Source organism: Cryptomeria japonica, chromosome 4 (assembly GCF_030272615.1).
Source record: "Cryptomeria japonica chromosome 4, Sugi_1.0, whole genome shotgun sequence".
Classification (NCBI taxonomy): domain Eukaryota; kingdom Viridiplantae; phylum Streptophyta; class Pinopsida; order Cupressales; family Cupressaceae; genus Cryptomeria; species Cryptomeria japonica.
The window spans coordinates 21,104,005-21,176,093 of NC_081408.1; the positions used below are offsets into that span (position 1 = coordinate 21,104,005).

A 72,089-nucleotide genomic window follows, 5' to 3' on the forward strand; every position below is an offset into this window, starting at 1 on the left:
GATCCGAATCTACATGGATTTCAGATGCCTTAACGCGGTCACCATAAATGACCCATTTCCAATACCATTTATGGATAGCATCTTGGAGGAAGTGGCCGGTCATAAAATTTACTCATTTATGGATGGATTTTCTGTGTATAACCAGATATCCATTGTCGAAGGGGACAAATTAAAAATGACCTTCGTAGTGGAAGATGGTGTGTACGTGTATAACTGAATGTCGTTTGGGTTAGGTAACGTGCCAGCAACATTCCAGTGGATAATCCTTCACATATTTGACAAGATGTCAGTAGGGAACTTCAAGGCATTCCTTGATGACTGGTCTATCTATAGTAACCAGGATGCACATCTGGCTGCACTTGGCAAATGTATGGAGAGATGCAGGCGAGCCCGCCTAGCACTCAATCCCAAAATATACAGATTCATGGTGCCTCAAGGGAAGCTGTTAGGACACATAGTGTGTAAGGCTGGACTCAAGACTGACCTGGACAAGGTTCAGGTGATAGTGGAAATGGAGGCACCGACAGATGTCACCGGAGTCAAATCCTTCCTAGGACACATAGGGTATTACAGGCGTTTTATCAAAATTTTTTCTCAAGTATCCTACCCTCTGGACAAGTTGACGAGGAGAGGTGAATGGTATGCATGGGGGATGACTCAGGAAGAAGCCTTCCAAGAACTAAAGTCACAGTTGGTAGGTGCGCCAATCCTGACATATCCGAATTGGGACAAAGAGTTCCATGTACACGTCGATGCATCAAATTTTGTCATAGGGGCCACACTAGCACAGGTTGGCGATCACAGGATAGATCAACCGATATACTTCGCGAGCAGACTCTTGTCAAAGGCAAAAAAAAACTATAGTACGACAGAGAAGGAAGCCTTGGGGATGGTGTACTCCGTCTAGAAGTTTAGACGTTACTTACTGGCCACACCGTTCATATTCTATGTGGACCACTAGGCGTTAATGTACCTGGTGAATAAGCCAATTATTCAAGGGCGAAATAGCCAATGGTTGTTGCTGCTGCAGGAGTTTACATTCAACATTATTGTACAACCTGGGAAAAGCCATGTGATAGCCGACTAGCTATCTAGAATCAAGTCAGGGGAATCGACAGAAGGAGTAAATGAAGACTTCTTGGACGCCCACTTATTCCGCATTGCCGTTCTTCCTGCCTGGTATACAAGCATTGGGGAATATCTGTCGACATCACAATTCCCTAGAGAGATGCCACCAGGGGAGCGAAGGAAGCTCGTACTAAGGAGTAAGACATTTCAACTCATTAATGGCCTTTTGTATAAAATGGGACCTGACCAGGTCCTACGACGATGTGTCATGGAGGAAGAAATTCAAGGTGTTTTACGGGAAGCACATGAAGGCCTGGCAGGAGGGCACATGGGGCCCAACACCACGGCCAGGAAAGTTCTATTGGTAGGGCTATGGTGGCCGACACTGCACAATGATGCCTGGGAGTGTGTGATGAGTTGTGACACGTGCCAACGGGCAGGGAGGCCACTGAAGAGGGATTTTATACCCCTCAACCTGTCCAATGCCCAGGAACTATTTGAACGATGGGGGTTGGATTTCATCAGACCTTTGAAGGCAAGTCAAGCCCGACGGTGTAGATACATTGTGGTGGCCACAAAATACTTGACCAAGTGGGTCGAGGCACGGCTCTGCCAGACAATTTGACCGTCAGTATGACAAGGTTTATCTACGAGAAAATCATTACACGGTACGGGATTCCAATCCAATTGATGAGTGACCGAGGAGGACATTTTGTCAATCATATAATCTAGTTGCTCAAGATGGAGTTCAAGATATTCCACTCTTTATCAAGCCCCTACTATCCTCAGGTGAACGAGCAAGCTGAGGTGACAAACAAAATAATCGTCTCTGTGATTTACAAGTCTTGTGGAGTGAAAAAGGAATATTGGGAGGAACGCTTACCGTCAGTACTATGGGCGTACCAGACGATGTATAAGGTCACCACAGGACAGACCCCCTTCCGGTTAATGTTTGGGCAGGAAGCAGTGGTGCTAGTGGAATTCATGGTGCTAAGTCTTCAGATCGCCATTGACAACAGACTAGGCGACATGGCGAGTCTCCGAGAGCGGTTGTACGCCTTGAACAAATTGGATGAGCGATGAATGATGGCTCAGTGGGCGACAATGACAACACAAAAGAGGTGAAAAACGTGGCACGACAAACACCTGCGAAGAATGCGGTTTACTCCCAGACAACTTGTGCTGAAGTTTAACGGACGCAATGAAATAAAGCCTGGCAAGTTCAAGGTAAAGTGGCTGGGTCCATTTAAGGTTCGCAAAGTTGGTGCGAACGGAGCCATTAAACTGTGGATGCTCAACGACAAGGAAATACCTGATGCAGTCAATGACTCGAAATTAAAGGTGTACCAGGAACGACGGGAATGCCCAAACCGTGAAAATTGAAAAAATTGAAAATTTTTTGGAAGAAAAAAAACAAAAACAAAACAAAACAAAACATTTTTTATATTTCTTTTACAAGCAATGTTTTTAATTTTGGCAAATATTAAAATGGGACTTATTCAGTAGAGACATGAAGGAAAATAAGGTGCAACATACATTGGAAATGGAAAAATAATGGTCTTAATTTCGTACGGACTGGGGCCAGTGAGAAGAAAATTTCTGTATGGAAATCATTGCCAGGTTGACGAAATTACTTGTTAGAACGGAAATCATTGCCAGGTCGACGAAATTATTTGTTAGTATGGAAATCATTGCCAGGTCAACGAAATTCCTTGTTAGTACGAAAAAATTCCATACGAAGTTGGAGGACACCATACGGACTCAGGCATTTTGGTATGAAACAATTTCGTACAGTTCTGTATGGACACAAGTGCCAGAAAAGAGAAAAAAATCTGTACAATTCTGTATGGTCACGGACTCAGGCATTTTAGTAAGGAAAAATTCCATACAGACACAAACGCCAGGAAGGAGAAAAAGCCCTATGATTCCGTATGGTCATTGGTGTCAAAAAAGGAAAAAGGGCCATACGATGGCAAATTTGTCCATCCGCAGGGAAAGAGAAAGGTCAGTATGGTTTTGAATTGACAGATGTTTTGATTACCGGGTGCATATTCCGTACACCATTTCATCCAACACTATACATGAGGAGTGAAATCGACCATACTACGTGAGCATAATCAGGGAAAGAAGTCGAAACATCCTACAACTGTACAAGAGCAAAATTTGCCATGTCGTACACACTAAGGCAGCTGTACAACCATACCGGAATTGGTGAAAAAGACAGTTAGGACATTGGGAATGGTTAGCATTTGAACCCCAGGCAGGAAACAAAATTCAGTCGATGGAGAAGGCAACTAGTAGGTTGAAGAAATTAGATTGGTGAAGGAGGCTACAAGAATCCCAGAGAGGACACCATGGAAAGGATTCAATGGGTGACCAACAGGATGCGAGCCGGGGGAAGGCCGTGGTGCAGGATGCACGCATGCACAAAGTCACGCCAAGCACTGTGACATTTGAGGGACTAACTAGCACTACGTGCAGGCAATGGTGGGAAACAACCCTAACCCCAACCGACATTGAGGTCTAAGTAGCCCTTACCAAAGCACGCGTCCATGACACAGTATAAATGCCCATCTTTTCTATTAAGGAATTTGAACCATGCTTGCACACTATGATCAAAACCTATGATCCAGAGTTGCGTATGTCATAATTTAAGTTTCAGCATACAGATATCATAGTTTCTTTCAATCCGGATGATTTCGAGAGGGGTTTGGCATCCTGGATAAAGGGAGAAAGATTGACAAAAATGCAACGAAGATGTCCCAAGAATGGAAAACGCAACTGTTAAAATAAATGTGCTGGGATGATTTGACGACAACCAACTGGGCAAGGATTCTAGCACCGCAGGGTAGAGGGTTAAGAAAACATTCCTAAAACCTAGCATCTGGCAGTTCTTTCTCGATTTGATGCAAAGTCGACTAACTGGCGCAAGTAAGGCATCAGATGCAGTGGTACCTATGATTGCACTGATGCAGGGCTTGAAGAAAGGTACGATATATGATTGGGCAAGTTTGTTTTCGGATAGAACCCATGATTTCCTGATGCTAAAGCACAGAGTTTTTTACATGCCATACCATGCCATCGGGTTGTTTTTGGACTCCATACGAGTACAGGTACCGGCCAATCTGAGAGGGTGGCGACCACGAGATTGCATTAATTCCTTACAGCTAGCTATTTGCTATTGGACAGAGTTGGACACACTCACGACTGGTGGAGAGGGTTAGACTAGCAGGAAGAGAAGAAGGCAGGTCCCAGTGGTGGTGTCAGCCAGTGACACCGATTCAGGACAGGCAAAAATTAATGCAGATGAGAGTGTGGAGTCCGAGGAGACATCGAGGTGTTTTAGAGGGGACACTACTTTCTGACTCTCAGAGCTGGCCGAAGTAGAGGTGGCGACAGGGACCCCTAGTATGGAAGAGAGTGATTGTGCAGTGTCTTTTGGCTAGGTACCACGTGGAACTCACGGGCTGCCAGCAGGGGGTGTGGCATGACCTCCGAGAGAGGGGGTTCAGGTAGGGCAGTTATTATTCACACCAACATTCCTGCATGTGGACGGGGAATTGACACCACTTTCCTCGTCTGGGGTGATGACGGGAGTCCTTCCTGGGGTGGCCATTCCAGCATTTAGGCAGATGCATCCTTGTCCTATAATGTAGACACCTGCAGTGACCACCACTCCTTGTCAGATTTTCAACGCATGACAACTTCGGTTTACTAGAGAACTAAGGCAAAAAACAAACACAAAACCCTAATCGCCATAAACATGACCAGAAATCATGAAAAGATACTTCCATAAAACTAGAGGATAAACCCATGACATGAATTGAAGCTCGACATGACTTAGCCAAAAATTTTGCAGTCCTAAGAGGAATGGGTATATGGAAAAATGTTGATCTAACATCATGTTAAGCATTTAATGTAGAACAATAGAAAGGTTCTAACAGTTATGCAATATAAATAATTTTATGGATCTTATGACACAAATTGTTGCATTTCATGTTCAACATAATGTGGAGCCAATTTACTAATAATTTAGAAATGAAATTTAAATTATTTACTAAGAATCCAAATTTACAATTAAAAATATGAAATAAGTATCCGTTCTGATTGACAAATTCAAGGAATACAATATCAAAAATCATCAATGCCAACTATAGTATTGCAAATTGTAATATGACTCAAGAATTGTAATATAAATGCCTATAAACTGACTGCTAATTCACTTCAGTGACTCGGTCTGAGGCTTCTATATCCCAAATAGACTCGAGATCTTAAAACTGACTAGTACTAACAGGTTCATCTTCATTTTGAATTGGGTATTCAAATTTTTTTTCGTCTTCATGCTGACTCTAAGTTTGCGATCCACCATTTGTCTCAGCACTAGTAGTAGCACCACCAGTTTTTAAAGTGTTGCACAACCCTCGTCTTTCACGCATGGAATTCTAGATTACCAGTTCCCTATCATATGGAAAATCTCTAACATTATATTAAGTTACAAACAACCTCAAGCAAGTTTCCAAATTTTTGTCTTTTTTTTTTTTTTATCTGATCTTTGATTTCAAAAACCCTAATGCACTGAAAACTCTCTCATCTTCCACCAACCCCAATATCATTGTTTGACATAAATCAGCAAGTTTGAAATATTCTGGTATTGCATTATGCAATACTTCACTCTGATCTATCCTTTTCCAAAGCCTTGTGATTGATCCAGGTTCAAATAGATTCTCCAAGTTATCCAACTGCTATTTCATACACAATGCAAAGCATTTACATTGTTTTTTAAGATGATTAGAATTTAAAATTTCTTCTATTGGCTGTCCATTGCAATATGCATCTTTTGAAAATGTCCATATTAATTCCTCTAGTTTTTTATGAAACACCTTTGCATCATTTGGATTATCTCCAATTGAATGCCAAAATTGAGGATACACACAACCCATAGCTTCAAGTATTTATTCTCGAGGGAATATTTCACAAATCTTAGTTGAAAGTTCGTATGCAATAGACTTCAAATTATCACTAACAGATTTAACAATCCCATCAAAATATTCCTTTTTAACTGGTAGTTCTCTTCCTCGCTTGCTCGTCTTACATTGGTGCATTGGTATCTGAAATCCTTTTACAAAGACACAACTCATTTTTTGCATTGAAATATAATTTTTTTTTAGTATGATTGAAATCTATAATTATCTGCCACCTAAAAAATTTGTGTTTCGCACTGTTAGATCTAAATATAGACCATCCAGACCCAAGCATGTCATTTTTACGTAGAGTGCTATACTCATTGATATACATAGTTATGTCTTGGGATTTCTTAACAAGTTTGTTCATTGAATGCAACATGGGGAGAAGACTAGCTAAAGTTAACAGAGTCTCTATATCACTTAACTTATGTAAGAGATCAGGAGCTTTGTCTACTGTGAGGCGTTGCTTGTACATTAGTTCGATCAAGGATTGATATTCTGTTAGAACTCATTCCACTAGTCCATGCAAGGAGATCCATCTGGTCTCAACATCCTTGAGAAGCTTGTTTCCTGTTGTTACTCCTGTTGGTGTAAATAATTATTCATCATGGATATTATTACACTTACTTAAGTTTACTTAGGATAATGCATTTCATAGTAGTTTGGATATGAGACACTTGGGTGTTTGTGCCACATTGGGATAGTGTGTGTAGGAGAAATTCCACCTTTTATGGTGTTGATCTTGTTATTACACTATCATATCCACTTATAGTGGAGTGATAATTCCACCTTCGGTGGGTGATCCACCTCATGTGGAATATTATATTATTTCTCCTACCTACCCACACCTATTTCCTGCCTACCCTTGTTTCTTATTGAGCCACATGTCATGTTTGTGTGCTCATACATATCCCTAGCGCCTTGCCTATATAAGCAAGCCTCTATTCATTGTATGCAACTATTTTTGAATCATTATTGTTGATCATTTCTATTGATGAGAATACAGTTTATTCTTGTCCCATATTATGTCTCTATTTTGTACATTTCATTGACCTCTTGATCTTGGCAAAATCCAACATGGTATCAGAGCCATTGGGGCTTCATTGATTCGTCTTGAAGAGGCATTATTGCGACGTCAAGAGGCAGATCTGAGGAGTAGCATCTTTTGGAGGCGTCCTAGACCAGATCCGACCCCACCATTGCATCCAGAAGGCCGTTTCCATGAATTTTGGTTATAAAGTTGACCTATTTTGGTGAGAAATTTTTTTTCCCCAATTTTGCTTATATCGTACGGATTTTCGGAATATTATTGTATTTTTTCGAATTTTTTTTTTTTTTTCCTTTTCCTGAAAATATTTTTCAAAAATTGAAAAAATAAAAAAAAAATTCGAAAAAAAAAAAAATCAAAAAAAAGGAAAGAGAAAAATCAAAAAAACAAAAAAAAAAAAAAAAAAAGTTTTTTTGGGGGGTCCGCAGACCCCCCCCGTGCAGCGTGTCCTTGCAGGTCTGCAGAGACAGTCCCCGTACTCGTACCTGGCAGGTGTGTACGCCGCCTGACGCAGAGCCCGTACTCGACATTGCTGCGACCGCTGCCACGCCGGAAACCTTCCGCTGCCGTTCGAGCCGAGCGCCCAGTGCCTCCCGAGCCACGCTGCTGCCGCGCCTCCTCCTCACCACCGGCTCCCGACGCTACTTCCGCTCTCGGCTCCGCCATTTGCCGGCTAGCTCCACCGCCACCCGAGCCCCGGCGCCCTCCGCTCCGGCCTCCACACCTGCCTCCACGTCGCCCTAGGCTCCGGGAACCGCTCCCGCCTCCGGCAATCCTTCCGCTAGGTTCCTTCCGGCACACCTACCATCGCCGGCAGAGACCTCCGGACACCCGACCAGTCAAAGACTGGAGGACCGCGCCCGCCACGTGGCAGGCGGCCACTGGCCCGCGGTAAAAACCTTGCCACGCAGATTCCGTACTGACGCCACGTGTCTGCCTAGTCAGCTTTTTCCATATGCACAGCGCATTGCCCAGTCATCCTTTTCCATACGGTACGGACTATACAGTCAGCTGTCCACGTCATTCGTCCGTACAGTACGGACGCCCAGTCAGCAGAGGGCAAAGTTTTTGCGACGGTCATACGATCGTCAAATTTAACCCCGTGACTTGTTGACATCAGCGCCACATCAGCAGGGTTTGAAAATTTTTGGACCTCCTCTCATTTGCATTTTTGATTTTGCAGTTCAACTTCAAATGGCCATAACTTGCTCATTTTTGCTCCTTTTTGGGTGCAATTTTTTTTGAAATGGGCTAGAATTTCATGCTCTCCGTAGTGGTGAAGAAATGTTTTGATTTTGATGCATAGATTTTTCAGAAAATGCATTTTTTGGTGACTGTCCCTGAGTAATCCCAGTTTTTGCAACTTTAGAGGCTTCGTTTGGGGTCATACGACCTCCTTTTTAGGTGTCGTTTTTTTTGAAAGTGCGTATTTTTTTGTCTACTTTCACATGATGCTATCAAATTGATGCCATTGTAAGTAAAAATTGTACTTTCAGATCTTGGCCATTTTTGGCTCTCTTGGTACTTGTATATTTGCTTGAATCTCAGTTAGATTCATTGAACTATTGATTGAAGTCTCTTGTATCTCATTTGAGAAGTTGTAAAATTTTCTTCATAATTCCACTTTGCCTTGTTTTGCAAGTGGCTCATTGTAATCGCACTAAGTATAAAGTGCCAAAATCATCACTTTGGGGGGGGTACTTTGATTGAGTGAATTTGGGGGGTGTCTCTTGTGCTTTTGTGCTCTTGTGTTCCTTCCTTTTTTCTGCTATGGGTTCTTCTAAGTTTCCTCTCTTAACTCCACATAACTATGCTACTTGGAAAACTGATGCATGGAGTAAACTTATGGAAAAAGGACTCACTCATTACATTGATGGAACTATTGTTGCTCCAGCTGATCCTAAGGCTGATCCAGTTGGTCACTTAGATTGGCTCACTAAAAATATCATGGCAATTGGTACCTTAAGAAAGTATGTATCAAAGGATCTCATTTTTCATATTGAGAAGTGTACTCTAATCAAGGATGCTTGGCAAAAGTTTCAAGACTTGTATGGTCAAGTTGATGAGATTAGGGGATATCAAATTGATAGTGATCTCACCATGTTAGATCCCAAGAACTTTGATACTATACAAGATTATGTCACTAAGGCAAATGAGTTGAGGGCACAACTCAAAGATTGTGGCATTGATAAGAAAGATACTCAATTGATATTCAACTTGATAGGCAAGCTTCCACAAGAATATGCAGCATTTGTTTCTAGTTTCCAAACCGATAGGATGACAATGGGTTCAAGCTACACAATGCCTACATTTGATGCTTTCAATGAAATGTTGATGATGGAACAAACTAAGTTGATAAGCATGGGCATTCTTAAGGCTTCTAAGTCTCAAGCATTAGTGGCAAATCAAGGGAACAAAGGAAATCAAGGAAAGGACAACTCAAACAAGAAGAAATGGCAATCAAAGCCTAAAGAAAAAGCACCATCTTCTCCACAACAAGGAGATTCTTCCAAGAGAGATAATTCACCAAAGAGGGAGAATCCTACTTGTGCTTATTGTAAAAAGATTGGTCATGAGGAGCATCGTTGCTATTCTAAGAAGATTGATGAGCTCACACATATCATCAAAAAGCATAACATTGATTTGCCTAAAGTCTACAAGAAGGATGATTCATCAACTTCAACTTCCTCACATTCAAAAGGAAAAGGGCAAGCATTCATGGCTTCTACAAGTGGGAAGACTCACTCTTTTGGAACAAGAAAAGGAAAAGCTCTATGTGCTACTATCAGTCATGATTCAGAGAGATGGCTTCTAGATTCAGGGGCTTCTCATCATATGGCATCTTCGCAGTCTATGTTCTCTACATTTGAGCCTTGCACCATGCCACAGATTTTGATGGGCAATCATACATACATGGATGTGATTGGGAAAGGATCTATTGACATTGGGGATAACTCCTTCAATGATGTGTTGTGTGTACCCCACTTGACAAACAATCTCCTTTCTATCTATCAAATCACACATGGCGCAACTAAGAGAGTTGTGGAGTTCACACCTGACTCAGTTTTCATTAGAGACATGGAGACTAGAGCTATCATTGTGACTGGGGTGGTTGATCATGCATCTCGGTTATACTCCTTTTTAGATTTTGTTGATGATGATGATTTCACATTTGATGATTCTACACATGATGATCACACTTCTTGTGATGGTTCAGATTTTGAGGAGAACTTTGGACACTTGAACATGGGGATTCTCACATGTGACCCCGTTCTTGAGTCTTGTATTTCATCTTCTCATATTGATATCACATCACCTATTGTACCTAATGATGCAGATAGTGCGACAGCTTTGCCTTCATGTGATTCAGTGCAGCAGGATATTCATTGTCTTCCAGCTTCAGATTCATGGGATGATTACTTGACAGATATTATAGGTTTGTTTATGGAATCCTACATTGCAGATTTGGGAGAAATCATTGATGACATTCATCTTCTCTTTGATGAAGGTGATCCTTCTTCGATTGTTGCGAGGGCACACTCTGACCCTCTTGTTCATTCTCTATATGATCATTCTTTTGAGGTTGACATGATTGTGGATACTTATGTACAACAGTTAGAGGAGGTCTCTTTATGTTTTGAGGAGACGTATGAATCTTTGGAACATGTTCTACATCCATCTCCACTAGATCTTGGAGTGCCTTTTTCAGCAGTGTGGCACAGTTTACCACCTTTGGAGGGGGTATCTTTCCGCATTGACATGGGGACACTTGAGCAGTTTTCAGAGATTCCATTCATCATGAGTTTTCTTCATACATCTTCCCTTCATGATTGGGGAAACTTCATGGATACACCTTTGGTTTTGTTTCTTCCTAAGGGGAGGAATGTTGTTCGACGTTCGTGGAGCAGTTTCTTCATACATCGAGCTTCTATCATTGGTGCAGATTCTTCATTGAGGGAGGATCACAGTTTGACTTCTCTTCTTCTCTCATATGGGGGGGACTTTTTCCTCACATGGGGTTTTGTTCCTCACATTCTTCTATGAGAGTTCTTTGTATGTTTTCATCTCTCTTTTTTGGGGAGGGTTTTTTCCCATTGGGTTTTTCTCTCTTTCCCCACTTTGTGAGAGGTTTCATTGCATTGGTTTGCATGCATTTGCATTTGTACATGGGTACCTAACATGGCCTAGTTGCTGGGACCCATCTTGCATTGCTTAGTTGCATTGTAGACTTAAGTGCATTCCCCTAAGTTGCACTTAAGGGGGGGTGTTGGTGTAAATAATTATTCATCATGGATATTATTACACTTACTTAAGTTTACTTAGGATAATGCATTTCATAGTAGTTTGGATATGAGACACTTGGGTGTTTGTGCCACATTGGGATAGTGTGTGTAGGAGAAATTCCACCTTTTATGGTGTTGATCTTGTTATTACACTATCATATCCACTTATAGTGGAGTGATAATTCCACCTTCGGTGGGTGATCCACCTCATGTGGAATTTTATATTATTTCTCCTACCTACCCACACCTATTTCCTACCTACCCTTGTTTCTTATTGAGCCACATGTCATGTTTGTGTGCTCATACATATCCCTAGCGCCTTGCCTATATAAGCAAGCCTCTATTCATTGTATGCAACTATTTTTGAATCATTATTTTTGATCATTTCTATTGATGAGAATACAGTTTATTCTTGTCCCATATTATGTCTCTATTTTGTACATTTCATTGACCTCTTGATCTTGGCAAAATCCAACAACTCCCTTAGCAAAAATCTAAAATTCTGCAAAACGTTTAGGACTTTGACATAAGTATGAGTGGAGCTCGTGGACCAGATCTTCAACTTTTGACACTGTAGGGAAATTGATTACATTCTATATGCTAAATTCATTCGATGGGCCATGCAGTGAATGACAAGCATATATGGTGCAATACTAGTTTGTAATCTTGCACAAAGACCGGCCCTTTAACCTTGCATTACTATAGCTCCACCAGCTCCAATACACACTAACTTCTTGGCAATTGTCAAGTCATCCATACCATCAATTTCATTCAAAGCTTTCTTAACTTCCAAATATAAATTTTTTGCTATTGAATTGCCCCTCATTTTACGAACACAGAGTATATGAGCTCAACAAACGTGTTCTTTTACGGTATACAAATGCATACAGACCCAAGCATTGTTATCTACCGCAGTAAATTCATCTATGGATAATGAAATAAATTTTGACTCTTTTGCACTCTCCAGTAAATTTTTCTTTTCACCTCAACGAGACATTTTGCCATTTCCCATCTAGCGTTTATTAACCAATGTGACATAGGATAGTGAGGAACATTAAAAAAAGATAATAAATTATTATATTCTAGGAAATCTTTCATAGGACGCCCTCTCAATAGAATATGAAAAATAACACTCATCTGAACAGTCTTTTCCAGGTTTGCATCTTTCGCTGCATGTTCAAGCCCAACCTTGATTGTATTTCCACTATTACCAATCAGTGTCATTTTGTGGTTATGCTCTTCATATTCCGCGACATACTTAACATGAAGACATTCTTCCTTTGATTTCCATCTTACTACTAGTGTTTCCTTTCCGTCTATGATATGTTTTTCATAAACCTTACCAATATGCTTTTCTATAGTGTCAAGCTTTAGCTGCTTCTTCTTCTCTCTTTTAGTTTTCTAGCTACAAATCTTACACTTGCATTCTGTTGGTTGTTCATCATTGTTTGGGACTGGTTCAATGAATGGGTACTTTGCTACCTAATCAATCTTAAAACTCCTTGTCATTTCCCACTCCCGCCCCATTTTTACTTTCCTTTTTCTTTTCTTCCTACCAACACCATCTTCAATACTAGCATTTTCATCCGAGGGAATTATCTCATTGTGTGTATCCCTTAGAACATCTTCTGTCATGCCGGTATTGTCATCCTCATTTGATGCATTTAACTTAATGACAATCCCACCTTGCGGTGGTGGTGAGCTACTGTGAATGGCTTTTGCAACTATAGAAGTTGATGCACCAAAAAATTTGCCAATTCCACAGTAAGACTTTAAGGTAGTATCTTAAATTTTTGGGCGTTTTGATGGCCTCACGGAATCCCTTCAGTTTCACCACCTTGAGGAGTCTTACCCTTATCTGACATCCCAATCCCTTCACCACCCCGAGGAGTCTTAGTCTCACCCTTGTCTGAAATATCAATCCCTTAACCACCCTGAGGAGTCTCACCCATGTCTGACATCTTGAATCTTGACCTCTCACTATGAATTAAAACTAATACTATCAAGTATGAAGAAATGATTACTCACCTTTATGCCTTCTCAATTCTTTGAATCAGGAATCGGGAATGCTTGGGCCTATGTTACAGGATTAAAACTCTGGTTCTCTGCCCTACAATCAACTTCGATGTTCCAACTCAAATTGCGGAATGCGAATCGAGAGCTCCAAAATTTACTAATCAGACACAAACAAATTGTAAGAAAGAGTGTTTCAAACTTTCAATTGTATTTATATCAATCCATGATTGCATTTTTGGCGAATTCCGCAGGCATTTCAAAATGCATCTTGATTTAAGCGGCGTGAAATGGGTCCTCAAATGCTTATAATGTTTTAATTGATATTGGCGAATTGGGCCTCATTATGATTAACGTGAAATTTAACAATAGGCGAAATGGACCGACGCGTGCAATGAAGATTTAATTTACCATTGGCGAAATAGGTCCCGGGTACAGGGTCATTTTACTATTTCTGGTGAATAACGAAGGTGATCTAATACCCATGTCTAAGTGATTCCAGGTGAATATTACGGGCATCCACGTGGAATGGTATGTGGTCAATGGTGAAGCTAGAATACAGTGGACCGTTAACCCCAAAATTCTGGGTGATTTGACCACTGTGTTGCCCCAGACTATTCACCATTTCCTGAAAAAATGAAATCACAGAATTCACCAATTGGCGAAGATTCGCCACTAAAAAAAATCTCTAGAAATAACTGTAGAGAGCCAATGAGGTGAAATGAGTGTAGAAACTCCACCTCGACCAACTTCATGCTGGGAGGCAAAAACAAGGTTGTCCGGCCAAATAACACGACATGCAGTATTGAGCATGAAACCAACAATTTTGACTTCCTGGAGGTAGAGAACATCTAGGCCTACAACACGTTGATGAGCATCTCGAACAAAATACTTTCTCGTGAGGTCTGTGAGACCTTGAACATTCCATGAGATGTAATTCATAAGAAAACTTGCATATCTTCCTCGTCCCCAAGAATGGAAAAGCTATTGCGCAAAAAATCTGAATCCCCACCAGAGATGACTCCTCATTTTTTTGAACCACCATCTGCAATCTCAGCACGCCCAGAAGGGCCGCGAGAGCGGTGCAGAGAGTGTGGAGTAGAATTCACAGACACAACCTAAGGAGTGCACACCCAAGGTGGTTGAGCGACACCCTCAGAAGAGTCCTTCCCCTGCTGGTCAGAGTTTGAAATCGAAGTAGAAACCACTAGGGTAGACGATGTCTGTGTAGGAGGTTCTGTCGTCGGCTGAGAACTAGAACCGACGAGAGTCTTTTGGGCCAAAGCCACAGATTTTTTGCCTTTGCGAACTACAGTGATCCATTCATCCTTCTTAACTCCCTCCACAGGTCAAGAGTCGGACTCCTTAACAGGGGGTTCTATTTTTGGAATAGCCAAGGGACAATCCCTAATCTTGTGTTCCGCCGATTGGCACCGATAACAAGTGTTGGGAAGGTTCAAATAAAGCACCTTCTGGCTGAAGGTATTGCCTCCCACTTGGATATCAACAGTTTCTTTCAGGTTGCGTGAAAGGTCGACCTCAACACAAACCCTCTTTTGAGGGTGAGCATTAAAAAATCAGTCTGGCTCAAGGCAAACAACTTTGCCAATAGAATCAACCATGGTTTGCATGAAAGAGCAATGAGGCAAAGGAAGACCAGGGAACTCAACCCAGATCAGAACCCGCAATTTTTTGTTATCTGAGATAGAAAAGTCGCGAGACCAATGCTGAAAAACTAGGAGGGAAGGGAAGACCGAACGGTCCATGGCCCATGGGAGAGGATAGCCTCAACATGAGAAGGGTTTGAAAAACGAAAAAAAAAGAAACCCTTTGTGAGACTTTGGATGCCATCAAGCCGGACTCCATGAGAAGATCAGGCTTTGGCGACCCAATCACAAAGCATGCTTTCAGGAGGGATCTTACCCACAAAATATCCTATCAAAGTGGATTTTTTAAGCCACTCACAAGCATTATCAAAATCTTGAATAAGAAGTACAACATCAGGCGATGACATACCTCGTGAAACACTTTTAAAACAAATTTGCGAGGGTGCTTGTTCTAAGGTGCCATGAGGGTGCGTCACAACAACTCCAACACCAGCATCAACTGCTGGGCTAAAGTTGGTCGGTGCCATAATAAACATAAAAATCCTACAATAAATGCACTTTGAAGAAAGCAATACGTAATACACAACCTTAAATCCTAGCAATGTTATATTTTTTTGTTCTAACTCTTCTAATTTGATTCTGGTTTAAATTTGTTTTCTCAGATTTTAACATGGTATGAGAGCCTATTTTGAAAGACTAGATTATTGTAGAGATCTTGTAAAATCTTGTTGTGATTTCTTTTTCATTTTGCATGATTTGAAAAACCAGCAAAGGTTTATGAAGATCCAGTAATATTGTTTTACATATATGTATTTTTTGTAAAACAAGGTTTTTGAAGCTTAGATTTGTGAAGGAACTTTCAAATAGTATGTTTTGAGGCCTAACAGACCTTTGCTTTGTGTTTGGAAGGCCCAAAAACCTCTATTTTCATATAAAGTGTGTGCAGATCAGACACCAGAAGCTTTGCATGCCATTTTTTCTTTCTTGAAGGCATTTTTTTACATTGTGGCCCCATCTTCTGCAAGTGATAAATAAAAATACCTTATGTGTTTGTTTCGTAACTGAAAAAAACCATCTAGGTCTTTGCCATATTTTGCATTCAGTCAACAAATATTTCAAAAATTACGTCGAAAAGCTTCAGCCAGACCCCTCACCATTGCAGTTTTCATTTTTGCATTTGATCGTCAAATGAGATGTTCTCAACCATACAGAGGTATTTTTCAGTGATTTTTTTTGAGATGGGGTATTTTTTCATTCTCTTTGCAGTGGTGTAATCAATTTTTTCTTAGAAGGTACCAATGTTCCATAAATTAACTTTTATCAGCAGATCTGAAAGGCAGTCCCCGTTCTATGAACTTCAAACCACTATAACTTTCACATATGATCTTGGATTTAGGTCATTTGTTTTTTGAAAGTGGATATTTTTTTAATTAGAATACTTTGGTTTTGGTTTGATGTTCATATTCTAAGATATTATTTTTGCCTTCAGTATTTGTGTCCATTTTTTAGACTTTGTAAAACTCTGGAAAATAACTCCAGAATTGTAAATAAAATAAATTATTAAGTTCCACCTTATAATATCTGGGGGGGGGTGATTTCTGATATAGTAAAAAGGGGGGGTGGTCTAGTGTGTTCTCTTTGAGTTTTTTGTCAAGGTTTCCTGCATAAGCAATCTTACTTTTTGCATTAAAATGGATCAAAATACAATACCAATACTACACCTTACAACTACTATGAGTGGAAGTCAAAAATGATAATCTATCTTAAGAAGTTGGGGTTGTTTAGAGTAACTATGGGACTTGAAACTGAACCAACACTAATTGCAGAAAAGCCAAAATGGTTTAACAAATGTGATGAAGCTTATGGTACTCTATGTATGTCTATATCTTCTGATCTTCTTTTTCATGTTGAATATGATACAACTCCAAATGATGTATGGACAACATTAGAAGGGTTGTTTGTTAAACAAGATGAGTTAAGGGGACACCAATTGGAGAATGAGCTAATAGGGATAAATCCATGTAATTTTGATACAATTCAAGACTTCTTCACAAAACTAAAGGCTATAAGATTGCAATTGAAGAATGTGGGATATATAAGAAAGATTCACAATTGATTCTAAGCATTCTTTCCAAACTTTGTCCAAACTATTTAGTTTTTGTTTCTACTTTCTATGCTACAAAAAGTACCTTAGGAACCAGCTTTAAAATGCCTTCTCTTGATGATTTTGTAAAAGAGCTCACACAAGAACAAGATAAGCTAATTCAAATGGGCACAATTAAGCCCTCTAAATCTCAAGCCTTGGTTGCCAACTAGGGTACAAAAGATCAAAATGGGCTTTCTAAACAAGAAAAGAAACAAAAGAACCAAGGAGAAAAGAAGCAAGAACAAAAGCCAGTTACTTCAAAAGCAACTAATGATGCATCTTCTTTAAAGGGTGACAAGCCCAAGAAGGAGAAAAATAAGTGTTCCTATTGTAAGAAACCTGGTCATGATGAACATAAATGTCTAAAGAAGCAAATTGATCATTTGACTCATCTTCTCGAAAAGAACAACATCAAGGTGTCTGATTCTATCAAACCAAGTTCATCTCAGGAATCTTCAAAGGACACAAGTAAGGGGAAAGGAAAGGGCAAGGCCCTAGTTGTTGTTGCTTCCCAGCCTAATTCTTAGATTATTGACTCAGATGCTTCACACCACATGGATTCATCAAAGGATAGTTTTTCCTCCTTGGAGTCATGTTCTATGCCATCTATTCTATTGGGTGATGACGCTCCTGCTGAAGTGCATGGGAGAGGGTCTGTTGACGTGGGCGAAGGAATATTTAAGGATTTCCTTTGTGTTCCATCTTTGCCAACTAAGCTCCTATATGTCTATCATAACACTCACACTAGTTCTGGAAAGCAGGTTGAGTTCACTCCACATAGTGGTAATTAGTGAGATGCATAATGGGTCTACTATTGCAGTGGGAAAGGTAGATCATTAGTCTAGACTATATCACTTTTCTCACTTTGTTCCTAATTCTCCTTCAATTGCATTTCTCACTCACTCAGATGAGGTGAGTCATTTGTAGCATCAACGGTTTGGCCACTTGAACTACCACTACTTGCAACAGCTCAGTCAACATGACATGGTTATAGGGTTGCCTTCTATTCGATTTCTTGACGAAGTTTGTCAAGGATGCATTCTTGGCAAGCACCCTAAAGAAAATTTTGATGAAGGAAAAGCATGGAGAGCCACATAGCTTTTGGAGATAGTTCACAGTGATTTAGCGGGACCATTTCCAAATCCTTCTTTCAGCAGGGCCAAATATGTCTTGACATTCATTGATGATGTTTCTTGGTACACCTTTGTATGTTTTCTCAAACAAAAGTCTGAGGTCTTTGAGTCTTTTCAGGAATTCAAAGCCTTTGCAGAGAAGCAATCAGGGAAAACCATCAAGGTTCTGCGCATCGATAATGGGGGAGAATATGTCAACAAGAGGTTTGAGCAATTTTGTATCTCAGAAGACATTGATCTTCAACACACAAATCCCTACACTCCACAATAAAATGGAGTTGCAGAATGTAAGAATCAGTCCTTGAAGGAAATGGCTAATTGTATGATCCACTCCAGATCATTAGCACCTCAGTATTGGGCAGAGGCCATCAACTGTGCATGTTATATCCAGAATTGGGTTCCTCATCGAGATGTGAAGGAGGTAACTCCTTTCCAAGCTTGGACTGGTTGGAAACCCACAATTAAACACTTTTGTGTGTTTGGGTCTCCTACATGGGTCCACATTCCAATAGAGAAACACAAGGCTATGGATCCACACAGAAAGACTTGCATATTTGTTGGATATCTAGATGGTGTCAAAGGATACAAGCTTCTCCATCCTAGCACACATGAGCTTTTCATTGAGAGGAGTGTTTGTTTTGAGGAGGATACTTCCAGTTCTTCTTCTGCCACTTCTCCATCTTTCATTTCTATGGAGACATTGCAACTTCATGATGATAGTTCTTCCAAGAATTTTAATCCTCCTAATCCTTTTGAGGAATCTTCTTCCTCCACTTCAGATGATGATGATAAGGATTCATCTTCCTCCTCTCTTGGTCATCATTCAAACGGTGATGATTTTCCTCCAGATTCTCCTCATTCGCCAGCTGCTATCTTTGGGCTTGTTAGACATTGGAGTCAGCAGGTGATTGGGTTGGTGATCCTTCATATGAGAGAAGAACAAGGTCTCAATTTGAGCATGCTCCACATCTCTTCTTTTCTATAATTACAGATCCACAATCCTTTCGAGAAGCTTCAGGTGTCCCCGAGTGGGATGCTGCTATGTAAGAGGAGTTCAATTCCTTAGAGAGGAACCATACTTGGGATTTAGTCACTCTTCCTAAGGGAAGGAATCTTTTTTGGTGCAAGTGGATCTACTGAATAAAATTTATTGCAGATGGGTCGATTGATAAGCATAAGGCTCGCCTGGTCGCTATAGGATTCTCCCAGGTTGCTGGGATTGACTGCTCTGAGACTTTTGCACCAGTTGCAAAGATGAATTCCATCTGACTTGTCCTTGCTATTGCTGCAACCCATTGCTGGGAAGTTCATCAGATGGATGTGAAGAGTGCTTTTGTTCATGGTGACCTTCAGGAGGAGATATATATGGAGCAGCCATAGGGGTTCATCCAAGATCCTTCACTTGTTTGTCGCCTTCAAAAGTTTCTCTATGGCCTTAAACATGCCCCTCATTCCTGGTATGCCAAGATGGACTCCTTCCTTTTGTCAGTTGGGTTCACTCAAAGCCATTCTGATCCAAATGTCTACATTTTGTAGCACGATGATACTCTCACCTTCCTTGATCTCTATGTTGATGACTTGTTGATCATTGGGAGTCACTCATCCCATATCAAGGTAGTCAAAACTGCCCTTCATGATTGTTTCTTAATGTCTGACTTAGGCCTACTCCACTACTTCTTAGGGATTGAGATCACTCAGTCACCTTCTGGTATCTTTATTGGACAACCTAAGTACACTCTTGATATGCTCTCAAGGTTTCACATGGCTGACTGTAAGCCTGCACTGACTCCATTTTTGTCAAGAGTCAAACTTGAGGCTTCTTTTTCTTCACCCTTGGAGGATGCTACCTTGTATTGTCAATTAGTTGGAAGCCTCATATATTTGACTCACATGAGGCCTGATATTTCATATGCAGTGGGCCTAGTCTCCAAGTTTATGTAGGAGCCACATGAGCTACATTGGAAATCAGTTAAGTGGATTCTTCACTATGTAAAGGGTACTCACAGTTATGGGATTCATTATATAGCGGGCGTGGATATTCACTTGGTGGGATATACAGATTCAGATTGGGCAGATGATTCTCAGGATTGCAAGTCCACTTCAGGGTATTGCTTCTCTCTTAGTTCTGGTCCAGTTTCTTGCTTGAGTAAGAAACAATCTGCTATTGCTCTTTCATCTACTGAGGCTGAGTGTCGAGGAGTAGTTAATGTTTCTACTGAGGCCATTTGGCTTTAGAACATTCTCATTGAATTTGACATTTCCTTTTAAAAGCCTACAATCATCTTTTGTGACAACTAGAGTGCTATTCAGATTTGTCGTAATCCAGTCCATCATCAACGAATCAAGCACATTGAGATTCACATGCACTACATTCGGGAGTTGATTCATGAGAATGTTCTTGATCTTCAAAACTGTCTGACATCAGATCAAACTCCACACATCTTAACCAAACCATTCACTATGTGCAAGTTCATTCATTTGAGAGCTTTGCTTGGGGTGCGACATGTATTTACTATGTTTAGACCATCATGGTGGTCTCTCCTCATTGGACAGTATTGCCACCTCCACCCCTCACTTGAGTCTATATAAATATGCTACCTTGCTTGTATTTTCATATTGGATATTGGGAGATTTCTCTTGATGCTATTCTGTCGTTGAGCATTCACATCAAGTTTCTCTAGTATTGTTATTTTGTCTATTTTATTTCCAAAATTTTGTTCTAACTCTTTCAATTTGATTTGGTTTAAATCTGTTTTCTCAAATTTTAACAGTTCTCATTCAATGTCACTTTTTATCTACTAAATTTAAGATTAAAAAAAAAAAAATTATACCCTTTTGGAGAAGATTCTCTCATCTCTAGTAAAAACTTTATTTTTTAAATTTATTTAATATTTATTTAATAAAATTTCTAGTCGGCTTCTTTTTGAACTTAAAAAACCTACTCACAATGTTTAATTAATAAAAAATATTAAAACTAATCAAAATACTAAAAAAATTATATGTCTAGATTCATGACTTTGAGCTCTACAAAAGGGTATTCTGGGATTTTTGTTAAATTTTTTTTTTGCCTAAAGAAAAATTGAGCAGAAGTGAAAATTTTCAGAAATACAGACAAAATAGGTGATTTGGTTGCCACATCACTTGCCACATAGGTGAGTCCAATCAAAGTCTGTTTGGCTAGACTAAGTTCGATTGAACTATTTTGAATTGTTTTGAAAAATTCTAATCTCAAGCACTCACAAAAATCGGGATAATGTAGCCAATAGTACGACTGAACTCAGTTTGGTCGAACTCTTGGCACCATTTAGGCGCCACACCAATGACACGAGATGCCATGTGGCTAGGAGGTAGTCCAGCCGAACTACCCCTAGTTAGCTCCAAGTGCAACACAACTTCATGCTTTTTCTCCTCAGCTTTGAAAAAAAATATATAGGGGATTCAATCTTGGTTGAAACAATATTGGGCTCTAATTAGGCTCTCAAAACCCTATCAAAGTTCAACAAAGATTTTTGAACCTCTATCATATGCCTCTTTGCTTCTTTTATTCCATTACCCTTTGCTTTCTTTGTCTCTGGATAGCCTTAGAACTTTTCAAAAGTTTTATGTTATGTGTTGGCCACTGATAACCTTGTCGACTTCCAGTGGAGTTATAACAACTCTTTAAACTTCTACTCTTAAGCACATACCTTTCGTTCTTACTTTTTGTTTTCTTCACCATCTTCTTTGAGTTGTTAGTTTCATGTCGGGTTTTGACAAGGTTGTTAAAAATTTGTCAGCTCCGGACATTAGTTTCAAAACCAAGTGCTTGCACCGCTTTTGAAGAAAAGTTTTTTTTTTTTAAATCTTTTTATTTTTGAAAGAGAATCCTTTTGAAAAACCACTAAATTGTGGAAACCCTAATGGCTCTTGAAATGGTTATGGAAAATTTACCTAAGACCGATTTTTAAAGGAATAAAGACTCTTTCGAAAGCTTTGACAATTGGGAGGACAAAGAACTTGTTGGGTCCAAGACAGGTTGTGAAAATCCAATAGGGGCTCAATGTTGGTTTCAAAACCAACATAAAAGAATGACAAATAGAGACTCAAATTATTTTAACTTGGAAGGAAAATGTTTGAAGACATAACTTCATCAAGGTTAAAATGGGTTGTGAGAACCTTGTGAGAACCTGATTGTGGTTTTGAAACCAAGACATAAATTTAATATAGAATAAAATTACTTTGTTAAAGGATTTTAAAAGGACTTTAGGTAAATTGACATTAATCAATGAGTTCCAAGACCTCTACACATTGACTTAGCTATTTAATGAACAAAATTATGTTTTTGAAATGGGATTCCAAAAAATAAGGCAACACTTTCTTCAACCCATAAAGAGCATTCTTCATCCTATGCACTTTATTTTATTTCCCTAGAACTTCATAACCAAGTGATTATTCCACATACACTTACTCTTTCAACACTCCATTCAAGAATGAAGGCTTCACATCCATTTGAAATACCTTCTACTAGTGCTAGGTTGATATTGCTATGATTGCCTACACATTTTTTAATCTTTGCATCTAGAGAATATGTATCATCATAATCTCTCACAAACTATTTTTTGTACCCCTTGATGACCAATATTTCCTTATGCCTCTCTATCCTTCCTTCAACATTTCTCTTGGCCTTATAGGCCCATTTGACTCCAATAAATTGTTTACCAAAAGGCAAATTATTTAGCTCCCATGTTCTATTTATCTCTATTACATCTATGTCCTCATCAATGGCCTCACACAATTTCTCCTCTTTCACCACATCCTTAAAATAAATTGAATTACTATGAAAAATAATGTAAAATTCACATTTTCATCAAACTCATCATTATAACTTTCATTTTGGTAAATCTCCCTTAGACTCCTGGTCTTTGTCAACATCGGGGAAGTGAGATTGGGGTAAAAAATCTCACTGCTATTGTTGTTTTTTTATGCATACAATGTCTAAAGCTATTTAAAACTTCTATTCACTATTTGTGCAGTAGTCTAGAGTTGCTTTGAGCTCTCTAGAGCTGATTATCTCACTGTCTCTAGCTGTCTACTTAGCTATCTCTCTATGTTAGGAGCTATCTAGAGCCAACTATATTCTTGTCTATGTGAATCTAGAGCTGTTTGGAGCTATCTTTGGAATTCATTCCTACTTTAGAATCATCTTGCTACTCTTGCTACTCTTCTTCTTTAACATTTATAGGCACTCTAATAGAGATACCTGCAGAGTTCTCGACTGAGCCATCCCATGACTCATTTTCACTAAACTCAACATCTCTATTGATCACTATTTTCTTCATGACTAGGCTATACAATCTATCTTCTTTGGACTGTTCACTATAGCCCATGAATATGCACTTATCACCCTTGTCTTCCAACTTTTGCCTCTTCTACTTTGGCATAAATGCATATGCCACACACTTGAACACTCTAAGTGCTCAACCATTCACTTCCATTTTGTCCATGCCTCTTTTGAAATCTTGTCACAAATTGACTTTGTGGGACTTTAATTTGTCAAACATATTGTTGTTGCTACAGCTTCACCCCAATATTCATTAGGTAGTCCCATGGATTTTAACATACTCCTTGACATCTCCATGATGGTCCTATTTTTCATTTTAGCCACTCAATTTGTTTGAGTATAGTTAGATGTTAACTCCTTGATGCCTTGAATTTTGAAAAAATCACAAAGTGATTGGAGGTGCACTCTCGCCCAATATCTGACCTTAGGGCCTTGATAAAGTATTCACTCTCTTTCTCAATTTGGGCCTTAAACACCTTTAAATTCTTGAGAATTATGTTGCAAAAAATAGACCCACATCTTATGATTGTAATCATCTATAAAGGTCATGAAATATTGGCTCTTCCCAATAGAAATCATCTAGATAGGGCCACACAAATCAATGTGTACTAGCTCCAATGGTGTTCTTTCCCTTCTAGAGTTACCAAATTGAAAGGGTTGTGTATGTTGCTTGCCTAAAATGAGAGGTTCATATCTAACATTAGGCACTAGTATGGTTGAAAAACATTTAATCATACCCTTCTTAGACAAAATAATCAAACTATAATAGCTTATATGTCCATATCTTAGATACCAAAGTCTAAAGGGCTCTTGAATGATAGTCTTGAAGATTGATTATTGCTCACTATTGTACTTTAATTGAAATGAGAAACATATCTGTATCCTTAGAGGAAACATTAAGTTCTTTTTCATTTGAGCTACTGTAACCATGGTATCTCCCATTCTTGTCAAACATGACATATTCACCCATCTCCATCATCACTTTGTAACCTCTTCAGATTAGCTATCCAACACTCAAGAGATTTATTTTATACAAAGGGAAAAATAGATATTCTCTATCTCCTTTTCTCACCTTTCTCAGCATGGATCATAATAGACCCTTTTCCCAAAACTAAAACTATTTCATTGTTTCTCATTTTAATCTTATACTTCAAATTTTTATCAATGAAAGAAATAAACTTTATTTACCACTCATGTGGTTGCTACAACCATTGTCCAAGCACCATGCTTTAGTGTTACCTTATTCACCAATTTTGCACATGATGAAGGTTGTGGCTAGATTACCTTTAGCTACAATTTCATCAACCACATTTGCACAAGTTGTTTTCACTCATTAAACTACTTTTTCCATAATTTACATGCATAATGACCAAATTTACAACAATATTAACATTCAACATTGCTCTTATCGTACCTCTAATTTGAGTTGTTATTTTTATTGGCTGCTTTGGAGCTAGACTAAGAGCTTCTTGCTCCATCATGGTTGTGTGCTTGTCTTTAGCTATCTACTCCAAAACTTCCTCATCTAGGATTGCATCTAGATTTTCCTCTTGAGCTCCATACAAAACTATTTCTACATCTCCCCCTACCTCTTGCATTGTCTTGAGATTTAAAAGCTTGTTCTTGGGTAGAAGGTTTAGACCTATTTAGGCATTTTCCATGAGTTTGAAGAGGACCCATCAACTAAACTATTGTTAATGTAGAGAGGTCCTTTTGCCCTTTCAACGATAATTACTATTGCATAAAACTTAGAGGGCCGACTTCTAAGGATTTTCTCCACAATCCTCTGCTCTTCCATGGTTTCACAATTTTTCCACAACTAATTTATCAAACTAGAGACTCTTGTGAAGAAATATGAAATGGATTCCCTATCTTTCATTTAGGGAGTCGCAAAATATTTTTGAAGAATTCGGAGCTTCACCAATCTAACTTTATTAGTTCCCTTGTAACTTATTTAGAGGATTTCCCAATATTCCTTTGCATAGTTAGCTACTCCTATTCTAGGAAAAATTGGTTTTGTCGAGGTTGCTTCTATCAAAATCAATGGCTTAGCATCTTTCATCCCTATCTCCTTTAACTAAGTCTTCTAGTTATTTGTAACTATTGCAAACTAAGAAAGGCCAGTCACATCCATGAAACCACCAATCACTAGGTCCCATGAATCATTTGCAACCATAATGGTCTTTATTTTCTTTGTGTAGACATCATAATTTTGTCCAATAAATGATGTTTCTTGTTGCCAACTCTTGCTATCTTCTCCAACCATGTCTCCAACACAAGAAATCTTCAACACCCAAAAAGAAAATGCCCAAATCACTAAGGACTTAGGGCCTTTTTTCTTTGATACTGACTATTAGAAATTAAACCCCCAAATACACATAGAGACCGCTACTCTATATCCTAATTAGCTGGGAATACAAAAACATAAAATGAAACCAAACAAAACAAACAGGAGATAGGCAATTTATTTCTTCTATTAAAAATGTAAAACAATCCGAAGTTGTTGATAACTCCTCTAAACTTGTACAACAATCTAGAGCTCTTCCCAATCACACTCATCCCGAAGCTTCACTGAATTCCCTTACATACTCAGTTGCTTTTGTGCATTCCATATTCCTCTTGTCCACTCAAAATTATTGTTCATTCTTCTTCACCAAACTTACTAACTATTGGAAGGGCATTCTTTCCTTTTGTCTCAGATTCTTATATAGAGTTGTGCCCAATCACACTCATCCTAAAGCTTCACTGAACTCCCTTGCACACTCAATTGCTGTTGCGCATTCCACATTCCTCTCATCTTCTCAATATTGTTGTTCATTCTTCTTCACCAAACTTACTAACTATTGGAAGGACATTCTTTCCTTTTGTCTCTTCTTATCCTTCACAAATTTCCCCACTCAAAATGTGAAATTCAAACTTACCTACTAAATTATTTTATGCTACTGCAATGCTATGAGAGAAGGGATAAAAATCCCAAGGACATTTCCAACAGGAGTCTCTGACAGGATAGGTGACTATAGGAGGGCTTAAGCAATAAATTTTTTAATTTAAATATTACATAAGAATAAAGCTAAAAAGTATAAAGCTCTCTCTCAAAATTTAATGCTTGCCAACCCATTGTGAGCGACTTCATGCTTGCTTTGATACAAATTCAAACGAAACTTCCCTCCTTAGAAATAACCAAATCATACATATTTTTTACTTATATATTTTGAATTTTATGTCAAACACATTACTTCTATGAGTATCTTCCTGATGTTAATATTATGGATGTTCCCCGCTTTCCTTTGATGGGTAGAGGTTCTATGGTTTGGAATGCTTTGAAACTTGGGGCTCAGTTGGTGAAGCAAGGCCTCTTTTGGATTTGTCATATGACATCTCAAGCTCTTTTCTGGCTGGATTCTTGGGATGGTCATCCTTCTATCCTTTCTACTCATCCTCACCTTCAGTCCCTTTGTGATTCCTTTACTGCTGTTGGTTGGGACATTGTTGACCATTATAAGATTGCTTATAATTATGGGTTGGCTGTTCATTTTCGCTAGAAATTTCCCTCTGAATGGCCTCCTAGAGGATCTAAGGAAGATAGGCAATAGCTAGCTCAAATTTTGGAGTCTCGAGAGCGCACTACCTTGGCTGGGAATGATGTTTTGGCTTGGGCAAGTAGTGATTTATTTGGGAAGTTTTTGGTTTTTGCAAGATATGTTCAGTTGTTGCGGCAAACTTTTAGAGACATTCAGATTCCTTGGTGGAAACAAGTTTGGTACAAGTTCTCATGGCCCAAATGCAATTTTTTCATGTGGTTGGTGGTCCACAATCGGTGTCTCACTTGGGATAATTTATGTAAGTGTGGTTTTCAGGGCCCCTCGATGTGTGTGTTGTATCGTAATAGTGAAGAAAGTGTCTCTCATCTTTTCTTCCAATGCTCCTTCACTAGACATATTTGGCATTCTTGGTGGGAGGTGTGGGGTCAAGCTTGCTGGCATGTTTCTTCTTTGGCTAAGTTTTTCTTTCAATGGGGTAAGGCTCTTGTCGAAACTTTTTTTCTTCAAGTTGCTTGGACTCTTGGCCCTTCTTTTATTATTTGGCATATCTGATTGGAGAGGAATAATCAGATCTTTCAAGATGTGTTGTTGGGAGCCCACCACTTGTGGTGGAAAATTCTCCATTCTTTGGGAAAAACTGTTTCGGCAAAATGTGACTTGACAGAGGCCATGGATCCTGGTGATGTTAATTGCTACAACCATCTCCATCTTCCTCATCCTCAGGGCCAACTTATGATAAATCGATGCAAACAATCTTTTCAGAAGATAAATAGGGTGGGGAGGTGGAGTCCTCCTCCGTAGGGCATTCTTAAAATCAACACGGACGGGTCTTCTTGGGGAAACCCAGGTCCTGTCGATATTGGTGGAGTTGGTAGAGATAGTTTGGGGAATGTTCAGTTTATTATTTTTTGTTTATAAAGGTCATCATACCAACAATTTGATGGAGGCTGTTGCTATTTTGTACGATGTGGAACGTGCTTGTGCTCTTGGGTGGAGTAGGCTCATTTGTGAATCAGATTCACAGGTGGTAGTTCATCTGCTGACTCGACAACATTTAGAGGATGTTAGTTGCCAGTTAGTCTTGGTTGTTAATCAGATTCTTAATTTGTGTGCTTTTGTGGATTCTATTACTTTCACTCATATCCCTAGAGAGTGGAATGGAGTTGCGGATTGTCTCGCCAAATGGGCTTCAGATCAAATGCAAAACTGGAATATTGTGGTTAAGGGTCAATTACCTTTGGGTTTGTCTCAACGGCTAGATCACTTAGTGGATCTTGATAGGGATATTTGATGCCCCTACTATGTATTTCTTCTTGTTTGAATAAATTTTAACTCCTCTTTTATTGACAAAAAGTAACTTGACTTGATGTATCCATGGCTGTTATGATGTCCATATCAATGCAACATAATTGAACAAATCTCATCCATCTCTACAAGCATGTCATCTTTTCATACAGATCTTATCTATCCCCACAAACATTTGTCGCCTATTCATTAGTTTGAAAAAAAAGGTCATGTAAATAGAATTGTTACAGCAATTCTTGCAAGTGAAATGAATGAAGTTATTAGAGAATTTCTCTATGATCTCTCTCTATTACTTAGTGGCGTTAAATATAACATGAGTAAAGCTCTCTCTCAAAGTTTAATGCTTGACAACAGTTTGTTAGCAACTTCGCGCATGTTTCGATAGAAATTCAAACGAAATTTCCCTCCATAGAAGAGGCAAAACAAAATTGTGAGACGATCGAAACAACCGGGCACGTGGAAAGCGAAAGCTTAAGTTGCTCATGGAAAGAAACTAAAATTGTGTCACAGACAGATCATGTCCCTCTCAGACGGAAAACAAATAGATCTTCAATTGGATTTATCTATAAAAAATTAAGCTGTGTGATTTGAATTGAAGACGAATTGTAAATCTTTAGTCAAAAGACCAGATGGAAATGCTCCATTGAACTGCAATACAACAAAAGCAATATTGCTTTCTGGTCTGTTCGTCAACAGTATTCACTTCGAAGAGACGTGGTGGAATTAAACAAGCTGGGAAAGTATTCTCAAACGTTAATTGAATCTGCCAATGACTTTGAATTCTTGGCGACTGGTGGCATGTTGAAGACAAATGGATATAAATAGGTGGTGGTCTCAGAGTTATAAACACTAGCAAGTTTTCATCTATCTTCCCAGTTGTGCAAGTTTGTTTAGCATTTGATTGTCTCTTGGCTTTGGAAGAATTTAGAAATGGTTGACTTAAAGAACATTGATGGAGGAGACAGGAAGGCCAGTATGGCTCAAATCGCACAGGCTTGTGAATCCCCTGGAACTTTTCAGGTGTATGTATCAGTCACTCGAACACCCATTTCTGAATTCCTCGAAAGCCAAAGAGATAATCAAATGCTAAACAAACCTACACAACTGGGAAGATGGATGAAAACTTGCTAGTGTTTATAACCCTGAGACCACCAGGTATTTATATCCTTTTTATCTTCAACATACCACCAGTCGGCAAGAATTCAAAGTCTTCTTGTCCTTGGGAAATGCTAAACACAAAATGATGAATAATTAAAGTAAAATAGAGTTCATAAATTATAATGCAAATTATTGTAATATATGAAGCATCCTTCTATAATCCCTCATACAATGCATTGGTGATCCCTGCACCTCAGCTCCATGCTCAAGCCAATTGCAATGATTTATCTACTTGTCCAAAGTATTCATTTGGTGAGTACATGAAGATTTACTCTAAGCAGAAATATGAAGCAAAGGAGCGCCATTTCATAGCAGTGGGAAGGTTGAATGAACAAATTACTTGCTGAATGGAAAATTAAGATCAAGAAATTGAAGATATATCTTTGGCCTATACAAGTTCCCATTGCTTCTACCCAATAATTGATGATTGTTATATTATAATAGTAGTTGAAAATTGTATACCAATTTTTAAATGATATTTAAATAAAACATTTTAATATCATTTTTGATATAGTATAATGGTTAAATTGTGTTTCAAACTTTTATTGGATAGTTGTGTTTGTGTTGTTCATTAAAATAAAAAAAATATTTTAACAAGTATTAAAAAATAAATTATATTAATTGATTTTTTATAAATATTTTAAAATTTATATTTTATATAATAAATTTTATAATATCGTTTTTAATTCAGGAAAACTTCACATAAATTTTTTTTGGAAGAGCTTAGAAAGCCTCCATGATAGTCACTAAAAAAATAAATACAATAACAACAACACGTGACTGCAAACACTGACTATAATAGTTCCACACAAACCTCAAATCCATGTTTTGTGAATGTGACATCTAGGAAGAAATGCAAGACAAAAAGAAAAAACCTACCAGTCAAAAATATGTAACATGTCCTAAAAACACTTATGACTTCTTAAGTTGTAACAATTATGATCTCCTTCAAACCAAATAATTCATGTTCATTCCTAGAACCGTCCTATACACTCAAATAAATTCCCCAAAACTAACATCCATAGCTCAAGACTTGCTCCAATGAAAAGACAAGGGAAAAATAACTCATGCAAAATATTCAACATATAAGCCCTCAAAAACTAATGTCTATAGCAAAAGGCTCAGGAAGGCATGGATGAATAAAGCGTAAAACATAATGCATCTAAAACCAAGATAGACAATACCTATTATATGGTGTATCATTGAGAGCACCAAGGGTGGGGAATGAGATGTATCCTACAAGATACACAAGCCACTATGATTCACTCCAAGAATAATCTCCTCCATAGGTTATTATTGAATTAGATTTCAACCCAAGAGTAGCCTCCTTAAATTTCCTATTGAAACCTCATAAAAGAGTAACCATCTCAACACATAATCTCCAAGAACAAGAGATTTCCTAGTCATAACCAAATTTTAAACAGGTGTAAACCACTCATCTCATGACAACCAACCTCTAATGCAATACTATAATAACCAAAAATAACAAGTAGAATGAGCACACCACTTGTCAATTACATTATCCCAAATCACCATTAAAGGTCCAATATCAATAATCAACAACTATTCATGATGTTAGGATCTACATCTTCTCTAAAAATGATCATATTTTTTTCCTAAGGGGACCTTTATCATGCCAACACTCTAATGTGTAATCAAGAATATACCATGGAAAAATAACATACATCCTCTAGATTAATGATCATCTATCAAACTAAAAAATAACAAACCAACATCTCAACTAAAGACTCCAAGAGTCCTCCATAATACAAAGATGTTAACATTTTCAAAAAATATGAAGAAAGCTATCTTTTGTCAATAGAACTCAAGATGTCAATGCACTCTCACTACATATAAAACAAGAACTTAGAGATCCTCCATATATCAGACCACAATCCCCAAACTAAGAAGATACACCACCCCCAAAACATCATTATCAAACCACACAAGCAATCTATCCATGACACCATGATAAGTATATCTTGAATGAAGATCATCCATGAACTTGACCAATCAAATAATTCAACTACAACATCAAGATCTACCAAAGGGAAAATAAAAACCATAATCACCAAACAAAGAAAATACACTACTATCTTTAGTCAAGAATTGATCCAGCACCACTAATAACACATCTACCAAAAAAAATGTCTCGGGCCAATGTCCCCAAGAGTAAAAGGAATGACCATGACAACATGATCGACACCAAATGTTGCTGCATTAAATTTCCACCAAGACACACATCTACACCATATAATCAATAATTCTAAGTTCACAACATTGGTATATCAAGAAACACCATATCAAGTTGCCTCATAATGGTAACAAAACTAAGGAACTAAGAGGCCAAATGAGGCCACTTAAATAGAATCCATATACATAATAAAATGTTTATGGGTTTACACAACCCACTTCCAAGTTGTATATGAAACATGTAAGTATGGTTAGCCTACAATGCTACACAACTTGTAGATGTGACACTAAAATTTAATAACACACTAGTAAACATGTTGAACAAAGATAATAAAAGATAAACATGTAATTTTTCAATGATTCAATAACTAAATCACTAGTAGATTCAATTTTCCACAAGGTTACCAATTAACACAATTAATGGAACTATTAAATAGCTCACATAAAAATTTAAGTAAACAAATTATATATCAATGTCTCTACACCTAGGCCACTACAAACTTATCAAAAAAACATTCTATCACTGAGATGAAGTTCAAAATTAGACATCAAATGCACAGGATATGATGTGTCAAAGCAAGAAAAAATTAGCTTCCAACTAGCATTTTCTATCCAAAATAACAATATATAGAGAAACCACTTATACCACAGTGTAAATTTGCTAATAAAATCATTTTGGACAACTATAAGATATTGAAGATATAACTCTTAGGGTTATAGGTCTTAATCATCACATCATATTTGTCATAAATTTATTGATGAAATTGTCTTGTAAAGATATGTTCTCCAATTATAACATTCACTATACACATGATCAACAAGCACTCTTTGAGAGAACTTACCATTAATCTTTGCTAAAATATATAGGGATCCATTAGGTGTCTTAATAGTCTCCTTAAGATCAAAGGTAATGCAAGGTTTGAGATTATGCTTGGGTTGGTCAATTAGATTGACAATATTGTTGGCCTTGGCTACTATTATCAATATTCATGATGATAGGGTTACTAGGTGAAATAATATTGGTGGAAGAGGAAGGTAATAAGTTGGTATGCTCAATAATGTTGGTAGAATGAGAAGGTAAAGTATCAGTATAGATTTGGAAATTTTGATTAGGGGGTGCAATGGATTTGTTTCCTTTGTAATTAATACCCTCAATAGTTATGGTATTGGAATCAACGAGTTATTGGAAAAGATGTTTCAACCTATAACATTTTTCAATATCATCGTTGGGTTGATGATGATATTAGCAAAAGGATTTGTGATCATGGGAAGATGACAATGGTTTTGAAGGATGAATTGGTATGATAGGAGGAAATTTTAAAAAATTAGCATTAATAAACTTTAACACAACATTATGCAAAGATTCAAAAAGAGGTGTAAAATTACAAGCTAGTTTAAAAATGGATAAGAAAGGAGCCACACTCGGTGTTGCAACTACCACTTGTGTGTCAACAATGTTTGAGGAATTATTGATCTCAATGAATCCTTTATTTTGTTTTTGTAACTATTAAAATTCTTGTTGAGAGGCATATTTCTTATCAAATGGAGCCATTGAAGTGGATGACTCAAATTGGCTCACTTGAAGCTGATAATTATGAATTACTTTAAACAATTGGTTAAAAGAAGTAAACTTCGTAAATAATAACTTATCTCTAATGTATTTTTAAAAATTAGAAATGAAAATTATTTGAACATCCATATCAGGCACATGATAAGATATTTGAGCATGCAAATGTTTAAATTAGTCAAAGAAATTTGAGGACCAATATTATTTTGAAAATGTTGAATGAAAGAATTAGTTAATTTTTTTTAAAAATCAATAAAATGAGGAAGCAAGGAACAAAACCATTGCAAGGCCTTGTCTCTAAATGTCCTAGCAAATAATTTAGCTATAAATCTATTATCATTTGAAAATTCACTGCACAAGGTTTAGAATATTTTCACATGATTCAAGAGATCAAATTTTCCATTATATGTCTCCAAGTGAGGGATTTCCATGTATTGAGGGATAATAGTATGAATGATGTCTAAGGAAAGTGTGCTAGCAATGTCACAAGGGGGAATATTGAATTTGGATTGGATCATGGAAGCAAGTTGTTACATTGCAAAGATGAAACATCTTGGGCTAGGTTATTAATGGTTGCTTTGGCCAGATAGGTTGGCATTGGACATATTGGATAATGAAGGATGTGGAATATTATGGGAAATGGATGGAGCATTGGAATATGATAGTGGGACATTGTGGTAAGTAGGTATAGGGGATGGTTGGGAAATACATGTGACACTCATAGAAGGAGGTATGATAGGAATTCTTGCAAGACTAAGATGTGTAGGATTGACATTTTTTGTTGATGTAGCCATAACAAGTGGAGTATAAGTAGGAACATTAGGAAATGATGTTGGGGTAGGAATGGGATTTTCAATGTTATTAAGAGGATTAAAAAATTTAAGAGCTTCAATGCAGCTTTTCATGGACATGATATTATCATACACAATATGAGATATATGCCACACAACAAATCCATACCATGTTTATCATTTTCAACCATCCTCCTCAACCCATCAATCAAGGGGATTGCCTCACTATTCAATTGTTCTTGACACATCCAATGTTCAAGCTTTTCCAAATCATTGACAAGCTTTACTACTTGGTTAGGAGACACTTTCATTAAGGAGTCATCCTCATCATGAGAAGTGTGGGAAGAATGACTATCAACAATGTTAGGTATTTCATGTGTAGGCATAGAGCTTTCACCTAAACTCTCATAGAAAATATTAGTTGATTAGAGTTTTACACCTTTTAGGGAAGCCATAAGCCTATAACTTCTTCTCATGGGGATATTAGATGTAGGGCTCAAAGTCATAAAACTCGGCACAAAGCTAATGTCTAAACAATACAAGTCCTTAAAAATTTGACCATTTATACATTGCTTAAAAAAATAAAAAAATTCTAAATGCATAAGATGCAAATCAAATTAGATCTAGACATCCAAATCAGAAGCAAGATTCAAAATGTCGAGTTCACCAAAATGTAAAGTGAACTAGCTATCAAATGAATGTAATTATGAGTACATAATCTATATGATTATAAATATGAATTAATGAAATGCATACAAATTAGATCTGAAAATCAGAAGTAAGCATAGATACATTGAGCTCATCAAAATTTGATAGGTAAGGAAAGTGAAATAGGATTCACCTAGTTTATTCATGTAAAATAGGAATCTATTTCATATCTATTGGATTACATTGGAACGAGAATGATCCACTAGGCTCAAGATGGCTTAAGCACAAAGCACAAAGTGGATGCAATGGTCCTTCGCTGGGGGGAGGGGTGACTATGACTATGCAATTGTAAATGAAGAATACAAGAATTAAGGCCAAAAAGAGTGGAATGATAGTTTTTAACACGCACAGGATGACTGGTAACTGATAAACAAATTCCAGAAGAACTAGAAGAACATACTATAATTGACTTGCAAATTGAATTTCAAGTGGAACCAAAGGGACTGGATTACCCAGCTTGACCTACTCCTAGGAATGAGGTGCCTTTCTTGGTCCACTCTCAATAGTTTCAACTTTGACGAATTGCAGACTTTAGATCTCCACCTGCTTATTTTGTTCCTATTTTTGTGGGTCCATCACTTGTTCCTACACACAAAAAAGAAGGAAAATATTGGGTAGAAAGGGTTTTTCTAAAGTCAAACCCCAGTTTAGGAATTAACCTTGAAATAGAATTTAACTGAACTGTAATTTAAAGCGTGATGTTAAGTAGTAGAGGCAAGAACTAAAAATGGAATGCTTATACCTTCATAAACCTTGTTCTTGTTAAAATGCTCATGAAGATGCTTGACAAATTGACTTGAATTTAGTTGACTTTAGGAAGAGAAGATCATGGATGCCATCACAAATGCATAGATATGTAAGTTAATCCTAATCTTTAATGCCTTGATACTTGATTTGTAGCTCTTGAGGACTTGAGGTGTGAAATTGGTATCGTATCATTATGTCTCCTAAAATGAGGGAAATACCTTGCTTATATACCTCTCTTAGGCATTTTAGGGTGCAAAACTCAGAGCAGGCCGACATGGGCAAAGAATTACTGCTTAACTAATATGATGGTGAAGTGGTTTGAATTTGGGGCCAAACACTAGGGACCAAGGCCCCTTGATTGGTCGACTCCCTAGAGTGGGGTGCCCTACGTTCCTTGCTCCCTCCAATGTGGCCTCAAATTGGAACCTGAGGTCCCAAATGGGAAGGAGAAGCTAAAATGAAATGTGGAATAGGATTGGATCAAGCATGTCAGACATGAAAGGCTAGGAATGCTAAATAGGGCCTAGATAAGGAATAAATTACATAGGATGCAATTTATGATGCTATAGACAACTAGTTCTCTAATTCTTAGAATGCTTTGTTTGGCTATGTGTTGGCTGCTAGTTGCTTATGATGTTTCTTATTGTAGTGTTTTGTAAGAGGGGTTCAAGTCCCTACAATATATAGGGGTGTTGAGTCCCTTCAAAGCTTCATGTACGAGGTTTCGGGTCCCTCGATAACCTTTTCCCCCTTTATGAAAAACAATTCTCTTCCTCCATACATTCACTCCAACAAAGTGCAATAAGGTCAGCATAATATTGAACACATATTTAGTTGCTCAACCACTAAACCGACATCCTCCATCTTGAGTGTATACATCTTCTTTCTCAAGAAATTTTTATTTACTAGATAGTTATCTTGATAAATCTGTCCCGACTTCTTCTATAGAACTATTGTGGTGGTTGCTTTATATACATTTAACAACAATTTTTTTTCCAGATCGATTCTAATAAGATCCTTTTCTTTTTCATCTAATTTTTCTTAATATACTAAACAAAAAAGAACCAACCTTCTGAAAACAATTTGAAACCAAAACATTATAAAAAAACACCGAACAACCCTGGACTCCCTATTTAAATAACCTCAAATGTGACCACCATGGGACCTCTCAAAATTTAATGCTTGACAACAGTCTGCGAGAAAATTCGTGGATCTTTCGATATAAGGAAACTTCCCTCAAGAGAAGAGTCAAAACAAAATTCTAGCCATGTGAAAAATGAAAGCTTAACTTGCGGAGAGGAGGAAATTTTGACTAAAAGCTTAATAGCTAGAGAATGTATTGTCACAGACAGATCACGCCCCACTCAGAGTAAGATAAATTCAAGCACAGCAACATACAAATTCAATTCGAACATATCAATTCTTGTAACAGTCCAAAATATAGGCCAAATTAAAAATCCTAGTAAAAAAACAACTAGATTTGGCTGTAGAAAATTAAGCTGCCTGATTTCAATTGAAGACAAAATGTGAATCTTTAGTCAAAAGATCAATTGGAAATTTTGGCAAAACACTGTTGAAATGGCCCCATTGAACTGCAAGAAAACAAGAGCAATTATGCTTTCTGTTCTTATCGTCAACAATATTTATGTCAAAAGAGACGTGGTGGAATAAGCTGAGAAAGTATTCTCACACGTGATTTGAACCTGCCAATGACTTTGAATTCTAAGCGACTGGTGGTATGTTGAAGATAAAAAGGATATAAATAGGTGGTGGTCTCAGGGTTATATGCATCAGCAAGTTTTCATCTATCTTCCCAGTTGTGCAAGTTTGTTTGGTATTTGATAGTTTTTTGGCTTTGGAGGAATTCAGAAATGGGTGTTCCAGTGATTGATGTAAAGAACATTGATGGAGGAGACAGGAAGGCCATTATGGCTCAAATCGCAAAGGCTTGTGAATCTCCTGGATTTTTTCAGGTATATATGGCAGATTCTTATCTAGGTTATAGTTAATACTTTCAAATATTTTTTAATCATAAAGTTTTTTTCCAATCAAATCATATGAAATTGTTATCCTATTAATTATATCTATTAAATTAATCATTACAAACATATGTGAGTCATAAACTGTTCAATAGCATAGATGAAATTGTAGTGAAATATTTTTAATTTTTTCAGATTACAAACCATGGCATTGAACATGGTCTTCTGGACCATGTGAAGGAGGTGTGTTCACAACAATATAAGATTAACAGAGAACAGAACTTCAAGGATTCTTTACCAGTAAGGGCACTGAACAGAGCCATTGAAGCTGAAGCAAAGGGAAAAAATGTTGAGAAGATTGAGAATATGGATTGGGAGGATGTTTTTCAAGTGCACGAGATGAAAGGCACAAATTCTTGGCCTTCAGAGCCCAAAGAATTCAAGTACGTACAATATTCAATCAATACTAATCTATACTACTGCACATCATTTTATTTGGTCTTTCTATATATTTCCTGTAATGTGGAATAGTAGAATCAGAGTAAACATTACAATTCTTAAATTTTGACATTATTTTTCAAATTCTAATACTTTTTTGAGATGTTATTTGTATGAAGGTAAAAATTATCGTTGAAGGGTCAAGAAGTTTGATTCAAGTCAATGCAAAACATCTAAAATATTAACATTTGTATTTTATACAGGGAGATAATTGAGGAGTTCCGCAGCCAAATATTCAATCTGACAGAGAAACTGTTAGAAATAATAAGTGAAGGTCTGGGGCTAGAGAAAGGATATCTAAAAAGGGCATTTGCAGGGGGAGAGAAGGAGAAGCCATTCTTTGGCACCAAGGTGAGTCATTATCCTCCCTGCCCTAGGCCAGACCTGATAAAGGGCATCCGTGCTCATACAGATGCAGGTGGGCTCATTCCTTTGTACCAAGATGATGAGGTTCGTGGCCTTCAAGTGCTTAACAATGGTAGTTGGATTGATGTGCAACCTATGCAATACTCAATAGTTGTGAACATAGGTGATCAGATAGAAGCAGTGAGCAATGGCAAGTATAAGAGTGCATGGCATCGAATTCTTCCAACAAAGGATGGAAACAGGTTATCAGTGGCATCTTTCTATAATCCATCATACAATGCACTGGTGAGCCCTGCACCTCAGCTCATTGCTCAAGCTCAACCCAATGGCAATGGTGCTCATGAATTATCTACTTATCCAAAGTACCCATTTGGTGACTACATGAAGATTTATTCTGAGCAGAAATATGAAGCAAAGGAGCCCCGCTTCAAGGCAGTGGGAAGGTTGAATGAACAAATTGCTTGTTGAATGGAAAACATGGTCAATAAATTTATGCTTTGTAGATCACTATTTTAAAATTGAAGAATATTTTTGGTCTATAAATTATAGGTTCAGTTTCAAGACAACAACAATCTCAGTCAAAGTGATAGAGTGTTTTAGTTCAAGCATTGAATGATTTGAGCCTTCTACATGGTTGTGATGTAATTCTTATAGAATTTATGTCTGTAGGTCTGGTTCAGTTATGTGTAGGCAGCTCTTATTCTTTGTATTTTCGAATTATTCAAGAAATATGAAAAATAAGTACACATTACTTTTGTCTAATAACTAATCATTATTATATTTAAACTAGTACTTAGAAATATTATTGTCAAATTTTCAATGATATTTAAATAATAATATTTTATAAAATAATATGCATTAAAAAAATAAATTATATATTTTTTTGACCAGTAAAGACAGAGCCGAGTTTTTATATTAATTATGGATAATTACAGTATTAACATACCTGATTGATGAAGGATCAAAAACCTTATTGTATGCTTCTAAAACCATTCTTAGCACTTTCGAGAAAGAGGGTTTCCAGGCAAACAAAAAACCATATGCATCCTCATCTATCATTCCAAAATCTAACAAGTTTATGTCATCGAGGATCATATAGACTATAGAAAGTTTGAATAGTAGATTCTCAATTGCCAAATTAATAGAGATTTTAACCATGATTATGTAACCGAAAAATTAACTATTACCAATGTCTAGCGATAAGCAATGAAATGTCTTAAAAACAAAACTAGATTAAGAAACCTAGCTTTCAATTTCATCCAGGGGCTCTGTTGGAGAAGAAGAATTTCTCGCTCTCCCATGACCTCTACTCGAAGGATGGCCACGGCCACGACCAGATCCACAACGACCCCTTCTGGCACCACCTCGACAACCCTGTTCAGCCTAGAGCACTCATCTTCAACTTTCAGAGGCAGGATTCCATTTAATCTTGCAAATTGAATGAGTTCTTCATCTCTACCTTGGTCTTCTGGATTTTCCCCTAAGAACCGCCACTTGAGATATCTGAGACCTACTATAGCAAAAACCCTATGTTTGTCCAAGTCCTTGCCTTTCAGGTCTAACAGGAAGGGGTAATACTTTATGAGCTCGCCATGGGCATTGAACAAAATCCTTTCGCTTGGCCAAGGGGCTCTTGACTCATGAAGCGCCTTGTTAAGAATTTCTTGGAATTCTTGAAGGATTTTATTTGGAAATAGCTTCTTGGTGAGGCTCCATACGACTTGCTTGGCTAATTTTAAGTCCATCAAATAAGCAATGAACCTGGATGATATACTTGTATTGTCTCGAGGATAATCCTCCTTGTTCAAATGCCCACTGGCTAGAATCATTTTAACAGCCAAGATAACCGGAAACTCCATGTGGAGAAGGAGGTTCTTCAGTCTCAAGTCTGTAATTCTTCTGAACGATACTTGACACATCGAAGTTGAGAGAGAAATGGGGGTGTCTGCTCCAAAGCAGGAAGTGGGCCTTGGATAAACACTCATAATAAACCTAAACGGAGCCTCTGTCGACATGGTTGGCAATCGCAGAGGATTCAGACAAGAGAAGGATTGAAGCAGATTGATCTTTGGAATGATTTTGGTAGGATAGGAATGATAGTGGCTTGCAGAATACACCAAGGATAGATTGTCGAGTGTACTCTTTAACGCCTAATTATGAGGAGTTTCTTTGCATTAAATTTGCCAGCAAAGGTGGTGGAGTATATTTGTCCTGGACAGGCCAAGCCTCCTTGGCTCTGATAAGATGACTATCCTACGGACAACGCACTCCTTGAGTCCGAAACGATGACTCTCGCTAGCCGGGTCTCGAGAAGCAGAGAAAAGGAAAGGGTTAATTTGAGAATGCATTAAGATGATGTCACTGGGTCCGGGCCCGCTGTTTTGCCGAGGAAAAGTGAAATTTGAATTCAAAAAAGAAAATAGTCGTCTCCCCACTTGACTGCCAAAGATAGACATTAGACATTTTCTTTGAATTAGGAAGCAATCTTTACTGGTTTTTCTCACTTCTCTAAAATTCATCTCTTGCACTCAATAGACTCAAGGGGCATATTCCTGCTGATTTACCTTGATCTCCTAGAGCAAGCTACTAAGCTCCCTAAGCCCACCAATGAATGAAGGTTCCCTGTGCTACTGATTTGGAGAGGGTGTCTGCCACTGTATTTGCTTCTCTATAGATATGTTTAGCTTCATAATGCTCTATTCTAGCCAAATTTTCTGTTATATTATCTAGAATTGCCTGCAGCCTCCAAATTGGGATTTTTTCCTCTTGATTGCATTTATTGCTATCTCTGAGTCTCCCTCCACTATGATGTTACTTAAACCATGCTTGATGCAATCCATCAGTCCTAGCTGTAATGCTTTGAATTCTGCTATATTGTTAGTGTAAGGTGGAATCGGCTTTGCCATTTTCCCTATGATTGATCCTGAGTGATCTCTGATTACATATCCTATGCCTGAGGGGCCTGGGTTACCTCTAGAGGCACCATCAGGATTTTAACTGGGAGAGGCCAGCTTTGAAACATGGATTTAATGTCATTGGGAAGGGCAGCGATCCACCCCAGTTTAGCATAGAGCCAATGCCAACATTTGGAAACAAAGGGGCAGTTTAGTAGGAGGTGGTCCGCTGTCTTTTCCTGGGCTTTACACATAATGCACCTAGATGGTCCTTCATACCCCATTTTAGTGAACTTTTCTGCAGTTAGGATTCTTTTTTGATAGGCTAGCCAAGCGAAAATCCCTTCTTTTGGAATGATCTTGGAGCTCCAAAACAACTTAATTGGTATGTCCTACTTTTCCTGATGTGAATTACTGACTAGAACTCTGTAGCCATCTTTACAATTACACTGCCCTGTTTTGGAGGATGCCCAAATTAGGTGTCTACTCCTCTTCTAGGATTGATATTTCTTGCTTTTAGGTGTTCTAAGAGTTGATCTAGATCTTCCCCTGGGATTGGTAGTCCTTCCATTGATTTCCACCTCTAACTTTGAATATTCGAAGTGCTATCCTCTACCATATAGTCTCTAACTCGAACACCCCATTGTTGTTTAAACAAGTGCTCTGTTATTGGAATATTGAGGGAATTTGCAACAGATGGATCACCACCCCAAGAGTCCTCCTAGAAAAGACTAGATGATCCATCATGAATATCCCATGTGATTGATTCTGAAACCAATTTTTTGCAGGAGATAATAAAGTTCTAGGTTCTAGATCCCTTGAGAAAATTGCTTGTTCTTAGTAGATTGAGAGGATCCTGATCTGGTAAATACTTAGTTGCCAACATTCTGACCCATGTGGTATTAGGATTATTTATGAACTTCCAGACTAGTTTGACCCCTAGGGCTTTGTTTTGCAATTTAAGATCCTTGATGCCTAAGCCCCCCATTGTCTTGGGTTTGATTATTTTATCCCAAGCAATTAAGGCAATTCTGTGCTTTTCCTCAGTGTTTTGCCAAAAGAAATTTCTCATCTTCTTAATTATAAAGGAGTTAGCACTAGTTGTTAGGGATAAGATTGATAATAGATAAATAGGTAGGGCCGAAAACACTGCTTGAATCATCACTAGCTTTCCAGCCCAAGAGAGCCACTTTCCCTTCCAATAGTTTGAGTTTTGTTCCACTTTTAACTTTAAGGGATCCCAAAATTTAGTATTCCTTAGACCTTGGTCTATTGGGATGCCCAAATGCATGCATGGGAGAGATCCTTCTCTGCAATCTAGGATTCTAAGGATCTTGGCCTGTAGAATATTTGAGGTGGAGAAAAAATAAACTTTGGTTTTATCCTTATTTCTTATTTGTCCCGAGGCCTTTCCATAAGATTCTAATAGCTAGTTTAGGTAAGTTGCTTCCTTAACTTTTGTTGCCACCAAGAGGAGATTATCATCTGCAAACTATTGATGAGTAACTACAAAATTTTTGGTGACTTTGAATCCCTCTAGTTGGTTATTAGTATGACTTGTTTTGATTGCCCTTCCCAAAGCTTCCCCCATTATAATATAGAGGAAAGGAGATATAAGATCTCCTTGTCTGATGCCCCTAGAGGAAGAAAAGAAGCCTACTGGCTTTCCATTTATTAGGATTGAAAATTTAGGTGTTGAGATGCATTCAAACACCCAGTTGATCCACTGTTTGGCAAAGCCAAAGGCTTGCATGATTTTGCATAGAAAATGTCAATCTACACTATCATAAGCTTTTCATATGTCTAATTTTATTATCATACCTGGTTTGTTTGTACTTTGAAGGGTGTGGATTGCTTCTTGTGCTACTATAACCCCATCAAGAATTGAGCGGCCTGGGACAAACCCTGTCTATTCTTCTGATATAATGCTTTCCATGAGGGGCTTCATTCTGTTTGTCACGACTTTTGAGAGGATTTTATAAATTCTTTGGAATGAGTGTGATAAACGTATTATTAACTTCTTTGAGAATTTTCCCTGATCTTCTTGAGCATTCTAGAGCTTTTGCAAGTTCCTGACCCAATATATGCTAGCACTTCTTGAAGAAATCCTCATGGAAGCCATCCGGGCCAGGGGCCTTACTAGAGGGAAGTTGGTTAAAGGCTTGAGATACTTCCTCCAACTTGATTCTCTCATTTAGTTTCTGGTTCTGCTCATCTATTATGATCTTAGGGATCACTTCCAGAAACTTTTTTTGTTTAGGCAATTGAGATCCTTCCGTGTTATTTAAGAGATTGAAATAAAAGGTGGTGATCTCTTTCTTTATCTCATCAGGGTCCTCTGAGATTTGGTTTTTCTTTGTCTCCAATTTTGATATCCAATTCTTGCTCCTTCTGAGCTTTGTTACATTATGGAAAAACTTGGTATTTTTATCTCCCATTCTGAGTCAGTTCTCTCTAGACTTTTGTTTCCAGAAAAATTCTTCTTTTGAAAGAATGTCCTCATACTCCGAAAGGAGGTTCTTTTCTTGATGAAAGGATTCTTGATCCATTCCCACCGAAATGATCTTGTCATTTAGAGGTGCCAATCTCTCTTCTAGTGATTTTTTAGTTAAAAAAAGGTTTTTGAAGTGCTGAGAATTCCATTGAAGCAATTTATTCTTTACTAATTTTAGCTTTGCAATAAAGCAAAAGAGTTTTGATCCTTCAAATAATTCTTCCTTCCACCAATTCTCTATCAAAGTTAGAAAGTTTGGGTCTTTCATCCATATATTCTCAAACCTGAATGGGGCTCTAGAAATTTCCTGATTGCCTTGCAGAGAAAGAAAAACGGGATAGTGATATGATCTTGAGCATGGGAGAATGGCACAAGAGAAAGTAAAGGGAAAGAACCTGAAGTCACCCTGCCAGAAGAATCTATCTATTTTTTCTGCAATATTGATGAAACCTTTCCTTCTGTTTGTCCATGTGAAGGTGTCCCATGAATCTATTTCTAATAGTCCATTCCTTTCAATCCAATCATTGAAATCCTGCTAGGATCCACCTAATCGGGTGATGCCTCCCCTTTTGTCGGAAGCATTCCTGATGGCATTGAAGTCTCCCCCTATGAAGAGTTGTTCCTCGATCAAAAGGGATAAGAATCTATCTCAAGAAGACCACAAGAGATGCTTTTTGTGTGGGGACACTAGGCCATAAGTGTTTATAACAAAAAATGAAGTGTTTTTTTGAAGGTGAGTAATTTTGGCAAGAAGCCAATTTCTGTTAGAAGCGATACCCTCAACTTTGATTTGGGAAGGCTTCCAAATTATCATTAAGCCTTGTGAGGCCACTGTCAATTGCAGAGATGCCTGAAACAAAGGACTAATTCTACTTTCAAATGAGACTGCTTGCTTACACTCCAACTTAGTTTCTTGCAAGAGGATGATGTCTGCACTGACCAAAAGAATCCTTCTTTTGATCACCCTCTGTTTGTTAGGGGCATTGAGACCCCTAACATTCCATGATAGGATTTTCATTGTTGTTCAGGAAGCGGATTTCCCTTCCCTACTTTCTAGAGATCTAGTAGTTTTGATTGATTCTCCGCAGCCCCATCTTGGGTTCTAGCTTCAATGAGGGATTTGCGACCCTTCTTAGGAGGGGAAGATCTAAAGTCTGGTTTCTCCAATCCCACTTGATTCTGATGCAGCCCTAGTTTCCTTTTTCCCTTAATCTGTGAGTATAGTACCGCTAGAGGAGTATCTAAGACTGAGTCCGGGTCTTCATCCTCTATCATAAAATCCTGAAGAAATTTCTGGGCATTCTGATCCATAGACAAATCTAGACCTTGAGGCACTAAAGGTGGTGACAACAGAAATGGGTAAGGGATTTCTGCTGAAAGATTAAAATGTTGGTTTGTTGGGGGTGGATCTGAAGAAGGGGAGATCTCTCCTTTAGATAGGTGTGGCTCATATTCCTCCTCCAGATCAACTTTAAGGTCCTTTTCAATAACATCCTCTTCCTGAAGGATTTTAGCAAGATGCATAGGTTTACTTTTACTAGATTTTATTAGTTGATGAGTTTTCCTTAGTCTCTTTCGCCTTAGACTATTCTTCCTTTTTGAAACCTTAGCAAGAGGTTGGGAGAATATATTGTACGCTCCTCTGCTCAGAGAGGGAGTTTTCTTTTGACCAAACAAACTCCTAACAATCTTTTGAGATTGGATCTTGACAATCGGGGATAAAATGAGAGGAGGACAACTTAAAGGCGATGGCAGAGAGATTTGAGATACCTGACCTGGATTAGATTAATTCAATTTGCCTGGCTTCTCTCTTGAAAGTTGATTTCTTCTAGGAGTATGAAGGAATTGTGAGTCTGAAGGAGCTGGAGAGATAGATGGAGAAGCTAAGGCTCTATCTTGAGACTACCGAGTAGCATATTTGCTTGCCTAGGCTGCATCCAAAGCAGGTGGTTCCGATAGGTGTTCCATTCCCTTGACCATCTTCTAAAAATATTGACCAGCAGTGGTTGCTCTGGAGGCCGTTGAGGTAGGTTGAGAGCTCCCATTGAAGTTGCCAATGAGAAATTTTTTGACTATTTGGTTTCAGAGAATACATTTTCCAAGGGTTTCCTTTCCCATTCTCATCACTTTCTGATTCCATCTACCCATTTACGAAATAATTTCTATTTCTCTATAAAAGCCTTTCTTAAGGTCAATCTCAACATAAATGTTAGCTACATCCCGTTTGAGTCCATTCAGGATATTCGCGTCAATCCCCACTAAGGATCCTAATGCATCACTGATCTTCAATAGAGCCTCCAGACACCAAAACTCAGATGGGAGGCCTACTAATGAAAGCCACACTGAAGTTTTCTCAAATCTATGATACACTGAATCAAAGCCCGGTTTCTAGTCTAGAAAATGAAAGGTCGAGCCTTGAAAAAATAGTGGACTGCCTTTCATGATTGCTTTCTTCAAAGACGAATCAATGCATTCTAGGAAGAAAAAGTCATTCTGAAGTTGTTTGGTTGAAATCAAACCTGGAAAGGAAGACTTCCACCAGGCGATTATTTCTTTTCTATTCCTTCCACTACCGCACCATTGCGTAAAGAAAGTTTTTTCTTTGAATCAAGCAATCATAGGATTCAAAGAATCTGAAGGTAGAACAAACAGTTTGCTTCCCATGGACTTCCTATTCCATTTTTTATCCTTGCGTTCAAAGTTAGGAGTTGGCCACAAGGGGAAAGGTTTTTTGAAACTCGAGGCCTTTAGACCCCTATAGGACAAAGTGGATGTGGCTATAGGGCGAGCTTGCAAATTTTGGTGTTGAGGGTGCTGGTTATATGACAGGGTTTGCTTGGGAGGAACAAACCTTTGTTCCCTAGATGAGATAGGGATACTATTTCGGACTGCTACTACTTTCTTAGCCCAAGAATCTAAGCTTTGGTGCTTCAAAGCATCATTAAACCAATGTTTTTGTTTGCTAGCTTGCTGAGCACTGTCAGGCCGACGAGGAAAGACTGTTCTTTCAAGTGGGAGGCTTGCCTAAAGACCCAACTAGGAATGAATTTGATAGTTATGGTTCTTATGAAGCCGTTGAAATTTGTGATTCTTCTGGTAGCTCGAGGGTTTCTGGGAATATGTTCGGGTAATCTGCCTCCTAAAGGGGCCCTGGTTAGAGTATTGGTTTTGTAACCGCACTAATTTCTGGAAGCTTTGATTTCTCTAGGTTCTTTGACCTCTTGAGGAAAAATCCTAAGGTCTTGAGGAATAACCTCGAAGAATCCCTTTGCTCTGAAACTTCTCCATTAAAAAAAAAATTAAATAAATTATATTAATGTATATTTGTTTGATTAATATTTTAAATTTGTGTCTTTCTTTTATAAATTAATGTGGCACTGTGTGGCCATACTCATTAATAAGATCAAAGAAAGGTATTACATTCTAGGCATCTTATTGGTTAGAAAGACAAATAACCCCTTCATAGAGTTGTGCAAAAACTACAAAACCAGCTTAGAGTGATAGGCAGCTATCATAACCGTCTATGGACTCCAATATACTAACTAGCTATAAACCTACCCCTACTACTATACTAACTAGCTATAATTATAGTAAATACAATCATAACCAAAACATAGCAGGGACATCTTGAGAGCATGTAGAAACACCCCATCTTGCAAACTAAAAATTTCCATTAATCTCCTCTGCAAAATATCCTCGTAGAATGCCATCGACCTCTTTCTTGCCAGCAAGCAAATGTTGGTGTCCATGCTATCCACCATTTTGTTACAATGTGATTTTTTCCATCTGCACTTGATTTAAAAAGGCCACTTTACATCATTAGATCAGTATTTTCTCATGTGCCAAGGGCTTCTTCATCCTTGAGTTAGAATCCCTTTAGAACAAGGAGAAAGTGTTAAAAACTATCTTGTGGAAGTTTCAAGGTGACTTCCTATGTATGAAGGCCTGGTACCTTTCTTTTGACCGTGAAATAGAGATCTTCACATCTACATTTTTGTGGGTTCAATTACCATATCTCCCCATTCAATTTAGGAGCTAGATTATTTGCAAACCATTGGAAATAGATTAGGAAAAAAATTATGTGCATCAAAGAAAATAATTAATTATGCGAGCACCACCCACACTTGGATTTGTGTGGAGATGGACTTTTCCATCGATATAAAAGCTAATACCTCCTTAAAAGTAGGAAAAATAAATTAGAGGTATGAAGTAGATCATGAAAATATTTCATTCAGATGGAAGAGGTGCTTCTCAACTAAGCATCATACTTCTCAGTGTCTAAAAGTGAATACCTGCTCTTTGATTTTTAAAATCAGGTTGTTTGCATCAACCCCACTTGGTGGATTGGTGTTGAGTTCCATTATTACTTAATTTCTTTCCAAATAGATCAGTGATCCTCTAAGGAACCTTTTTCGATCTACATAAAATGCAAATTCTTCTCCTTCTTAAGACAATATTCAAGGATTGGTTTCTGATGCTCCTCTATGAATCTCTAAGGATGAAACTTCTTCAAATATTAGTAATAATTCCAAGGAGAAAGAGGAATTCCCAATTTCAAATATTATAGTTGCTTTTGTGGACTCTCCTTTATTGGAAAAGTTTGATTCTAGTAGACTAAAACACTTTGGTCTCTTCTCACTTGGAGCATGGCTAGATAGAGGTTAAGAAGAAAAAATATTCTTTAGGTAAACACTAAATGTTGTTCAGATCTACAATAGAAGGGGAAAGTAGTGGTCAGATTGAAAATGTCTCAGCAAAGGGTCTTTATAAGAAAAAAAAGAATTTAAATGTTGTAGTTTAGTGTTTCAATAGTAGAGGGATATGTTAACTGCACAACCTTGTGTGGTCTTTATGGTAGCACCACTCGTGACAAGGGCACACATTTTTATCTTTATATTTTTAATATTTGGGAGTGAACGTCATGTCCACAACTTCTTATAGATAAAAGAAAATTCGATTAAAGTAAATTATATATTAATTCATTTTTTATAAATATTTTAAAATTTATATTTTATATAATATAATTTTATAAATTTTTTTCTTAATTAAGAAAACTTTATATAAAAATTGAAAAAAGATCAAAGAGCCTCCATTTTGTCACTAAAAAATAATGAAGTATAACAAAAAAACATGACCACAAACACAATTATTATAATAGTTCCACACAAACCTCAAATCTATGTAATGTGAATGTGAACATCTAGGAAGAAGCACAAGACAAAAGGAGAAAACCTACTAATATAAAATATGTAATATGTCATTCTAAAAACACTTCTGATCATTGAAGTTGTGACGATTATTGTCTCCTTCACAAAGCCACAAACAAAAATGCATTACCAATTTCTAACCATAATTCAGGCTTCTCAAAATTGAAGGAAGATCAAATCAAATAATCCATGTCCATTCCCCAAACCATTCTCTACACTCCTTAAATAAATTCTCCAAAATTGATATCCATAGCTGAAGATTTTTTCCAATGAAAATATAATGGAAAAGTAATCCATGCTAAACAATTAGCAAATAAGTCTTCAAAAGCTAACATCTATAGCTCAAGGCTCATTCCCATGAGAAAATAAAGCATAAAACATAATGCATCTAAAACCAAGATGGACAATATATTAGATGATATATCATCGAGAGGACCAAGAGTGGGGAATGAGATTTCACCTACAAGATGTGCAAGCCACCACATTGAACTCCAACTATAATATCTTTAATAGGTTCACACTAAACTCACTTCCAACCCAGGTGTAGCCTCCTTAATCTTCCTAATGAAACCTTGTCAAAAAGTAACCATCTCAACACGTGATCTCCAAGAACAAGAGATCTCCTAGCCACAACCAAATTTAAAATAACACCGAATCATCTCATGCCAACCAGCCTCTAATGCAAGACTATAATAACTAGAAAATGTGTAATCAAGGGTCCAACACGAAACAATATCATGCATCCTCTAGATTAATGATCATCTATCAAACCAAAAAATCATAAACCAACATTCTTAGCATTTTGGACATTTTCTCATCCACAACAATAAATGTTCTCACTTTCTCTCACCATATTCTCTGCAACTTTTATTCTCTCTCACATAGTAGTTTTAAAAGCTCTAGTGGAATCATAAACCAACATTCTTAGCATTTTGGACATTTTCTCATCCACAACAATAAATGTTCTCACTTTCTCTCACCATATTCTCTGCAACTTTTATTCTCTCTCACATAGTAGTTTTAAAAGCTCTAGTGGAATCATAAACCAACATTCTTAGCATTTTGGACATTTTCTCATCCACAACAATAAATGTTCTCACTTTCTCTCACCATATTCTCTGCAACTTTTATTCTCTCTCACATAGTAGTTTTAAAACCTCCAGTGGTTGTATTGAAGAACACTTCACATGGGTTTTGAAGACTATTGTTGCTTTCTCATAATGTTTGTATGAAAGCAATTCTATGTTGTAGGGTGTTTGCTCTCTCTTGTAAGAAAGTGGTAATCTTAGCATATTATATTATTTTATTTTTTATGATAGTTTAACTGCTATAAGGACTAGCCCCATTATCGCTTTTGACTGGAGCTTTGAACTAGTGGAATCACAATGAAAGACCCCATCCCATGATGAACATGTTGAAGAGTTAACACATCTCGAATTTGTCTATGATGTTTTGCTTGCCCATTTTATGAACGATCGAATGTCTTCTTATCACTTCATTCCTCCTTATCCCTCCATGTCTCCTTATCACTCCAAGGCTTGCATTGTCGTGACTCCTTATCACTCCAATTCTCTCCTTATCAGTCCACATGACACCCTTATTTCTCCTCATCTCCTCCTTCAGGCTTTCTCCTTTCTATCCTCCGCGCCACCTATAGCTTTCGCGCCATTTTCCTTTGTTCTTTCTATTGTCTCTGATCCATCCACCGTCCACTACAGACAATTGTCTGCCACCTGCTAGCCAACGCAGCCCGACCATACACCTCACCTACTGTGTTTCGCTGGCACCACCTGACTGGGCATCATCACCTGCCGGTTCCACGCCTTAGCCACCTGCGGGTCTAGTCAATGGGAGTTTCACCGGCACACAGTTCATCATAACCAGTGATTTTCCAGTAGTTGGTTTGAAGAATCGAACCCTAGATCTTTGTAATTCTATGGAGTTGCAACTACTGTTGCACCACGCGGATGACCTCAATATTGTCTTATTTTTACATTCAATAGAGTATTGTTTATTTTTATTATATATTTATTATCTTTTCTTCTATCCTTGCTATTTGTGGAGGTGGAAACACCAAAATGAAGATTTCACTATGGCAAGTCTCTATATAGCCATCCAAAAAAAATCTGTGTATAGGTATCAAAGAAGAAGTTTTCTAATGAAGGTTCTTGAAGTTGTCTAGTGTCTATGGTGATATCTCTCCTCTTCTCTGTCATTTTATAGTTTAGTTTCATTTAATATACATTTCTTCCAAGTGTTATAATTTTTTAAACTCAACTGTCAATCACATTTTAGCATTTCCTAGACCTTGGACTCTGTGTACACCATTTTGTTATTCTCTGTGAACAAACTTTGTTCTCTGTCTGCACAAGATGCTACAACACCCCGCTATCATCTGTGAGCTCCATGTAGACATTCTAGAGAAAGAGCTAATCAGACTATTCAAAAGACTTGTGTGGTCTAGACTATTTGTTACTAAAGTCCTGAGAATATAACTCAATCCTACACTCATTGAAACATATATTTTTTAATTAATTAGGTAAACTTAAAAGTCGTAGTTACCTCTATATTAATCTGAGTGGAGGATTGATTATCTTTCATAGTAGTTCACATTTCTATGTGAGAAAACAACTTGACTTGGTGTATCCACGGCTATCATGGTGTCCATATCAATGTAAGATAAGATGATTGAACAAATCTCATTCATCTACCTCTACAGGCACATGTCATCCGTTTATATGAATTTTGTCTGTTTATATCAACAGATATTTGCTGTCTATTCATTAGTTTCACAAATTCTTTTCATGTGAATAAAATTGCTACAACAATATGTGAAATGATTTTTTTCTTTTATATAAAAAACAATCACAAAATTTTCTCTATCCTCGATATCTTATAATACGATCTCAAACATAAAATTAATGCTCTCTCTATTACTTAATATCGTTAAATATAACATAAGAAAAAAACCTCGAAATTTAATACTTGATAAAATATATCATCGAGTTTCTATATATATAATTTCTCTATTAGATTTAGTGCTGCTTGAAACATATCACAAAGATTCCCTATCCTTAATATCATAAAGTTTGAAGAACAAAGCACTCTCTAAATTTAATGCTTGATGAAGCATATCGCAAAAACAACGCACTCTCTTTAAATTTAATGCTTGACAACACTTTGTTAGCAACTTCGTGCCTGTTTCGAAAGAAATTCAGAAGAAATTTCGCTCTATAAAAGAGGCAAAACAAAATTGTGAGACGATCCAAATAACCCAAATAAAACGTGAAAAATTTAACTTGCTCAGAGAAAGAAATTTCGCTATCACAGTCACAGACAGATCATGTCCCTCTCAGACGGAAAACAAATAGGCCAACAAATGAATGCAATACTGAATATATGCCAATGTAAGAATCCTTCAATTCAACCATTCACACATTTTCAATAGTTAATACAGTACAAAATATTGGCCAGAAAATTTAGAATCCTTAATCATCATTATATTTGAAGAATGTGTTTATTTTTCTATTTTTTAAAACTAAAATGAATCCTAATCAAACAACAATTGGATTTAGCTGTAGAAAATTAAGGTGTGATTTGAATTGAAGACGAAACGTGAAACTTTTGTCAAAAGACCAGATGGAAATGTTGGCACACTGTGGATATGCATCATTTCGAAGAAACGTGGTGGGAAAGTATTCTCATACGTGAATTGAATTTGCAAATGACTTTGAATTCTTGGTGACTGGTGGTATGTTGAAGATATAAATAGGGTCTCATGGTTGCAAACATTAGCAAGAGTTCATCTATCTATCTTCCCAGTTGTGCAAGTTTGTTTGACATTTGATTGTCTCAAGTGGCTTTCGAGAAATTCAGAAATGGGTGTTCCAGTGATTGATGTAAAGAACATTCATGGAGGAGACAGGAAGGCCATTATGGCTCAAATTGCACAGGCTTCTGTGTCTCCTGGATTTTTTTCAGGTATATATGCTTGCTTTTCATTTGGGTTATATTAGAAATAGGAAAAAAATATTTTTTCAGGTGTATATGCTTGCTTTTCATCTGGGTTATACTAGAAATAGAAAAAAATTGGGTCGGTTGTTTCGATTGTATAAGTAAAACATTTTTTAATGAATTTCGGTTAGTGTTGGGATCATTTTCTTATAATTATTTTACTGTTCTTATGTTATAATCTTATTGTTGTTTTGGTTATATAAATAAAGTAAGTTCTGATTAAGAAACAATAAGATGATAACATATAACAGTAAAATGATTGTAAGATAGCCAGCTGAATCCATCTTACAATTAAAAAGATGGGTCAACTGTTAATTGGGTGCTGATATTTTTATATTGAAAAAAAATTAATTTAATTTTGATTGATAGGATCTTCAATAACAATACATATCATGGGTGGACTGATATGCTTTGTTTGAAAATTTGGAATTTGTGCAATTAATTAAGGGTAAAAGTTTTTTTAATTTTTCAGATTACAAACCATGGCATTGACCGTGGTCTTCTGGACCGTGTGAAGGAGGTATGTTCACAGCAATATAAGATTAACAGAGAACAAAACTTCAAGAATTCTTCACCAGTAAAGGCACTGAACAAAGCCATTGAAGCTGAAGCAAAGGGAAATAATGTTGAGAAGATTGAGAATATGGATTGGGAGGATGTTTTTCAAGTGCATGAGATGCGAGACGCAAATTCTTGGCCTTCAGAACCCAAAGATTTCAAGTATGTGTACAATATTCAATCAATACTAAAAATACTGCTGCACATCATTTTATTTGGTCCTCCTATATATTTCCTATAATGTGGAATAGTAGAATCAGAGTAAACATTACAATTCTTAAATTTTGACATTATTTTTCAAATTCGAACATTGTTTTGAGATGTTATTTGGATGAAGGTAAAAATTATCGTTGAAGGGTCAAGAAGTTTTATTCAAGTCAATGCAAAACATCTAACACATTAACATTTGCATTTTATGCAGGGAGATAATTGAGGAGTTCCGCAGCCAAATATTCAATCTGACAGAGAAACTTTTGGAAATAGTAAGTGAAAGTTTGGGGCTAGAGAAAGGATATCTGAAATGGGCATTTGCAGGGGGAGACAAGGAGAAGCCATTCTTTGGCACCAAGGTGAGCCATTATCCTGCCTGCACTAGGCCAGATCTGATAAAGGGTATCCGTGCTCATACAGATGCAGGTGGGCTCATTCTTTTGTACCAAGATGATGAGGTTCCTGGCCTTCAAGTGCTTAACAATGGTACTTGGATTGATGTGCAACCTATGCAATACTCAATAGTTGTAAACATAGGTGATCAGTTAGAAGCAGTGAGCAATGGCAAGTATAAGAGTGCATGGCATCGAATTCTTCCAACAAAGGATGGAAACCGGTTATCAGTGGCATCCTTCTATAATCCCTCATACAATGCACTGGTCAGCCCTGCACCTCAGCTCATTGCTCAAGCTCAACCCAATGAAAATGCTGCTCATGAATTATATACTTATCCAAAGTATCTATTTGGCGACTATATGAAGATTTACTCTCAGCAAAAATATGAAGAAAAAGAACCCCGCTTCAAAGCAGTGGGAAGGTTGAATGAACCAATTTATTGTTGAATGAATAAGGTTTACACTCAATAAATTAGTAATCAGGTTAGTTGGGTGGGAAGTTATTTTCTTAATGAAAAAATAATGACTTTATAAAGTCAGTCTATTGAATCTAATAGATGCAAAAGACTAATAAAATGAGCTGTAAGGTTATTGTTGAAAGGATTGTTCTTTGCTGATAAGTGTTTGATTTATTGACAAAGCCATCCAGACCGTTGTGTGTTGTTGGTTAATATTCATTGTTGAGCATTGGATACTTGTGCAAATTTTGTATGCAACACATCATTTTCCAGACGTTGTATTGAAGTTGGTGGTTGATGTTGTATGTGAGAAGTGTTAGCAATAAGCTAGACGATGAGGATGAAATAAAAGCGTTGCCGGGAATCTTTTGTATGATTAAAGATGCATCGCAAGACTTCGCAGGAAGAAGTAAACCACTAATATGTTTACACTGAGTTAACAATTTTGAAGGACTAAGATATGCTCTAGTTTTTCATGTCATGAATTGTATTTGTTTGTGTTTAAAAATCTGCAATTTAAGTATATATATATGAAAGAAACAACTGTTGTGCAAGGAGTATGGCCGAAAAGGTAGAATGTGTTTGAACATGCCATATAAATGCAAATACAACCCCTGTGTTGAAATGTAAATGCAAAGTTGATTTCTGTGGGATACTGTGAAAAGAGGTAAATTTTCATTTAAATATTGATTAAAGTTGCATTATGGAGATTGTGTGTGATCGGTATTTTTAGTGAGTTGTGTTTTGCAGTGATAAGGTTAATAGATTTTTTTTTTTTGGGTCGATAATAGGCAGAGCCAGGAAAATATATTGATTTTAAAGAAAATTTACAAAAGAAACCACAGATTTCTACAATGATCTAGTACGGCATAAAAATTGTGGATATAAAATTATGTCCATGAGCATGCACAGAAGGAGAAAACCACATCCATAGTCCTGAATTTATCTAAACTCAGAGTGGGTTTAGCTGCCGATTACAAAACATTTATCCTTTTCAGATGAAAACTATAAAAGCTTTATCAAAATTTATAAGTCTGAGACATCGTTAAATAGTTTCATTTAGAAGATTTAGATTAACAAAGAAAATCAAAAGAAGAGTCAACTATGTGCTCTGTAACAGCCTCAAAAACAAACATACTTACTGAAACCTATCTATTTAATCCTCTCCTCGAGGCATGAGAGGAGGCATTGGAGCACAACCTCTTCCAAGAGATTTTTTTTAATTGAAATTATAAAGTGATAATTGTATAAATGGTGCATTTTTGGGACATTTTTACAATGTTCAATTACATTATTTTTGTGCTTTTGGGGTCATGCATGATACATTTGGAAAAGCTTTAAGTTTACATGTTCTTTTTTAGAATTTAAAGAGGAACATGTATAATTGAAGGTTTCTATTCTACAAATTTGATGAGTTGTTGTTGATTGGATAGTCAAATCTGCATATTAATTATGGATAGTTGAGTGGGTTCAATAATTAGAGCATTTGTCCTAGCGATCTTGGGATCGTGTTGATGCAGAGTTGGGTTATCAGAACATTTGCCTAGACATGAAGAGTTTGGGTTGATGTTGATGAATTGGGACATTTGCCTAGACACAAAAGTTTGGGTTATAATCAAAACATTTACTTAGAGAAGTTAAACTTGATCCATTAATTTACCACATTACTTAGTGATCATATAGACAAGAGTGAGAAAAATGGAGAGTACATAAAGAGAAGTGTCGCAATAAGATACAAGGTTAGGTAGGAGTTAGTAAGCTCAACTACCTGATAAAAGTATTAATGCAACCGAGGAAATACAATATGACAGCTAATATCTACCTAAGTGGAACTTAAGCAAGAGTAAATTATATTTACTCTAACAATTTTCAAACTATAAAACATAAGTTTCCATTAGTTTTTGATAACAAGTTTTGAGGGGACCCGAAACCCCATACAATAGGTTTTGAAGGGACTTGGAACCCAATAGATTTTACCGAGATCTAGAACCCAACAAAGCAAGCTACTCAAAGATATTAACAATGAAAGCCACAACCAAACAACATCCAACCAAAGAAAAACAAGGCTGCTCGAAGGAATAAACTTAAGAAATCTAGCAGGCCCACCAAAACTAGGACTGAAAATATCAGCCCCAAGAAAGAGCACAAGGGTAAAACAGAGGCACCCTTAGCCTATATTTACAACCATGGGTGGATCCGGGCACTCATAACCCCAAATATAAAATCCAGGTAGCAACATTTGACCATACATACCCAATCTGGAAACTAAGGGTTTTGACAGGTTCCCCAAACCTAGAATTTGGGTTTTGAATTGGTGCCCAAAACTAGCAAAGGGTCTTCCAAGATCCCCAAACCTTCAGCAAAGAAACCAGGTCACCATTAGCACAACCTTCCCTTAACCAAAAACAAGAACAAAAGCTGGCAAGACCAGGCCCTCAAAAATTGCTAGCATCCATCCTATTAATAGGTTTTGCATGGCTCCCAAAACCAAAAAAAAGGTTACCCAAGGTACCAAAAGCTAGGAACAAAACAGCCTTCTGAAGAGACAACAATAAGAGCACATGCCACAAAAACAGTTGGGGATCTAGGAAGAGAAAAACCCAGACACTTTCGAGAAGACAACTTTGAGAGAGAGAACAACAAACCTCAGCCAGCGGCATGGGCAACATTAGAAGTCGAAAAGCCCAAACACACCATCTCTCCACCTCAATAGGAGAGATGTCCACCTCAATAGGACTATGAGAAAGACAAATAGACGTCCCAAAAAGCACCATAACAGTAAGCTAAAGCCAATCTTTACCCCTCCACCATATCTCCACCTCCATAGGAAACTGGGTCACTTCTATCAGACAAGGAAGGGTGAAAACCAGACGCCCAGTAAACCCTCTCAAAAGGCTCCTTAAAAGTAGGTCCTCCACCTCAATAGGAGGAAAGCCTAGCAACGAAAGAACAAAAGGAGAAGCACATTCCAAACATCTAAAATAGACCTTCCAAAGCTTCGAAGGAGCCTTAGAAATAACAACATCTCCGAAAACCAAAGCCCCAGGAGAAACCAAAACGGAGGTCACAAAGACCAAAACCCAAATCCTTCCACATCCCCTGTCATCCAAAGTACAGAACAAATAGGGAGCCCTAAAGGGAGAAGTATAATCGTAGGGTTCTGATCCCGCACTCAAAAGCTAATGCAGAGGAGCCTTCTCTCCTTGTGCAGAAGCATCTTCTCCACCAATGCCCTCTGTAACCATCATTAGAAGGAACAAAGAGAAAGGGAAGGTCGACCATACCACCTCCCCAACAGGGGCACTAACCCCCCACCTCTGCCAAAACAAAAATAGGAGGATCAATGCATCCCCATCCATCATCGAAGCCAAAAGGCACACACCTCACAATCGCGACGTAGAACACAACCCATCTTGCAACGGTGCAACAAAGTCAAAACCTGCCAAAAAAACCAGCAAAATGCTGCCAAAGAATGGTCGCCACAATCGTCTTCATCGTCTGAATTGGCTTCCTCATCATTTGAGGAAACCCCAGCCCCTATGTTCCCGCCTCTCCTGCTCAAACCCATCTATTTCAACGATAAGTTGCCATTAGTTTCATCTAATAAATGACCATTATTATATCTATAATACTTGTTCAAAATGTTATTGTCAATTTTAAACAATATTTAAATCAAAACATTTTATTAAAATAATAATTATATTAATATGTTTTTCAATAAATATTTAATATGTGTGTTTTATGTAAAATAAATATTTAGAAGTAACATTATAAATTTAATAGATATAATGAAATTTATAATATATTTTTTAATTAAAAAGAGTTTCCACAAAAACCAAATAAATATGGAGTTTTAGTAAATTAATTTTAAAGTAAATTATTAGTATGACAAAAACAATTCTTTAATTTTATGTTAAAAATATTTAAATTAAATCCATTTTCTATTTTCTTTAAAATTGTATAAACTAGATATGTATTAATTTCATTTAAATTGATCATGAAAACATAATTTTAACATCTCTATTTTACATGAAATTCAATTGCATTTCAATTGGAATTGCGATTAGAATATTTATACCAAAATGTGTAATGGACTTGCAATATTGTTCTAATGAAACTCTATATAAGAGTTGTATACACATAAAATTGGTTATGAGCAATTAAATAAATATTTTATATATTTTATAAATTATTCTTCTATTAAATAGTTAATTTGAAAGTATTAATTTATTTAATGCATTTTATATCCTTCTATTAATTAATTTAATTAAAACATTTTAATTCATTTTATCCCTTTCTTCTATTTTAATAATTAAATAATTGATATTTGATTATTCCTCTATCTACTATCATATAGTCTCATTAATTAGATAATTTATTAATTATTTAATCCCTTTTCCAACTCACGTTTCCATCTCCACTTCATCTCCCCTTTGCCAACTCATCCATCATGTGGATAAATTAATTCAACAAAATAAAATAAAATAAAATCATTTATTAGCCACTTATCTCCAACTTCCAAAATAAATGAAATATTGTGTGCGTACACATATTTATTAACCTTCTTCTATATTCTCTCCAACATCCCTATATCTTAGGAGGACTTGAGTCCACTTGTCCTCTCATTCCTACATCTTCTCCAACTATCCTATATCCTCTCAAGTCTTCAACCCAGTCAAGGTGAGATGGGTGACACTTGTCTTCTCCTTCCCCCTTTCTCTCAACCTTCAACCTCTTGCTCATAGCCATCCAATTTGCTAGATTTGATCATGACTGTTGATCTCTGCCACCTTAGCTTTTGCATTCAAAAATCTATAAAAAGAGGCCTCCCAAGCCATTTTGAAACTAATAGCTTAAACTTATAGTCATTCTAGGAGTCTTTATTTTGCATCTGAGTTTGATTTTGAAGCAATTATCAATTTTATAATTTTTATCATAGATTAATACCATGTTAGCTTAAATCATTTGCATATGCATACCATAGTATCAGCTAACTATCAGTCCATTCTTCATATGCCACCTTGGAAGCTACCAGTGCTTGTCTGAGATCAATTCATCTGCAGTTAGGACACAATGAGACGTATATCATGAAGGTATAATATCTTTTATTTATTTTTATTTCATGTTATTTCATTGGTTGAAGTAAAGTTTCATGTAACTTTCCTTTTTATATTTTATAGCCTCAACAAGAGTAAACAATATGAATAAATAAGATTATATATTTAGAAGGTAAAATTTTCATATAAATTATTGAGGTTCATTAAAATTTATAATGTATTAGTAGAAAAGTAATCTAATAGAATTAAAATAAAGCTTGTAATTAATTAAAAGAATAGATTTATTTGCATATAGGAAGATGATGGACATTAGTGTTGATGTCATTCTAAATCAAGTCATCATTATTATAAAATTAATTGTTTTAGAAAATGATGAATGTGGAGTTTAAATTGTCACAAAAATGATGCTTTTGATCTTGAACTGTATACGTGTTAGCTCAATTATTATGAAATAATTTTATGTGTAAAAATAATTTTATCCAATATAGACATAATTTAGAAGAAAGTTGTGTCTAGATATACCACTGAGAAGATTTCCAACTTGTTTGGTGAACAAATTCTCCTATGTCAAACCCCTTAGTGGAAATAATTGAGGATGAGATATATTGAAGAAAATATTAAAAGATGTGTAAATGACCTATTTGATGATGCATATTTGATTTATTTCTTTCCCTTTAAAGTTGACATATAGTCTAATTATTCTTCTATATTATCCTTGCATTCCTCTAGTGTATATGTAAAATAACAATAAATGTCTTTAAATTATACAATTTGATGTAAGAAAAATGTCACATGAAACATTTTTTATGTTGTGTTACAATAGCTAGTGAATAGTGATGGGTTTGTGAAAAGAAAGTTATATTTGTTGCCTCTCAGAACTGTAGGTCCTCTCCTCTAGAACCAATACTCAAAACTAGACATTTGAACAAGATGAACCCAAATATTATATTACAAAGATTGAATTAAATTTATTTCACTAGACATTTTATAATCTCTAAGTTCAAATCAATTAGCTATTCTAATAGAAGTTGAACTAATAAGTATGACATGAAAATGAAAGATACCATATCTATCTCCTAAACTAACCTAGATGATTATGAAGGCACTTGTGTCATGAATAATCTCTTGTACTTTATACTTTTCATTGACTTGAAACGTCTATTTGACATGAAAGACTAAAATTGAAACTTTCATTGATGCCCTAGAGAATAATCAAGATTAAAATGAGAACAACTCCACTATAGATCAACACCCAAAACCAACTAACACCCTTTTTTAGATCTCTCAAGAATGCATATATCATTATAAAATCATCTTGTAAGTTGGGCAAGAATGTAGGAGTGTTCAAAAAGTTTTTAGATTACCACATGTATCAGATTGCACATCATATTCACAAACCATGCTTTATGCATCAACAACCATATATCATTTTACATAAACTATGTCTTATAGTGTTCATTTGAGACCATTATTTATGTCTTGGATCATGCAAAATAATAACTAAATTCTATTTTTCGAATGTTAAAGTCTTGAGGTATATCTAAAAGTTGTTTAGATAATATGATGTATTTGGGAAGTAAAAAATTATACAATCATAAAATTAATAGTGATATCTTAGGATTAGAGTTTACATTACAACTTGCAAGGAATAGCTAGAAGTCTATAAGTAGAAAGTGTGATCTCAACTATTGTTACTAGGGGGAAATATCGATAAAAGATGAATTAGCAGAAGATTGGATTTGGGATGCACTTCATGAGGAGTATAAATTTATTGAGAACGTCCAAATTTTAAAAGGAGTTAATTAGGAAGAATAAAGAAAAAAAATTGATAGGAGATCATGAATGCTTGAATGCATAAATGTGTTTGAATATTTTATAAATCAACAAACAATGAGGAGGAGGAAGGTAGAAAATAAAAAAAGTGGGGAAGGGAATAACAATAACACAAAATGGAATATTACAAATTGGGTCTATAATCTATAATAATTAAAGAAATAATACATTAATGTCAAAATATCTACAAACTGAGGGAAGACAAGGAAGAGGGAAAATCAAGAATTGGTAAGAAAATGTCAAAAAGGATTTGACATAGAGTATACACTTGCCTAGAGACTCTAAAAAAATAGTAGGAAAAGTAAATGAATAGAAACCTCCAAAATTAAATTTTCAATATATTGGAACAACATAAAGATTTTGATTATTGCAAGGGACAAAACTGAACATGAATTGACCAAGATGGATTTTTTGTGATTTCTTATATATTGGTAATCTATGTTGGGCCAAATAAAGGACATAGGATAACTTTGTGCATATGAAAGGAAAATATAGGCAGTATACCAAAACTTTCTCTAAATGGGGATGTGTATCTCTTATAGAGAAAATGAGAATCCATATATGTCTTTAGGAGAATATATTAGAAAATGAAATAAAAACACACAACTTTGTGGCCAATGAAACAAGGGCACTAATGAAGTGATCAACAAAATTAATCCATAAGTAATAGGAAAATGGTCCATGACAACTCATGCTCTCACACACATAAAAATTGAACTACACTATGTTAGTCTTAAAATTGATTATGACCTTGTAGTTCATCTATTCCATTTCAATTGCAATCTAACCTACTAGATTGTACTCCCCTACATTTGAGTCATTGCCTTGACCCAAACCATCATTCTCAGAAACAATATATAAAGTAACTTGAGAAATTTTATAGGAAAGGCCATGCCCTATAAGTTGTATCCATATTTCTTTGTAAAATGAATATTCTTTTAATTTCTATAATGTTTGGCTGGTGAATCATACATATTTTTTTCTTATATATTTTTTCATTTACATCAAATATCTTATATGTCAGAAAGCAGCTTGAATTGGTGTATTTGTGGTTGTCATGAAATCCATATCAATGCAATATAATTGAGAGAATCTTGTTTATCTTCCTCTACAATCACATGATGCATGTTTATATGGATCTTGCTTGTTTGTGTCCAAAAACATTTATCACCTATTCATTAGGCAAAAAAATAAATTCATGTGAATAAAATTTATACAACAATTATTATTGTTGAAATGAATAAGGTGTTTCCTTTTATATTAACCATAAAAAACAAGTCGTGAAATCAAAATGTGATATCAAAATCATTTTAAGGTTTTGAGATGGTTTTTCGTTCTGCTAGGGTTTCTTGTTTTTTTTTTTTCTACATGCCAATTTCTTGTGTCATAGTGCGTTTACTGTCAGACTTTCTAGGTTTTTTATGACCATGACCAACATCAAACCAATAGTTTATGCCAGTGTTGATGTTTTGGCATGTGGGATGAATGGCTCCATTGAACAAGGACCCCAGAAATAATTTGCTCCAAAAGTTTTTCATAAGGTATGCCTTCTGAGAATCCCTCAAATGTGGTTTTTCCCACTCCAAAATTTAATTTTTCATGTCAATGGTCAGAGAAATTTATGCTTATTGGTTATTTAATTTGGAGGGTCCTTCTTGAAAAGTGTTGAAATCTGATAAACATATTACAACCCAGAATTGAATTGAAAGAGATAGGTCAAATAAACTGTAAATGCAAATAAAATAAACAACATAACAGTTTTACCGAGAGAAAACTGATGTGAAGTGCTCCAAGGAAAAATAGCATCATATTACTATCTCCAACTATATCAAAATACAAGCAAGGTAGCATGTTTACATAGACTCAAGAGAGGGGTGGAGGTGGCAATACCGACCAATGAGGAGAGACCACTATGATGGTCTAAACATAGTAAATGCACCTCCTCATAGCATGCCGACACCTCAATACCCACTTGTCTTAAGTAAACATGCTTTATTAACCTAAACAAGCTTAATTAAAGTATAGGAAAAACCTAGGAAAGGGGAAAATAATAAACCCAACTAGGAAAATAAAAACCTACACTAACACCCCCCTTAAGCATAGCTTAGGTGGGTGAAAATATGGGTCCCGACAAATGAAGCCTGATGATGTACCCATGTACACCCCCCCGAGAATAGAGAGAAAGAGAGAGAAGGAAATAAGAAGCGCCCCCAACAAAAGAGAACACCTGTCGCACCCCAAGCAAAGATCTCAAATGAATGAACTTTCTTTCAGTGAAGGGTTTGGTGAAGATGTCTACAGTTTGATCTGATGTCAGATAGTATTGAAGATCAAGAACCTACTCATGAATCAGCTCCCGAATTTAGTGCATGTGAATCTCAATGTGCTTGTTTCATTGATGATGGACCAGATTGTGAGAAATCTGAATAGCACTCTGGTTGTCACAAAAGATGGTTGTAGGCTTTCGAAAGGAAATGCCAAACTCAGTGAAAATGTTTTGAAGCCAAATGGCCTCGGTAGTAGCATTAACTGCTCCTCAATACTCAGCCTCAATAGATGAAAGAGCAATAGCAGATTGTTTCTTGCTCGACCAAGAAACTGGACCAGAACCAACAAAGAAGCAATACCTTGAAGTGGACTTGCGATCTTGATAATCACTTGCCCAATCTAAATTTGAATATCCCACCAAGTCAATATCCACGCCCGTTGTATAATGAATCCCATAACTATGAGTACCCTGTACATAGTGAAGAATCCGCTTAGTTGCTTTCTAATGCAACTCATGTGGCTCCTACATGAACCTGGAGACTAGGCCCACTGCATATGAAATATTAGGCCTTGTGTGAGTCAAATATATGAGGCTTCCAACTAATTGACGATACAAGGTAGCATCCACCAACGGTGAAGAACAAGAAGCCTCAAGTTTGAATCCTGACAGAAATGGAGTCGGTGCGGGCTTATAGTTAGCCATGCGAAATATTGAGAGCATATCAAGAGCGTACTTAGGCTAACCAATGAAGATACCAGAAGGTGATTGAGTGATCTCAATCCCTAAGAAGTAGTGGAGTAGGCCTAAGTCAGACATCAAGAAGCAATCATGAAGGGCAGTTTTGACTGCCTTGATATAGGATGAGTGACTCCCAATGATCAACAAGTCATCAACATAGAGAACAAGGAAGGTGAGAGTATCATCCTACTACAAAATATAGACGTTTGGATCTAAATGGCATCGAGTGAACCCAACTGACAGAAGGAAGGATTCCATCTTGGCATACCAGGCACGAGGGGCCTATTTAAGGCCATAGAGAGACTTCCGAAGGTGACAAAAAAGTGAAGGATCTTGGATGAACCCTTGTGGCTGCTCCATATATATCTCCTCCTGAAGGTCACCGTGAAGAAAGGCATTCTTCACATCCATCTGATGAAATTCCCAGTGATGGGTTGCAACAATAGCAAGGACAAGTCAAATGGAATTCATCTTGGCAACTAACGCAAAAGTCTCAGAGTACTCAATCCCAGCAACCTGGGAGAATCCTTTGGAGACCAGGCGAGCCTTATTCTTATCAACCAACCCATCTACAACAAATTTTTTTCAGGAGATCCACTTGCACCGAACAAATTTCCTTCCCTTAGGAAGAGGGAATAAATCCCAAGTATGGTTCCTCTCCAAGGAATTGAAATCCTCTTGCATAGCTGCATCCCACTTGGGGACACCTGAAGCTTCCTGAAAGGTTTGTGGATCAGAAGCTGTAGCAAAGAAGAGATGTGGAGCATGCTCAAATTGTGACCATGTTCTTCTCTCATCTAGGATCACCAACCCAATCACCTGCCGAATCCAATGTCTGATAAGCCCAAAGAGGCCAAGTAGCTGGAGAATGAGGAGAATTTGGAGGAGAATCATCACCCTCTGAAGGATGACTAAGAGAAGAGGAAGATGAATCCTCGCCATCATCATCTAAAGTGGAGGAAGAAGACTCCTCAGAAGGATTATGAGGATTAAAATCCTCAGAAGAACTGTCATCATGAAGTTGCAATGTCTCCATAGGAATGAAAGATGGAGAAGTGGTAGAAGAAGAACTAGAAGTATCCTCCTCAAAATGAACACTCCTCTCAATGAGAAACTCATGTGTGGTAGGATGGAGAATCATGTAGCCTTTAATACCATCTAGATACCCAACAAATATGTAAGGCTTTCTTTGTGGATCCATAGCCTTGCGTTTCTCTGCTGGAATGTGGGCCCATGCAGAAGACCCAAACACTCGGAAGTGTTTGACTGTGGGTTTCTGACCAGTCCAAGCTTGAAAAGGAGTTACCCCCTTCACATCTTGATGAGGAACTCGATTCTGGATATAACATGCACAGTTGATGGCCTATGCCCAATACTGAGGTGTCAATGATTTGGAGTGGATCATACAATTAGCCATTTCCTTCAAGGACCAATTCTTACATTCTGGAACCCCATTTTATTGTGGAGTGTAGGGAATTGAGTGTTGAAGATCAATGCCTTCTGAGATAGAAAACTCCTCAAACCTCTTGTTGACATATTCCCCCCCATTATTGATGCGCAGAACCTTGATGGTTTTCCCTGATTGCTTCTCTGCAAAGGCTTTGAATTCCTAGAAAGACTCAAAGACCTCATACTTTTATTTGAGAAAATATATGAAGGTGTACTGAGAAAGATCATCAATGAATGTCAAGACATATTTGGCCCTACTGAAACAAGGATTTGGAAATGGTCCTGCTGAATCACTGTGAACTAGCTCCAAAAGTTGTGTGGCTCTCAATGCTTTTCCTTTATCAAATTTTTCTTCAGGGTGCTTGTCAAGAATGCATCCTTGACAAAATCCATCAAGAAATTGAATAGAAGGCAACCCTATAACCATGTCATGTTGACTGAGCTACTGCAAGTAGCGATAGTTCAAGTGGCCAAACCGTTGATGCCACAAATGACTCACCTCATTTGAGTGAGTAAGAAATGCAAGTGAAGGAGAATCAGGAACAAAGTGAGAAAAGTGATACAGTCTAGACTGATGATCTTCCTTTCCCACTACAATTTTAGACCCATTATGCATCTCACTAACTACCACTGTGTTTGGAGTGAACTCAACCCACTTGCCAGAGCTAGTGTGAGTGATCTGATAGACAGATAGGAGATTAGTTGACAAAGATGGAACACAAAGGACATCCTGAAATGTTCCTTCACCCACATCAACAAACCCTCTCCCATGCACTTTAGCAGGAGTGTCATCACCCAATAGAATAGATGGCAGAGAACATGACTCCAAGGAGGAAAAACTATCCTTTGATGAAGCCATGTGGTGTGAACCACCCGAGTCAATAATCCAGGAATTAGGTTGGGAAGCAACAACAACTAGGGCCTTGCCCTTTCCTTCCCCTTACTTGTGTCCTTTGAAGATTCCTGAGATGAACTTGGTTTGATAGAACCAGGCACCTTGATGTTGTTCTTTTCTAGAAGATTAGTCAAATGATCAATTTGCTTCTTTAGACATCTATGTTCATCATGACCAGGTTTCTTACAATAGGAACACTTAGTTTTCTCCTTCTTGGGCTTGTCACCCTTTGAAGAAGATGCATAATTAGTTTCTTTTGAAGTAACTAGCTTATGTTCTTGCTTCTTTTTTTCTTTCTTCTTTTGTTTATTTTCTTGCTTAGAAAGCCCATTTTGATCTTTTGTACCTTGGTTGGCAACCAAGGCTTGAGATTTAGAGGGCTTAATTGTGCCCATTTGAATCAACTTATCCTGTTCTTGTGTGAGTTCTTTTCTAAAATCATCAAGAGAAGGCATTTTAAAGCTAGTTCCTAAGGCACTTTTTGTAGCATAGAAAGTACAAACAAAAACTGAATAGTTTGGACCAAGTTTGGAAAGAATGCTTAGAATCAATTATGAATCTTTCTTATCTATCCCACATGCCTTCAATTGCAATCTTACAACCTTTAGTTTTGTGAAGAAGTCTTAAATTGTATCAGAATTACATGCATTTATCCCTATTAGCTCATTCTCCAATTGTTGTCCCCTTAACTCATCTTGTTTACCAAACAACCCTTCTAATGTTGTCCATATATAATTTGGAGTTGTAGCAGATTCAACATGAAAATTAAGATGAAAAGATATAGAGATACATAGAGTACCATAAGCTTCATCACATTTGTTAAACCATTTTGGTTTTTCTGCAAATAGTGCTAGTTCAGTTTCAAGTCTCATAGTTACTCTAAACAACCCCAACTTCTTAAGATAGATTGTCACTTTTTACTTCCACTCATATTAGTTGTAAGGTGTGAGTATTTCTACTATATTTTCATCCATTTTAATGCAAAAAGTAAGATTTCTTGTGCAGGAAGGAGAGACACAAAACATAGAGAGAACACACTGGACCACCCCCCCTTTGTACTAGATCAGAAATCACAACCCCTAGATATTATAATGTGGAAATTTATAATTTAGTGCATTTACAATTCTGGATTTATTTTCCAGAGTTTTATAAAGTCTAAAAAATGGACACAAATACTAAAGGCAAAACTAATATCTCAGAATATGAGCATCAAACCAACACCAATGTATTCTACTTGAAAAAATATCCAATTTCAAAAAAATAATTCCCTGAATCCGAGATCATATGTGAAAGTTATAGTGGTTTGAAGTTCATTAAACGGGGACTGCCCTTCAGATTTACTGATAAAACTTAATTTCTGAACAATTGATAACTTCTAAGAAAAAATTGATTGCACCACTGCAAAGAGAACGAAACAATACTCCATTTAAAAAAAAAATTCACTAAAAAAAACCTCCATATGACTGAGAAAACCTCATTTGAAGATCAGATGCAAAAATGAAAACTGCAATGGTGAGAGGTCTAGCTGAAGCTTTTTGACGCAATTTTAAAAAGATCTATTGGCTAGATAAAAAATTTGGCAATGACCTAGATGGTTTTTTATAGCACCAAAACAAACCCAGAAAGTGTTTTTCTTTATCACTTTCGGAAGATGGGGCCACAATGTTAAAAAAATGCCTTCAACAAGGAAAAAACAACATGCAAAGCTTCTGGTGTCTAACTTGGACATACTTTATATGAAAATAGAGGTTTTGGGGCCTTCCAAATTCAAAGGAAAGTTTCGTTAGGCCTCAACATGCACTATTTGAAAGTTCATTCACAAATCTAAGCTTCGAAAACCTTGTTTTACAAAAAAAAACATTTATGTAAAACAATATTATTGGATCTTCTTAAACCTTTGCTGGTTTTCTAGATCGTACACAATGCAATAGAAAACATAGCAAGATTTTACAAGATCTCTACAAATAATCTACACTTCCAAAACAAGTTCTGATACCATGTTAAAATCTGAGAAACGAATTACAACTTAAAATTGAATTGAAAGAGATAGATCAAATAAACTGTAAATGCAAATGAAATAACAATATAAAAGTGATACCGAGAGAAAACTGATGTGAAGTGCTCCAAGGCAAAATAACATTAGATTACTATCTCCAACTATATCAAAATACAAGCAAGGTAGCATGTTTATATAGACTCAAGAGAGGGGTGGAGGTGGTAATACCAGCCAATGAGGAGAGAACACCATGATGGTCTAAATATAGTAAATGCACCTCTTCATAGCATTCTGACACCTCAATACCCAATTGTCTTAAGTAAACATGCTTCATTAACCTAAGCAAGCTTAATTAAAGTATAGGAAAAACCTAGGAAAAGGGAAAATAATAAACCCAACTAGGAAAATAAAAACCTACATTGACAAAAAGATGCTTCGAGATTAGGTTTCCAAGGTATGGAGCCCTCATGAGATCCACCTCATTGGCATCCAAAACCTTACCAAATGCTTTTTTAGTTTTCTTTTCCAAGATTAACCATGTCCAGCTCATTTTTAAGAATGGATCATGGTATGTTAGGTATTGCTTACTAGTTTTTAGCCCTAATCCCAAGAATTTTGTGTCTTTGATGAAAAGAAGCTCTGATTCCTAGTTTGGTTTGAGTTCCCAGGTCTTCTTCTATCCTATTGGCATTTTCTTTCATCCATTGTTGCTTCCCTTGGGAAGGTTTTTTATGTCAAACTAGACCGGTTTTGTCATGCTTGACACGAAAAAAGGATGTTTGTTGAAGTTAAATTATCTCATGACCTTAAGAACATAATTAATATTCAGATAGGAGGTCTTCATCACACCCAACATGTGCTCTATATAAATCTATCCAAATCATGTTTCTATTGTCAATCTATTCAACACAAGGTCATGGATTGGCTTTTGGTAGCTCTAAGAGATAAACCCCTCATAAGGTTGCAAAGCCTCTATGCACATCTTTAGAGATGACCAATTCTAATGAAAATGAACTATGATGACATTTACGGGAAATGCCACATCATCCATAACTATGTCTACCAATCTTCAAGAACTCGCAATTTCTCATCTATCACCTGCAATTTCAAACCCATTAAAGAAGGGGAAACAAAGTATTGTTTCTAATAATGTTGAGGCCTCAATTCTTCAACCTCTGGTGCAAACTCCTTGGCCAACCTTGGTGCTTTCAACTCAAGCTAACTGGTTAAACCCCTCTCATAGCCCTTCTTCAACCTTTTTGCACAACCAGTTCTCCTCACTTGAGGATGATGATGGCATGGAATAATATATTAAATGAATTTTCTCTCATGGAATGTAAGAGGTCTTATTGACCCTTCTAGGAAGTATTCATGTGGGATACTTATTACCTTGGTATTGATGTGTTATGCCTTTAATGGATCAATGTTGCTTCCTTCATGCTTTTTTGTTGAATGTCAGGCTATTTGAGCAGTTGGCTTGGTTTTTTCTTCCAAGCACAAAGCTGGTAGTGGAGGGTTTATTACACCTCTTGCACCATAGTGGCATTCTTGTGTTGTTGATGATAGGTTTAATCCTACTCACAAGCTAGTGTAGATCCCTATGTCTGTCTAAAAGCATTATTTTAGGATTGTTAATGTTTATGCTCCAAATGGTGTTGAAAGGTCTTCCCTTTGGTGATAGATTGTGGATTCAATGCCCCCTGCCACTTGGGTTTTGTGTAGAAATTTTAATATGATTGAGGTGGCATCTAGAAAAGAGGGTGTGTGCCTTTTCATTGATCATCTAGAAAGAGAGAGGAATGGTATTGCATTAATATTAAATTAGGGATTTATGGTCCCAATTCTTATGGTTTCCATCCTCAAATTGGACATATGTGGAGCAAAATCACAAACATCTTGATCACACTAAGAAATAATACTTTAAACCCGCATACAAATAACCCATTTTCCACATTACCCATGAGAGAAAATCATGCATACAAGCTTATAGAATCACCATAATGAAAAGATCAAATAGAAAAGCCACAAGATATATCCTAGGAAAACCCTCATGAGAGAAAATTAACCTAGCCTCCAAAAGCATCCATACTCCATCATATTATTCAGCCATAAAGCAACACAGAGTTACAATGAATACCTTCAAACCATCAAGATCTCCAATGTATTCCCATGTTTCCAAGCATGAATCCTTACATCCCATGTCATGCTTCACAAATACAATCCTCTAAAGGACTCAATACAATGATAGCCCAAAACCACCAACCAACCTTAACCACTAAACATGTGCTTTCTTTTATAGACAAAAGCTCACACAAAAATAACTAGTGGTAAAGTAAAACCATGTGCTCACAACTAACCCATGACCCCACATTCAATATTGGGTGCTAATTTTTCTCTTTTTAAATATCTTTCCCCGATATTAAATAATTATAATATAATATTACAATGTTACAATACAACTCATCAAGTGGCCCTAAGAATATTCTAAAGGAATCTCTACATGTTACATGTCCATGTGCAACATCACATAATAAATAAATATTACAGTTATAAACATTATTATGAAAGATGTACAACACCTTATTTCCCAACATTCTCCCACTTGTTGTATACATCAAGCATAAGGGTCAATCAATGAAATACATCATCATAACCATACATGTAACCACATGAATCTCAAACTATATACTCTTGTGCTCCATCAAGATACCTGCAATTAAACCAAGTGACCACCATCTAAAGCAAGAACTCCTCTCATCCTCCAACATGCCACCTATGGAAGAAAAGGAACAAGCCAAGGTGAAGATGCACCAATCCATGAACAAAACTGTAAAATCCAATGTGATAACAAAGGCTCCAAGTTTTTCTCATAAAGTGAAAACCCACATGATTGGAAATGACATCCACAATACATGCCAATACATCCAACCATCCATACCTCCTAGGTATAGAGAACATTAGTAAACTTATGCTAACATCATATCAACCCATAAACCGCAATCAAGATACCTATATAGAAACCTATAAATGAAGTACATACATATCTAGGAACTCCCGCTACATGGGTAATACCAAATCTGAAATGAAGCTCAAAGCATATCAATTCTACCAATAATCTCTCATATCAAGATGTGACAAGTAAACCAAAATATGTCGTACCAAGACTAATCACAATGATCCACACAT

At 36.9% G+C, this 72,089-nt stretch overlaps 2 protein-coding genes across 2 annotated transcripts; both read left to right on the top strand.

The window, feature by feature from the left end:
• The first annotated feature begins 37,396 nt into the window (after positions 1-37,396).
• On the top strand, positions 37,397-39,150 carry LOC131033148 (1-aminocyclopropane-1-carboxylate oxidase-like). The gene is made up of 3 exons (XM_057964285.1): positions 37,397-37,566; positions 37,768-38,015; positions 38,274-39,150. Exons 1-3 carry the CDS (start codon positions 37,465-37,467, stop codon positions 38,902-38,904), a joined length of 981 nt encoding a protein of 326 aa, XP_057820268.1. The 5' UTR covers positions 37,397-37,464; the 3' UTR covers positions 38,905-39,150.
• A 13,757-nt stretch (positions 39,151-52,907) lies between these two features.
• LOC131033136 (1-aminocyclopropane-1-carboxylate oxidase-like) lies at positions 52,908-54,655 on the top strand. Its single transcript, XM_057964268.1, has 3 exons — positions 52,908-53,012; positions 53,518-53,765; positions 54,025-54,655. The coding sequence occupies exons 1-3, from the start codon at positions 52,944-52,946 to the stop codon at positions 54,653-54,655; spliced, it is 948 nt and encodes a 315-aa protein (XP_057820251.1). The 5' UTR covers positions 52,908-52,943.
• Positions 54,656-72,089: the final 17,434 nt, after the last annotated feature.

Bases quoted from the DNA above. Each gene is read 5' to 3' on its own strand.
- LOC131033148 (XM_057964285.1), top strand. From the start codon at position 37,465: ATGGGTGTTCCAGTGATTGATGTAAAGAACATTGATGGAGGAGACAGG. The intron at 37,567-37,767 runs GTATATATGGCA...TAATTTTTTCAG, and splicing joins AATCTCCTGGATTTTTTCAG to ATTACAAACCATGGCATTGA. The intron at 38,016-38,273 runs GTACGTACAATA...TATTTTATACAG, and splicing joins TCAGAGCCCAAAGAATTCAA to GGAGATAATTGAGGAGTTCC.
- LOC131033136 (XM_057964268.1), top strand. From the start codon at position 52,944: ATGGAGGAGACAGGAAGGCCATTATGGCTCAAATTGCACAGGCTTCTG. The intron at 53,013-53,517 runs GTATATATGCTT...TTAATTTTTCAG, and splicing joins GTCTCCTGGATTTTTTTCAG to ATTACAAACCATGGCATTGA. The intron at 53,766-54,024 runs GTATGTGTACAA...CATTTTATGCAG, and splicing joins TCAGAACCCAAAGATTTCAA to GGAGATAATTGAGGAGTTCC.